Source organism: Acanthochromis polyacanthus, chromosome 24 (genome assembly GCF_021347895.1).
Source record: "Acanthochromis polyacanthus isolate Apoly-LR-REF ecotype Palm Island chromosome 24, KAUST_Apoly_ChrSc, whole genome shotgun sequence".
NCBI lineage: Eukaryota > Metazoa > Chordata > Actinopteri > Pomacentridae > Acanthochromis > Acanthochromis polyacanthus.
The window spans coordinates 4,712,536-4,782,767 of NC_067136.1; the positions used below are offsets into that span (position 1 = coordinate 4,712,536).

General features: G+C 43.3%; 5 protein-coding genes across 7 annotated transcripts; 1 reads left to right on the forward strand and 4 right to left on the reverse strand.

Annotated features, from left to right (window-relative positions):
* Positions 1-18,101: 18,101 nt before the first annotated feature.
* On the reverse strand, positions 18,102-20,127 carry LOC127532559 (trafficking protein particle complex subunit 1-like). The gene is made up of 5 exons (XM_051944456.1): positions 20,006-20,127; positions 19,079-19,177; positions 18,915-18,985; positions 18,681-18,819; positions 18,102-18,442 (listed from the first exon to the last, which is right to left on the reverse strand). The coding sequence occupies exons 2-5, from the start codon at positions 19,175-19,177 to the stop codon at positions 18,314-18,316; spliced, it is 438 nt and encodes a 145-aa protein (XP_051800416.1). The 5' UTR covers positions 20,006-20,127; the 3' UTR covers positions 18,102-18,313.
* A 54-nt stretch (positions 20,128-20,181) lies between these two features.
* LOC110947108 (proteasome subunit beta type-6-like) lies at positions 20,182-40,070 on the forward strand. The gene is made up of 7 exons (XM_051944402.1): positions 20,182-20,347; positions 20,942-21,009; positions 22,987-23,052; positions 34,078-34,143; positions 34,237-34,366; positions 39,414-39,558; positions 39,895-40,070. The coding sequence occupies exons 1-7, from the start codon at positions 20,249-20,251 to the stop codon at positions 40,020-40,022; spliced, it is 702 nt and encodes a 233-aa protein (XP_051800362.1). The 5' UTR covers positions 20,182-20,248; the 3' UTR covers positions 40,023-40,070.
* On the reverse strand, positions 25,599-34,069 carry LOC127532552 (zinc finger BED domain-containing protein 4-like). 3 transcript variants are annotated; one of them, XM_051944385.1, is made up of 3 exons: positions 33,965-34,069; positions 31,439-33,831; positions 25,599-29,070 (listed from the first exon to the last, which is right to left on the reverse strand). In XM_051944385.1, exon 3 carries the CDS (start codon positions 29,068-29,070, stop codon positions 27,238-27,240), a length of 1,833 nt encoding a protein of 610 aa, XP_051800345.1. In that variant the 5' UTR covers positions 31,439-33,831; positions 33,965-34,069; the 3' UTR covers positions 25,599-27,237. The 3 variants fall into 3 exon arrangements, with proteins under 3 accessions (XP_051800345.1, XP_051800344.1, XP_051800346.1); XM_051944384.1 differs by having other exon boundaries at positions 33,905-34,069; XM_051944386.1 differs by having other exon boundaries at positions 34,025-34,062.
* A 1,565-nt stretch (positions 40,071-41,635) lies between the features above and the next one.
* On the reverse strand, positions 41,636-49,948 carry LOC110972919 (H-2 class II histocompatibility antigen, E-S beta chain-like). The gene is made up of 6 exons (XM_051944400.1): positions 49,809-49,948; positions 48,729-49,001; positions 44,311-44,524; positions 44,013-44,080; positions 43,056-43,169; positions 41,636-42,034 (listed from the first exon to the last, which is right to left on the reverse strand). The coding sequence occupies exons 1-6, from the start codon at positions 49,936-49,938 to the stop codon at positions 42,006-42,008; spliced, it is 828 nt and encodes a 275-aa protein (XP_051800360.1). The 5' UTR covers positions 49,939-49,948; the 3' UTR covers positions 41,636-42,005.
* A 2,972-nt stretch (positions 49,949-52,920) lies between these two features.
* LOC110971945 (H-2 class II histocompatibility antigen, A-U alpha chain-like) lies at positions 52,921-58,619 on the reverse strand. Its single transcript, XM_051944404.1, has 4 exons — positions 58,517-58,619; positions 58,043-58,288; positions 54,356-54,640; positions 52,921-53,279 (listed from the first exon to the last, which is right to left on the reverse strand). The coding sequence occupies exons 1-4, from the start codon at positions 58,563-58,565 to the stop codon at positions 53,158-53,160; spliced, it is 702 nt and encodes a 233-aa protein (XP_051800364.1). The 5' UTR covers positions 58,566-58,619; the 3' UTR covers positions 52,921-53,157.
* Between the last annotated feature and the right edge of the window lie 11,613 nt (positions 58,620-70,232).

Here is a 70,232-nt window from a genome sequence, read left to right on the forward strand (position 1 = left end):
AAAAACATAATATAACCGACAATATCCCGCTTCCAGATATATATACACATGCGCTCACACACACACTCACACACACATACACACAACACGGTACTGAGACACGGCAGGGCACTGAGGAACCATGTGGGGAAACACCTATGGGAGCCCTCCACACCGAGATGCTCCACAGCCCACAGAGAGCGCCGCCACAGAGATCACCCAGACGCCGATGGGCAGGGGCAGACCCCGCACTGAATGCAGAGCCGCCCCAGCCCCTCAGGCCCAGGAGGCCTCCAGGGCAACGCCCCCCGCGGGCAGACCGGGCATACATCCCAGTGTGGAGGCCTCCCATGAGGAAACACTGAAGCTAAGAACGAAAAGACTAACGAGAAAAAAAAAGCAGGTATAATGCATAAAATTAAAAGCTTTAAGAAAGTTAAAAATGTAGAGATAAAATAGACAAATAAATAAATAATAAATAGTAAATAATTAATAATAATAATAATAAGGTTTTAAGATATAATACTGATAAAATGCAGAACTAAGGACAAGTCATAAGAAATATAAGAAGTGAAAATAACATAATAGAAGAATTAAAAGTTTAAAAGAAATCAGTTAAAAGCCAAACCAAAAAGATGAGTCTTGAGCCTCCTTTTAAAAACATCAACAGTCTCTGCAGTCCTGATGCTGTCCGGCAGGCTATTCCATAGTCGAGGGCCATAATGGCTGAAAGCAGCCTCCCCGTGGGTTTTTTACTCTAGGAATAAATAAAATGTACATGCAATGTACAGCTGTGTATCATCTGCGTAACTGTGGAAGCTGATGCCGTGTCTCCTGATGACGTCTCCAAGGGGAAGCATATATAGATTAAAAAGAATTGGACCTAAAATTGACCCTTGGGGCACCCCACAATTAATTTTATGTGTTCTGGAGGAACGTGTCCAAACTTACACGGAAATATCGATCTGTGAGATAGGAGCTGAACCAGTTAAAAACAGTACCAGAGAGGCCGACAAGGTTTCTCAGTCTGTTTAATAAAATGTGGTGATCTACTGTGTCAAAGGCAGCACTTAGATCCAGTAGTACCAAGACTGTAAGTTTTTGTGAATCTGTATTATACCTGATGTCATTTAAGATCTTTAAAAGGGCTGTCTCTGTACTGTGGTTCATCCTAAAACCAGATTGGTATTTCTCTAAAATATTGATACTATTTAAAAAGTCATTTACTTGATTAAAAACCAGCTTTTCTAATATTTTACTTAAAAATGGTACGTTGGACACAGGTCTGTAGTTATTAAAAATGTTGGGGTCTAAGTTACTCTTCTTCACCACTGATGTTTTAAAGGCGGCGGGGAAGACACCCGTCTGAAGAGAGTAATTTACAATATTTAAAATCTGTTCCTCAAAGAAGCCATAAAATGTTTATAAAAGTGATGTGGGAATTGGGTCTAAAAGGCAGGTTGTTGGGTGTACTTGGGAGAAAACTCGACCAAGTGTCCTAGCGTCCACCAGGGCAAAACTCTCCAGTGTTTCCTCAGGTAAAAGTGGTGGTACAGGCATGTTAAAAAATGAATTCTGTTGGGGTAAAAGACTGGATCTGATATTATCGATTTTACTTCTGAAGTGGTCTGCAAAGTCCTCACAGAGGGCATCTGATGGGGGTTTGTAAGATTTTAAAAAATTACTATTTGTTAAAAGATCGATGGTGGAGAACAGGAATTTGGTGTTATTTTTGTGGTCTGTGATGAGTCTTGAGAAATGGGAGATTCATGCCAATTTGACTGTATTATTATAGATTTTCAGTTGTTCACATAATATTTCATAGTGAATTGTCAGTTTGTTTTTTCTCCACCTCCTCTCTGCACTCCTGTTGCATCTACTACATCATCCGCATATTATTATATGCGGATGATGTAGTTCTGCTTGCCGAAAATGAAAAAAACTTGCAGACGATGTTGAACACTGTTGAGGAATGGTGCCGGAAATGGAGAGTAGTGATAAATCAAGACAAAACACAAATTGTACATTTCAGGAGAAAATCATTGAAGAAAAGTTCAGTTATTTTTAATTTTGGTCCAATAGGACTGTCGTATAAACAAGGGCGTAGGTTTGCGTAGGGACATAACACTACCAACTTTTCAAGAGGGTCAAATTGTCCCCACCAACTTTTAAGCAACCTTATTTGCATTATATAATGCGTTCAGTTATAGGTAATTTTGATTGTGTCACACTCCTCATGTGCCAGCCTCTGATCCTGTTAATTGAGCTCAGCTGAGGAGAAGCTCAGCTGAGGAGCCACAGCTGAACTCTATAGTCAATCACTGGAGTATTTAAGCCAGCCGCTCTGCACAGCTCACTGCCGGGTCATTGCTCCATGCTCATCATTCAAGCCTTCGATGCACTCCGTTCCCCATCGCTTGCACGCTCCTTTCTGGACTCAGTTTTCCCTTGGACTATTAACCTGTTTTCCCTGCCCTTGCCACGCTTCTCCGTCTGCTCCATCGGTTCCGCCTGCTTCCACCTTACAACCCAGGACCTCTGTGAGTCTCCCTACCCTGTAGTTTAGTCTTTGTTTAATCTTTAGTTCTATTCGGCCTTCTGGTCCGCCCTTAGTTTAGTTTGTTCAGTTTACCTTCTTCCTCCCTGCAGTTTCCCCCTCGGCTTCCTTTATTCTGCACTTTCTGTTTGTATTTATTCTTGTTTGTATTAAATCAACATTAATTTCACCCATCCGTCTGCGCCTGCTGCTTGGGTTCTTCTCTGGTTGTGTGACAGAATGACCCGGCCCACCTAGAACCCAGCAGGCACCCTAGAGGTTTTTTTTTTTTTTCTTTTGTTCCCTGTCTTCCGTGTTTTCACACTATGTTTGGCCACAGCCAGAACTCTCACTTTTGGGGAACCCGGCTGGCAATAAAACTGCCATCCAGGGGCCGACGCAGTTCCCTAGGGAGAGGTTCCCGGCCAAAATCTCCAGGGAGGTCTCCAAGTGCCTCCCTGCCCTGGAGATATTTTTTTCTTGTGAAGCAAATGAGAGTTTTTTTTGCGACCTCAGTTACCTGTACTGGGACTGGTGGGGAGACCCTAAAGAGGCTCTAGTGATTCAGGGCCGAAGATTGGCTGCCCAGAAACCTGGGCTCATCAGCCACCTTCCTGATTACATCAGAGAATTTTTAAACACTCCCGTGCCACACGTCACCCTTCCAGTCCCCGCCTCTCATCACACTAACCCCCAGTCTGACAACCCACCTGTTCCTGGTTCCCCGCTAGTCGAGGCACCACCCACCAAGAAGCCTGGTCGCCAAAGGCACGGCACCAGAAGACACCGTCGCTTCCCCGCTTCTTCCCTGGAAAAGCCCTGTGTCACCTCCTCTGCGGTGCTGGAGGGGCCCTGTGCCACCTCGCCTGCAGGGTTAGAGGGACCTTGTGCTGCCTCATGTTCCAAGCGGGTCTACGCCGCCACTGTCTCTGAGCGGGTAGACGCCGTGTCACTTCCTCCTGAGGAGAGGCCCCATGTCGCCTCACTCGCTGCGGAGGAGAGGCCCTGTGCCGCCTCCCTCTCTTCTGTCCGTATAGGGACCATCGTTCTGTCTTCTTGCCGTATGGAGCCCATTGCCCTGTCTCCGGTTCCTGTGGGGCCCATGGCCCCGCCTTCTGTCCATGAGGGGCCCATGGCCCCGCTTCCTGTCCCTGTGGGGCCCATCGGCCCGCTTCCTGTCCCTGTGGGGCCCATAGCCCCGCCTCCTGTCCTTGAGGGGCCCATCGGCCCGTTTTCTGCCCTTGAGGACCTGACACTCTTAGAAGAGCTCAACGCTTCTCTCATTTCAGCGCGAGAGAAGATAAAGGCTCTTGATGCAGCGCTGAAGAAGCTACAGGCTCCCTCCGCTGCTTTGCAGGAGCCAGGGGCTCCACCTGCAGCGCTTCAGGAGCCAGAGGCTCCGCCTGCAGCGCTTCAGGAGCCAGAGGCTCCGCCTGCAGCGCTTCAGGAGCCAGAGACTCCGCCTGCGTCCTTGATGAGGCGCTCCGCCTCCCCCGAGTCCTTGATGAGGCGCTCCGCCTCCCCCGAGTCCTTGATGAGGCGCTCCGCCTCCCCCGAGTCCTTGATGAGGCGCTCCGCCTCCCCCGAGTCCGTGCAGAGGCGCTCCGCCTCCTCCGTGTCCGTGCAGAGGCGTCCTGCCTCCCCCGAGCCCTTAAGGAGGCGTCCTGCCTCCCCCGAGCCCTTAAGGAGGCGTAGCATCTCCTTGGTAGCCCTGAGGGGGCGTAGCCCCTCCTCGGCTGTCTTGAGGAGGCGTAGCGCCTCCCCCGAATCCTTGAAGGAGCATAGCCCCTCCTCGGCAGCCATATGGGAGTATAGCTCCTTCTCGGCAGCCTTGAGGAGGTATAGCACCTCCCACCTAACACTGAAGAACCTTAGTTCCTTCCCTTTAACCTTCTCGGTTCCTCCTGTCCCTCCTGTTCAGTCTGTCCCTCCAGTTCCTCCTGTCCAGTCTGCCCCTCAAGTTCCTCCTGTCCAGTCTGCCCCTCCAGTTCCTCCTGTCTGTCCTTCCAGTTCCTCCTGTCCAGTCAGTCCTTCCTGTCCCTCTGGTTCAGTCAGTTCCTCCTGTCCAGTCAGTCCTTCCTGTTCCTCTGGTTCAGTCAGTTCCTCCTGTCCAGTCAGTCCTTCCTGTCCCTCTGGTTCAGTCAGTCCCTCCAGTCCAGTCAGTCCCTCCTGTCCCTCTGGTTCAGCCAGTTCCTCCTGTCCAGTCAGCTCCTCCTGTCCCTCTGGTTCAGTCAGCTCCTCCAGGCCAGTCAGTCCCTCCTTTCTGTCCCTTCAGTCCTGTCGGTCTCTCCTGACCTTTAAGTCCTTCCAGTTAGACTCGAGTTTAGTTCAGTTTCAGTCCAGTCCAGTCCAGTCCAGTTAGTTGTTTCCGTCCTGTCCTGTCCCATTGGTTATTCAGTCCAGTCCAGCCCAGTTCAACTAACTATCCAGTCCAGTTCCTGCCTAGTCCAGTCCCCGGTTCCAGTTCCGCCCCCAGAGGGGCCCCCGGAGGGGTCCCACCGTTGCCGGTTTCCAGTCTGGCCACCGGCCCGGTCCCCGGAGGGGTCCCACCGTCGCCGGTTTCCAGTCCGGCCACCGGCCCGGCCCCCGGAGGGGTCCCACCGATCCAGCTGCCGGTTTCCAGTCCGGCCACCGGCCCGGCCCCCGGAGGGGTCCCGCCGATCCAGCTGCCGGTTCCCAGTCCGGCCACCGGCCCGGTCCCCGGAGGGGCTCCGCCGATCCAGCTGCCGGTTCCCAGTCCGGCCCCCTGAGGTGTCCCGTCGGGCCTTCTGCCGGTTCCCAGCCCGGCCCCCTGAGGTGTCCCGTCGGGCCTTCTGCTGGTTCCCAGCCCGGCCTCCTGAGGTGTCCCGTCGGGCCTTCTGCTGGTTCCCAGTCCAACCTCCTGAAGACCCCCAACCTATTGAGCTCCTGCTCGTTCAGGCCCTGGACAATCCGCTGTTTTCCCGCCCGCCCTCCCAATCCCAGCCCGCCCTCCCGATCCCAGCCCGCTCGTCCCTCGGGTCGCCCCCAGAGCGGCCCCTCCTATTTGGATTCCTGCCAGTCCCACAGTCACCCGCTGACACCCCAACCGGTTCTGTGTGCGCCAGGAGGCGCACCTTATGGGGGGGGGTACTGTCACACTCCTCATGTGCCAGCCTCTGATCCTGTTAATTGAGCTCAGCTGAGGAGAAGCTCAGCTGAGGAGCCACAGCTGAACTCTATAGTCAATCACTGGAGTATTTAAGCCAGCCGCTCTGCACAGCTCACTGCCGGGTCATTGCTCCATGCTCATCATTCAAGCCTTCGATGCACTCCGTTCCCCATCGCTTGCACGCTCCTTTCTGGACTCAGTTTTCCCTTGGACTATTAACCTGTTTTCCCTGCCCTTGCCACGTTTCTCCGTCTGCTCCATCGGTTCCGCCTGCTTCCACCTTACAACCCAGGACCTCTGTGAGTCTCCCTACCCTGTAGTTTAGTCTTTGTTTAATCTTTAGTTCTATTCGGCCTTCTGGTCCGCCCTTAGTTTAGTTTGTTCAGTTTACCTTCTTCCTCCCTGCAGTTTCCCCCTCGGCTTCCTTTATTCTGCACTTTCTGTTTGTATTAATTCTTGTTTGTATTAAATCAACATTAATTTCACCCATCCGTCTGCGCCTGCTGCTTGGGTTCTTCTCTGGTTGTGTGACAGATTGTCTTCCCATATGTTATAAGGATAGAATTGACCCTACCATTATTAAGTGAATTATTTTCATTATGTTCAGACCAGGTTCAGACTTACATTTACCCCTTTTCACTTGCTGAATGTGCCGGTCCAATCAAACGTGCATTTCATTGGCTGATGACTTGACCCCCCACCCCCCCCCCACCCCCCCCACCCCCCCCCACCCCCCCCGCACACTCACACAGCCCCGACAGAAATACACAAGAAATAAACATGCCGCCTTCTCCGCCCCCTTCGAAGAGGAGGGATATTAGAAGTTTTTTTCGGCCAGCAGCAGCAGCAGACGACACTGTAAGTAATGTAAAAAGACGTCAATGCTGTGGACGTGGGGAACACACCACTAATGTTCTACTGAAAGTCCGACCTGCATCAGAGTTAGCATAACATTAAACTGTGTGAACTTGCTAACCTGCAAAACTCCAGTAGGAAGCTGCTTAGAGAGAATTGTCCTCCTGTATGTGTTTTCTACTGTTAACGTTAATTAAACTGTGAGAAATGTAGAGAACTCTGCTGGAAAATATAGAACCAGAAAAACGTGAGCAAGAAGCTGCTTAGAGAGAGAGGTCCCAGTGTGTGTTTCACAGGAAAGTGTTGACAGTCAAAAAAAAACACATGCTGCTGCTTTTCTTCTGGTTTAGAAGGAAAGAAGGCTAGAGCATGTTGTGACTTTACACCTTTGAAACCAAATACCTATTAGTGCATTTATTTATTAATTAAAATGTATTTAATTACTATCACCTGAACCAATACACATGAAAGTTAGTATAAGTCAATACAGATTTATTTTGCATTGATCATTTAGCTTATCAATTAATCAGGTTCATATCCGTGAGAAATGTAGCCCTGACCCCCGTTCACCCAATCTGTTTGCTCTTATTAATGTCCCGTCCCCAGCAAAAAGTGTACATGCAGGTTATGCTGTTATATCGTCCCTACCAACGTTGAGACCAAGCCTACGCCCTTGCGTATACTGAGCAGTATAAATATCTTGGATTGACACTGGATGAACACATGACATTTAAGGAAGCTGTTGATGTTTTTGCTCAGTCAGCTGGCAGAGCTCTGGAATCTGTACTGAACAAAGTTAAGCATTGTGGTAATCTAGGATTCCATACTTATACACAACTATACAATTCATGTGTCTGACCGGTGTCTGACTATGCTTCTGGTGTTTGGGGCTTCCTGGAATATACAAGTTGTAATATAGTGCATCTCAGAGCAATTCGATCATTTCTGGGAGTTCATAAATGTACTTCTGTGTTGGCCATTACTGGAGATATGGGAACCCCCAAACATCAGACATAAATGTCAAATGCTTCATCTTTGGAATAGATTGGTGAAGATGTCAAATCAGAGAATCACTGAAAAGGTCTTTAATTGGGGCATCTCCAATCTTCACCCCTGGGCAAATGAGATAAAGTCTTTATTCCATCTGAATAACTCATCATTTATTTTTCATAATAGGTTATGATGTGACATCCAGGAGATGAGTGATATATTTCTTAGGTTTAGAGAAAAATGGTCTGTTGATATTTGGTATAAACCTAAGTTACGAACTTATTGTCTTATACACACGTGAACAAAATTGTTGGTACCCCTCAGTTAAAGAAGAAAAAACCCACAATTCTCACTGAAATCACTTGAAACTCATAAAAGTAACAATAAATAAAAATTTATTGAAAATTAAATAATCAAAATCAGCCATCACTTTTGAATTGTTGATTAACATAATTATTTAAAAAAACAAACTAATGAAATAGGGCTGGACAAAAATGATGGTACCCATAACTTAATATTTTGTTGCACAACCTTTTGAGGCAATCACTGCAATTAAACGATTTCTGTATTTGTCAATGAGCGTTCTGCAGCTGTCAACAGGTATTTTGGCCCACTCCTCATGAGCAAACAGCTCCAGTTGTCTCAGGTTTGATGGGTGTCTTCTCCAAATGGCATGTTTCAGCTCCTTCCACATATGTTCAATGGGATTCAGATCTGGGCTCATAGAAGGCCACTTTAGAATAGTCCAACGCTTTTCTCTCAGCCATTCTTGGGTGTTTTTGGCTGTGTGTTTTGGATGGTTGTCCTGTTGGAAGACCCATGACCTGCGACTGAGACCAAGCTTTCTGACACTAGGCAGCACATTTCTCTCCAGAATGCCTTGATAGTCTTCAGATTTCATCGTACCTTGCACACTTTCAAGACACCCTGTGCCAGATGCAGCAAAGCAGCCCCAAAACATTACTGAGCCTCCTCCATGTTTCACCGTAGGGACAGTGTTCTTTTCTTCGTATGCTTGGTTTTTGAGTCTATGAACATAGAGTTGATGTGCCTTACCAAAAAGCTCCAGTTTGGTCTCATCTGTCCAAAGGACATTCTCCCAGAAGCTTTGTGGCTTGTCAACATGCATTTTTGCAAATTCCAGTCTGGCTTTTTTATGAGTTTTTTTCAGCAGTGGTGTCCTCCTTGGTCGTCTCCCATGAAGTCCACTTTGGCTCAAACAACGACGAATGGTGCGATCTGACACTGATGTACCTTGGCCTTGGAGTTCACCTTTAATTTCTTTGGAGGTTGCTCTGGGCTCTTTGGATACAATTCCAACGATCCGTCTCTTCAATTTGTCATCAATTTTCCTCTTGCGGCCACGTCCAGGGAGGTTGGCTACTGTCCCGTGGGTCTTGAACTTCTGAATAATATGAGCCACTGTTGTCACAGGAACTTCAAGCTGTTTAGAGATGGTCTTATAGCCTTTACCTTTAAGATGTTTGTCTATCATTTTTTTTCGGATGTCCTGGGACAATTCTCTCCTTCGCTTTCTGTTGTCCATGTTCAGTGTGGTACACACCTTTTCACCAAACAGCAGGGTGACTACTTGTCTCCCTTTAAATAGGCAGACTGACTGATTATGAGTTTGGAAACACCTGTGATGTCAATTAAATGACACACCTGAGTTAATCATGTCACTCTGGTCAAATAGTTTTCAATCTTTTATAGAGGTACCATCATTTTTGTCCAGGCCTGTTTCATTAGTTTGTTTTTTTAAATAATTATGTTAATCAACAATTCAAAAGTGATGGCTGTTTTTGATTATTTAATTTTCAATAAATTTTTATTTATTGTTACTTTTGTGAGTTTCAAGTGATTTCAGTGAGAATTGTGGGTTTTTCCTTCTTTAACTGAGGGGTACCAACAATTTTGTCCACGTGTGTAAAACACAGATACAATGTGGAACCTCATGTTAAGTCTAATTTAAGTAAAAAACAGAGATCCCTGTGTGCACAGTTAAGCTCAGGAGCATTAGCGTTAGTTTTAGAGACTGGGGGGTTTAATGCTGCTCCAGAGAAGGAAAGACTTTGTGTGCTGTGTAATTTAGGTGAAGTTGAGAATGAGGTTCATTTTGTGTTTTACTGTCCTGTATATGAAGATGTAAGAGAGGTACTTTTCAGTAAGATGTCCTCTGTTTATTTTGATTTCTTTTGGTTGATGACCATGAAAAGCTCGAGTTATGTTTTAGAGGAAGAACCTTTTTCATGGAAGAATTTCTTTGCCAGGACTGGGATAAAAGGCAACATGTTTTGTTTAAGGACTGAGCAGGAGAATACTGTGTGTTTTGGATGTGTTGCTGCAATGCAAGTATATTGGTGTCTTGTAAACCCATGAGGGTTGGGTTGTCACAAAATGTCGTAAATACATTTTCTTCTCAGATTAAGTCTTCTGTCTCAGTTTTAGGTTCCAATCAGTGAAAAATATACACCGTTAAAAATAATAGTTGCAGCAGTCTCACGAATAGAAAATAGAAGAGTCTTGGAGCATTCTTCAGATTCAAAAATAAAAGTGTTTCTTCCATGTGCACAGGTCCAAACACTGATGAGATGCCCTGGAGCTGTCTGACTCTGCCCTCTGATGCCCGGTCTTTTATACTGTTTTGCTCTGGTGTGTGTAGTTCTCTATACCTCAAGGCCGTCCTTCTTTTATCATAAAACTCATAAATCTGTCACTTTTACCTTCCCTACTCCTTTGTTAAGGGTGTCTTAAATGCTGGTAACTGCTGGGTACTCTGGAGTGTTGTACTGAGGGGATTCCTCTTGTCCTGGCTCCCTGCCCCTCCAATCATTATCCTCTGCAACTTTATGGAAGATACATTTAGGACAACAACAGGTGTTATTAAGTTAATGCCAGGGCATCTCATCCTTCTATGGACACAGAAGTTTTACACACCTGGCCTTGAGCACTTCAGCTTCCTAGTGGCCGCCTCAGCTGTTGGCTGTGCGCCCAGACTGCCTGTTCATACACACAATGCAGTCAGTATTCTGCTCTGCACACACATACTGCTCTTCTCGTGTGTGCGGCCTTTGACACTTCTAACCTTATACCTGAAGGTTTTATGCTTTATTTGACACAACAAAATGAAATTATGAAGACTCCAGGAAGAATAGCTGCTGCTTTGCAAAAGCTAATAGGAGATCTTAATAAAACAAACAAACAAACAAACTTATGATAAGTTCTTTACATGTGGGCAATGTGTCTTTATTAGTTAAAAGACAGGACATTGTAATTGTAAGATGTCATTGATTTACACCTGCATTTTGTGCTTCATGGCGCCAGGTGTGCTGTTTGCATGTTGGACATTGTTTTACACAGACACCACCGAAGAAGAAAGGTGCAGCAGGTGCTGCACGTTGCTGTTCTCCCGTGTTTTCCCGACCACGGTCAGGAAGCGGACAGCAGCAAAGGTTAACAATAGATATGGTCAGTAACTACACAAATATGTTAAGAGCTCAGATAACGACACAATGTAACGAATAAATACAATAACATATAGGCCTACGCCGTTTGGTTTAGCCCGTGGAAGCGTCCCGAGCAAACACCATAGCAACAGTGGAAAACGTAACTATGTAACGATTCCATTCCAAGACGTTAAAGATTCATCGTAATAACAAACCAAAGATCATACACAAGGACTGAACGAATATTGTGAAATTAAAATGTATATTTTTCGCTAGAAATGTCACCAAAATGCTTTTTTAAGTCCAAACTGTCTTGAAATAATGCATTTTCCATTGAGAATGAAAGGAAAGGCTGCCATGTTTTCATTTTGAGAGGCCCGCAGCAAGCAGTCACGTGACCTGTCATCAGGCCAATAGAAAATAATAGGGAGAAAAAACGTAAACATTTTACAATTTTCAGACCTTTATTGTGAGACTGTTACGTTTTGTTCTGTGGACAAATGTAGGTATTTCACGTTTGGCCATGAGACTGGGTTACCCATGGTGGCGGTGGGGTTATGGTATGGACAGGCGTCTGTTATGGACCAAGAACACAGGTGCATTTTATTGATGGCATTTTGAATGCACAGAGATACTGTGACCAGATCCTGAGGCCCGTTGTTGTGCCGTACATCCAAGAACATCACCTCATGTTGCAGCAGGATAATGCACGGCCCCATGCTGCAAGGATCTGTACACAATTGTTTGAAGCTGAAAACATCCCAGTTCTTGCATGGCCAGCAAACTCACCGGACATGTCACCCATTGAGCATGTTTAGGATGCTCTGGATCGGCGTATACGACAGCGTGTAGCAGTTCCCGCCAATATCCAGCAACTTCACACAGAGATTAAAGAGGAGTGGACCCCCCAATAAAACAAAACTGCACCTTTCAGAGTGTCCTTTTATTGTGGGCAGTCTAAGGCACACCTGTGCACTAATCATGGTGTCTAATCAGCATCTTGATATGGAACACCTGTGAGGTGGGATGGATTATCTCAGCAAAGGAGAAGTGCTCACTGTCACACATTTAGACAGATTTGTGAAGCATATTTGAGAGAAATGGTGATATTGTGTATGTGGTAAAAGTTTTAGATCTTTGAGTTCATCTCATAAATAATGGGAGCAAAAACAAAAGTGTTGCGTTTATATTTTTGTTGAGTGTATGTAGCGGGCGGCAGGAATTGATGGGACTCAGAAACACCCCCACAGTTTAATCAGTTGTTCCTTGAATCATTTCTCATGGATAAGTCCTGATAAGTCCTCAGAGGTGGATTTGTATAGGATCACAATCAGCTGATGTAGTGTTCACTGGTTGTCATGGTTACAGTGACGCTGTGCTGCTATCTGGCAACGATACAGAAATCTTTAACCAATCCGTGGATCCAGACTATTAGAGTAATGTTGCTGACAGACAGACAGACATCGATTGTCACATAACTCCAGCATTCCTTGACAGAGCAACTTCAGTTTAGATTCCATATTAAATTCAGGTTCCACAGCAAAAAACTTCTGACCTCATGCAGCTCCAGATCATCATACCTACACCTCAGTGCTTCACCGTCAGGGCCATCCGTCCACTGTGGTAGTCTTGGTCAGGTTCTCACCAAACATCTGGACTCCATCTGAGACCAAGTCTTTGATCTTCATCTGACCACAGAATGTTCTCCAGCATCCATCAGGCTTCTTCTCATGTTCTTCAGCAAACTTTCATCTGGAAGCTCAGATTAGTGGCACTGTGACTCCTTCTAGACCTCCTGATTAGTGGTACTATGGCTCCTTCTAGACCTCCTGATTAGTGGAACTATGACTCCTTCTAGACCTCCTGATTAGTGGAACTATGACTCCTTCTAGACCTCCTGATTAGTGGAACTATGACTCCTTCTAGACCTCCTGATTAGTGGAACTATGACTCCTTCTAGACCTGTGGTGTTTCAACACAGGGCTTGTAGTCTGTAGTGCTGCAGCATAGTGTAGTGTAGTCTGCTTGTCTTTCTCGCTTCCAGCTGCAGTCATCACCTAACCCCTTTAGGGTGAAAAGAAGGGCCGAGTGCGTAAGCCCCTTCCTGGTGACTTTTACGGCTCTACCGGTCAAGACTCCTACAGTGCCTCCTCATGGCACACCATAGTAATTGGATACCTTGCGGCCCCAGGCTAAACTGTGGGGGATCTCGGAGCAATCTGGAGCCCCAGAGGTACAGTGTGCAGGCCCATCGGTGTATGGACACGACCTGGCACTTGCCAATCCAGATCCCAACTATGGGGAAATAGTGGTACAGTGGGACCTAAACCCACTTGCTGACCCGGCAGCAGGAGTCGACAGTTGTACGGTTGTGGCAGCCACATCATAATGTTCCCCTGGCACCCTACAGCATTTTTGACAAGTGAAGGAACCCATAAGAGTCAACGGTTGACAAATACCAGATCCAGTTAGGAGATCACTGCGGGGCAACCTTCCTTTACCCTGGCTGTCATGCAACTTGCATTCCGCCAGAACTAGGTACTGGCTCGGTCCACAGATGAGTCTTTGTCATGGGCAAGCATTTACTCATTACCTTGTTGCCCTGGCATTCAACGTCATCTTGTAGATGGACAGCTCTTTACAAATTCAGCGACCAGCAAATCGGGAGTCTTTAACCAATAAGACTGTCGTTGCTCGGCAGGGTTCGCGTGCAAAACAGGCACGACCAGGTCGTCATCCCGCTACTGCTACATTAATTCTAGCAACCTGGAATGTCAGCTCTATGGGCATTAATTTGGACCTCATAAACCCAAAGCCTCGTAAATCTGCCATTACCAACACAGAACTCAGCCGTCTTGGCGTCGATATCGCAGCTCTCAGCGAGACTTGGCTTACTGGAGATGGTCAGATCTGGGAATCTGAATACACCATATTCTGGACTGGCTATCCAGATGGAGAGAGACCAATGCACGGTGTGGGTTTTGCAGTTCGGAACAGATTACTGGACTGTATCACACAGCCTATCCCCATATCTCCCTGCCTGTCCACCCTCCATATGAGCTCTGAAGCAGGCTGCACCACGTTTCTGTGTGCCTATGCTCCCCCGTTATGCTCTACTGCGGATGACAAGGATGATTTCTATAATCTTCTGGAGGACACCTTACGTAATACTCCAAACAGAGACAACGTTGTTATTCTTGGCGATTTTAATGCAAGAATCGGGTCTGACAACGAAGCGTGGCAAAATGTGATAGGCTCCCACGGCACAGGGAATCTAAATGAAAATGGACAGCACCTCCTGGAGTTCTGTGCCAGAAACAATCTCTGTATTCCATCTTCTTTCTACTCCGGTAAACCTCGCTCCAAGGTTACATGGAAACACCCTCGCTCTGGACATTGGCATCAACTTGACCATATCATCACCAGAAGGAGGCAATTGAGTGACGTCATGAACTGCCGCAGTATGCATTCAGCAGATTGCGATACAGATCATGCCCTCGTACGCTGTAAAATCAAGCTGCAGCCAAAGAAATTCGACACAGCTCAGCCCAAACCAACAGCTCGGGTCGACATTTCCCATGCCTCTGACACAACCTGTGTCTCTACCTATCAGCAGCTTTTGATGGATAAATTCAATTCTAATCATAGGCGTCAGTTTAGGGGGGGACGGTGGGGACGTGTCCCCCCCACTTTTTGTCAGGGGTCATTTTGTCTCCAACACATTCAAATTCTTCACATGTAAGCCGTTGTAAACCCAGTTATTTTCAGTAGTATAGAAAATTCCGACGCTCCTGAACGCACCATCCGCACTCGGCCGAGAGTTGCACAGACACGCAGCACACCTTCGTGAGGTTAAAACAAAAAACAAAAAAACGCGCAGATGCTAAATTTGCGCCTGTGCCAACTGGAAGCTCCGACCAGAGGCGTGCTGGGACAAAATTTCGGCCCACGAGAATTAGTACAACAGCGGCCCACAGACCCCTCTACCCGCATGTACCGATAGCTCTACAGCTTGAGCCTCTGCCTTTGGTGCGGTGGTTGTGAGTTCGAGCCCAGGTTGTGGCATTTTGCCGCCGTTCTTCGACATTTTCTCAAAGTGCTGTGGTCTCCACCCCCCCCCCCACTTTTAAAAACAAACTGACGCCCTTGATTCTAATCCACCAGCAACAGACCCTCAGCAAGCCTGGTCTAACATCAAGTCCACAGTCACCGAGTCAGCTCTAAGCTCTTTCAGCAAAAGGCGGCGTACTCAACCCGATTGGTTTCTTGACTCTGCTCACTCCAGCCATTGAAGCCAAGCGCACAGCCAAGATCCTTGTCGGTCAGTGCGGCACCAGAACGTCAGTTGCAAAACTCAGACGTGCCAAGAGTGACGCTCAACATCTAACCCGCACTGCCTTACAGACGTACTGGCTAAACCTTAGCATCCGCATTGAGAAATGTGCTGCAACTGGCAATATAAGAGGTGTGTATAGTGGCATTAAAGAAGCCTTGGGACCAACCGCCAAGAAAACTGCACCGCTGCTCGCTGTAGACGGGTCTCTGATCAACGATCTACCTTCACAACTGGACCGCTGGGTGGAACATTACAGTTCACTTTATGCCAACGCGGTCGATGTCAACATCAGTGCTATCAACGAGACCATACCACAGCTCTCTGTCATGGATGAGCTTGACAATCCAATAACCTTGAAAGAAGTCCAGTTGGCTATCAAAGCTCTCAAGAACAACAAGGCTCCTGGAGCTGACGGCATCACATCAGAACTACTAAAATATGGTGGAGGAGCTCTGGAATCTGAACTCCTGTCCCTCTTTCTACTATGCTGGGAAAAACAGCTCCTTCCTCAAGATCTGAAAGATGCCAACTTTATCAATTTGTATAAAAACAAAGGAGATCGCCAAAACTGCAACAACTATAGAGGCATCTCACCGTTGAGCATCGTTGGGAAGACGTTGGCACGGGCTATCCTGCCTAGACTCCAACTAGTAGCCGACCGTGTCCTTCCTGAGAGTCAGTGTGGTTTCAGATCTGGCCGCTGCACATCAGACATGGTATTCTGTATTCACCGACTCCAGGAGAAATGCATTGAGCAACAAAAGCCACTCTACATGGTTTTCATTGACCTAACAAAAGCCTTCGACTATGTCAGCTGACAGGGACTGTTCAACATTCTTCAACGCATTGGTTGCCCTCAGACTCTACTCGCTATCATTATGGCTTTTCATGATGATATGCAAGCCACAATCCAGTTTGAAAACACCAGATCAAAGGAGTTCAACATTCGCTGCGGAGTCAAACAAGGATGCATCCTAGCTCCCACTCTGTTTGGCATCTTCTTCTCAGTCCTGATTAGGCGTGCCTTCCAAGTACCCTCTGGTGTATTGCTCCACACACACAGAGATGGGAAGCTTTTCAACTTGTCACGCCTCAGAGCCAAAACCAAGATCTCCAAGGTGCTGATACGCGAATTCCTGTACGCAGATGATGCGGCCTTTGTCTCGCACTCCCAAGACGAGATCCAGAGTATGTGTAACTCCTTTTCTGCAGCCTGCAAAAAGTTTGGTATGATAATCAGTCTCAGCAAGACAGTAGTGCTTGGTCAAAACACCCTGTCAGCTCCTCATATCCAAATAGATGAGACTCCCCTCTCAGTAGTAGAAAATTTCTGTTATCTGGGCTCCACCATCTCCAACAAATTCTGTTTGGACATTGAGCTGAACACCCGAATTGGAAAAGCCGCAACTACTTTTGGTCGACTCAGTCCTCGTGTATGGAACAACAAAAGCTTGTCCGTAAAAGTCAAAGTCAAGGTATACGAAGCCTGTGTCCTTAGCGTTCTCCTTTATGGTAGTGAAACTTGGGCTACCTACCGCAAGCAAGAACACCGCCTGAACGCCTTCCATTTCAGATGCCTTCGTTCCATCCTTGGTATATCATGGAAGGACCGGGTACCAAACACAGATGTACTCACGATGACTGGCAGTCTGGACATGTAAACCATCATCAGTGTCCGTCGACTACGCTGGGCAGGCCATGTACACCGCATGGATAAAGACCGTCTTCCCAACCAGATCATGTATGGGGAATTGGCACATGCTCCTCGACCACAAGGAAGACCAAAGCTGCGATACAAGGATGTTCTCAAACGTGACCTTGTTGCCTTCAACATCCCAACACACTCCTGGGAAGCTGCTGCCTCAGACCGAGACACCTGGAGGCAAATCATCAAACATGGGACCCTCACAGCATCAAACTGCTATATCTCCTTTTGCGAAGAGCACCGTGCGAAGAAGTCGTCGACTCCATCGTCGTCTACAACGGGATAGGCCAATGATGATGATGATGACTCCTTGTAGACCTCCTGATTAGTGGTACTATGACTCCTTCTAGACCTCCCGATTAGTGGTACTATGACTCCTTCTCGACCTCCTGATTAGTGGAACTATGACTCCTCTAGACCTCCTGATTAGTGGAACTATGACTCCTTCTACACCTCCTGATTAGTGGTACTATGACTCATTCTGTTCAGTTCTTCTCCATGTGGAGCCATGATGCAGACATACATAGACCCAGTCCATAGGTCCAGAACTGAGACAGTTCTGCTCCTTTTAGAACCATGTTCATATCATGTTCTGACCTTCTGTATTTGTCCTAGTCTCAGTTCAGCTGTTACATCATCATCATATTTACTGTCAGCGTCCAATCACAGCTCAGCTCTCATTCTAGTCCGAGTCCAGAACCAGAACCTCGTCAAAGAGCCACAGGTGAGACATAAAAATCTGAAGGAATGTCACAAAAGGAGACAGTACGTTTCTTCTTCTGTGGTGTTTGTTCACGTTTAAAGGCTGCAAACATTTGAGTCTTTTCAGAAACATTTGTGTCATCTTGGAAAAGCTTCACTCTCATTATGATGGTGGTGAATATGAACACATTATCAATTAATAAATCAATCAACGGATAATCATCTTCTCTGTTTTCTGAACGTTCTGACAGTGAATCCAGTGGAATCAGTCTGATTAACAAGCTGCTGTTTTCATTTTCAGACTGGACAGTTTTCCTGTCTGATCCACAGACTGACTGATGGACTCACTGACTCACAGACTTATTGATCGATGGATTCATTGATCATGGAATCAGCTGGTAACAGAAGCTCAGAGCTCAGGATCATTTTTCACATTAATTTCATTCTGCTTCAGATACAAAACATCACATTCAAGCTCACAATAAATACAACAAAACGGTGTCACTGTGTGGACAATTACTCTGTGTTCTATGTACGATGTGTTCTATGTACTGCGTGTACTCAGTACTCTGTGTACTCTGTACTGTGTGTTCTATGTACAGCGTGTACTCCAACACGTCCTGCGTTGCTGCCATCAGGCGGCTCTAGGGCTGTAGTACGGCAGAGCTCTGATGAAGGCGTCCAGTCGGCTGCTGAACAGTTCACTGTCCAGACTGGGAGTCAACAAACAAACTGGATTCTTCACAATCAGCTCTACGTACAGCTGGAACGGAAAAACACATCAGTCAGGACACGTGAGAGTCATTAAGGACACGTTAGAATCAATAAGGACACGTTAACAATCACTCAAGACACATTAGAGTCAGTGTGTGTGTGTGTGTGTGTGTGTGTGTGTGTGTGTGTGTGTGTGTGTGTGTGCGTGTCGCTCTCTATGTGTCCTTTATGTTGCTGTAGATGTGCTGCAGTGTCTCTATGTGTCTATGTGTCCATGTGTCCCTTACATTGCTGTAGATGTGCTGCAGTGTCTCTCTAGCGTTGCTCACTGACAGATCAGTGTTCATGACAAACTTCAGTCCACTGGGAGTCTCATAGTAGTGGAGACGATACCTGCTGGTCTGGAAGGACAGAAAGCCCTCCTTCCTGAGGACAGATGGGCTGCTAAGGACCATAGACAGGCAGACAGACAGACAGACAGACAGACAGACAGACAGACAGACAGGTGTAGTGAAGGATACATGTCCAGAGGAGACATCTTGCTGACGAAGGAGCGGATGGAGAACAGCATCCCATACATCAGTTTATACTCCTGGAGACACACACAGGTCAACATGAGGCTGAGTCTGAAGGTGTGTGTGTACATGTGTATAAGTGTGTCTAAATGTGTGTGTTTTGTGTTCACCTCGTCCTTGGAGATCCCCGCCTGCTTCTTACGGTTCCATTCATTATAATACAAACAGTTTCCATTACGGTCAAAGATGTACAAGTTATGAACCGTCATCTGAAACACAACAAACACTAATAATCACTGTTCACACCATGATAACTGCATCTGTGTGTTACTCTGTGGATTTACTGATCAGCTGTTTGCTCTAAAATATCAGAAAACAGCAAAAATGTGGATCAGAGTTTAATCCAATGTCTTCAGTTTACTGTCACAGAGGGAAAAAAAACGAAAATATTCACAGAAGAAGGTGAAATCAGAGAATTCAGACGTTTCTACTTTAAAAATACTCAAATCAATTAATCAGTTATATAAACAGCAGACAGCTCAGTGGTCCATCTGCTCTACTGGACTTTAATAAAACTTCTATTTCAGTCCAACATGAGTCACTGGACTGTCAGTTCAAGGTGTTTTTGAGCTCAGACAGACGATACTTAATTCTGTCCAACACAAAATAAAAACTGGACAGACATTTGAGGCACTTTTGTGTTAATTCTGTGTCTCTTAAAATCTGTTCTCCAGCGTTCTTCCACTATATTTAATGCAGTTTCAATAAATACCAGGTGTCCACCGCATTAACAGCAGCTCCTCTACAATCCTCAGAGCCTGTATGTATTTTAAATCACCTGTATGATGTTTCTAGTGTGGTTGTAAATGTCTGAATTTAAACTCTTTTCAATAAATTCCGTTTTTCCTCTGAATTTAATCAACACGGGACGGAGAGTAAAGGAGCAGATAATTATCTAAAACATGTTTAAAGTGAACCCGTTTTATTTGACTCGTGTAATCAAAGCATTATAGCCACAAATATGGCATTAAAACGAGAATTAAATCTTTAAAATGTTGTTTTTAAAATATATTTTAGCTTTCGGCTGCAGTGCTTACCTTCTCTTCCTGTTCCTCTTAGGACCCCGCTGCAGACCTGTCCGCCTACATGCCTGACTAAAACTACTTTACGGAGTTTTATGAAGTTATATTCAAATTTCCGAAGACATAAAGAATAATTTAATATCATAAGTGTGTTTGGGGTTTAATCCTCAGCCTATAACTCCTCTGGTTTTATGAATCCAGCGGACCACAGCGGCAGGTAGCGGACAGCTCAGCTCCTGTTCAACAAATAGAGACAAGATGGCGGCTGCAGCAGCGATGATGATGAACTTCTCGCAGCAGATTTTCTCTAAAAACGATCTGACTCCGGACTGGACCAGCCAGGAAGTCAGCACCGGGGTGAGTACAGGGGCTGCCGGACCCGGTTCTCTCCAGGTGGAGGGGTTTTAATTAGCTCAAAGTGGCTGAATGAGACAGCAGTTCTGCATCAGCTAACGGCGGCTAACTTTAGCACCGACAGATAGATAAACTATTCACTGTCTGTTAGGTTCTAAATGAAGTTATGACCGGAGAGACACTGAACCGGGTCGAACCGAGCTGGACTGAGCTTCTGTGGAAGCTTAACCTGTTCTTTAAAGGGGCTTGAGTCACCGTGGTCAGGCGGGATGGCTGGCTAGCTAACCGTAGCTAATGCTGATAGTTCTATTATCGGACAGATGGTCTGTAGAATGATGGATGTCCGATAATGAGCTCATCCAGTGAAACGTTAAGCTTAATGGGTTGAGACGAGGAGGAACATGAAGCTCAGTGATCCAGGGAGATGGTTGGAGATACCTCAGAGTTACATTACTGTTAGCTGCTGATGTAAACAGAATGCCCAGTGTGATGCTAACCCTGTCTTTCTGTCTGTCTGTCTTCCCCCCGTCTGTCTGTCTTCCCCCCGTCTGTCTGTCTTCCCCCTGTCTGTCTTCCTTCCACCTGTCTGTCCATCAGACCACCATCATGGCAGTGGAGTATGATGGAGGAGTTGTGATTGGAGCTGACTCTCGTACGACTACAGGGTGAGAAAATCCTCCAGTCTGTAATGCTGATAGTACTGGATGTAGTGAACCCGTCTGTCTCTAAGCTGTCTGTCTGTCTCTACGCTGTCTGTCTCTAAGCTGTCTGTCTCTACGCTGTCTGTCTCTAAACTGTCTGTCTGTCTCTAAGCTGTCTGTCTGTCTCTACGCTGTCTGTCTCTACGCTGTCTGTCTGTCTCTACGCTGTCTGTCTGTCTCTACGCTGTCTGTCTGTCTCTACGCTGTCTGTCTGTCTCTACGCTGTCTGTCTGTCTCTAAGCTGTCTGTCTGTCTCTAAGCTGTCTGTCTGTCTCTAAGCTGTCTGTCTGTCTCTACGCTGTCTGTCTCTAAGCTGTCTGTCTGTCTGTCTCTAAGCTGTCTGTCTGTCTCTAAGCTGTCTGTCTGTCTCTAAGCTGTCTGTCTCTAAGCTGTCTGTCTCTAAGCTGTCTGTCTGTCTCTACGCTGTCTGTCTCTACGCTGTCTGTCTCTACGCTGTCTGTCTGTCTCTAAGCTGTCTGTCTGTCTCTAAGCTGTCTGTCTGTCTCTAAGCTGTCTGTCTGTCTCTACGCTGTCTGTCTCTACGCTGTCTGTCTCTACGCTGTCTGTCTCTACGCTGTCTGTTTGTAAGCTGTCTGTCTGTCTCTAAGCTGTCTGTCTGTCTCTAAGCTGTCTGTCTGTCTCTAAGCTGTCTGTCTGACTCTAAGCTGTCTGTCTGTCTCTAAGCTGTCTGTTTCTAAGCTGTCTGTCTGTCTCTAAGCTGTCTGTCTGTCTCTAAGCTGTCTGTCTCTAAGCTGTCTGTCTCTAAGCTGTCTGTCTCTAAACTGTCTGTCTCTAAGCTGTCTGTCTGTCTCTAAGCTGTCTGTCTCTAAGCTGTCTGTCTCTAAGCTGTCTGTCTCTAAACTGTCTGTCTCTAAACTGTCTGTCTGTCTCTAAACTGTCTGTCTCTAAACTGTCTGTCTGTCTCTAAACTGTCTGTCTGTCTCTAAGCTGTCTGTCAGCTGTCTGTCAGCTGTCTGTCTGTCTCTACGCTGTCTGTCTGTCTCTAAGCTGTCTGTCTCTAAGCTGTCTGTCTGTCTCTAAGCTGTCTGTCTGTCTCTAAGCTGTCTGTCTCTAAGCTGTCTGTCTGTCTCTAAGCTGTCTGTCTGTCTCTAAGCTGTCTGTCTGTCTCTAAGCTGTCTGTCTGTCTCTAAGCTGTCTGTCTGTCTCTAAGCTGTCTGTCTCTAAGCTGTCTGTCTCTAAACTGTCTGTCTCTAAGCTGTCTGTCTGTCTCTAAGCTGTCTGTCTGTCTCTAAGCTGTCTGTCAGCTGTCTGTCAGCTGTCTGTCAGCTGTCTGTCAGCTGTCTGTCAGCTGTCTGTCAGCTGTCTGTCTGTCTCTAAGCTGTCTGTCTGTCTCTAAGCTGTCTGTCAGCTGTCTGTCAGCTGTCTGTCAGCTGTCTGTCAGCTGTCTGTCAGCTGTCTGTCAGCTGTCTGTCAGCTGTCTGTCTGTCTCTACGCTGTCTGTCAGCTGTCTCTAAGCTGTCTGTCTGTCTCTACGCTGTCTGTCTCTAAGCTGTCTGTCTGTCTCTAAGCTGTCTGTCTGTCTCTAAGCTGTCTGTCTGTCTCTAAGCTGTCTGTCTGTCTCTAAGCTGTCTGTCTGTCTCTAAACTGTCTGTCTGTCTCTAAACTGTCTGTCTCTAAGCTGTCTGTCTCTAAGCTGTCTGTCTCTAAACTGTCTGTCTCTAAACTGTCTGTCTCTAAACTGTCTGTCTCTAAGCTGTCTTTCTGTCTCTAAGCTGTCTGTCTGTCTGTGTCTAAACTGTCTGTCTGTGTCTGTCTGTCTGTCTCTAAGCTGTCTGTCTCTAAACTGTCTGTCTGTCTCTAAGCTGTCTTTCTGTCTCTAATCTGTCTGTCTGTCTGTGTCTAAGCTGTCTGTCTGTCTCTAAGCTGTCTGTCTCTAAACTGTCTGTCTGTCTCTAAGCTCTCTCTCTGTCTGTGTGTCAGAGCTTACATTGCCAACAGAGTGACGGACAAACTGACTCCGATCCACGACCGGATCTTCTGCTGCAGGTCAGTTCACCTCTGAAACTCTGAGAACATCCAGCTACAGTAAAGTTTATTATTTGTTTACTGTACGTTTTAATGTGTCAGTACTCTTATCAAGGTCTAATGTGGCCTACAGCTGGTTGATAGAACACTTCAAGGACTGTTTGAGGAACTCAGACTGTTATCGGGAACTTTTCAGATCTTTGAAACTGTCATAGAAAAACTGACCAGACACCTGAATCAAGAAGCACACAGAGAACTTTTACTTGTACAAGGGCAGAGCACCGTGCACTAGAACACCGCCGTGCAGACTGCAAATGACTCTGCCCAAGGAAGCTTTATATCATGGTACAAACTAGGGCTGCACGATTTTGGGAAAAAACCTAATTGCGATTTTTCTGACTAAAATTGCGATTGCGGTTCGATTTGCGATTTTTTATTTTTTATTTTATACTTTCAAATGCATAAAACTGCAAATTATGATTGGGGAAAAAAGACAAGCTGACACATAAAAACAATACACAAATAATCTGCAGTTTCCAAAATACTTGTGTTTACATGGCAGCAGCGCCCTCTTCTGGAGAACAGAATTTTTTTTATGGAGGCTCAAGAGCTGTTGTTTGACAAACTGTCAGTTTATTTAAAAGAAAAAAAATAACAATCTTAAACAATCTTCATCAAACTTGAACATCAAAAATAAGTAACAGACCACCATCTCTTATTCTGTTGTGTAAACAACAAAAATGATTAATTGCACACATTTTGTAAAAGTAGAAAAGCTGCCTTGCATGTAACATATACAATAATAAGCTATTCAGTGTAATTTCTCACTGGCATAAAAATATAATATGAAATGACAAAGGCAGAGTAAAAAAAAAAAGTTACTGAAACATAAACAACCCCTTTGTGATAAATATTTGTGCTATAAATCAAGTATAAACTATTGCACAGGTTTTAGCAAAACAAACTATCTTCACACAATATAAACTGGCATATCTTTACCAGAATTAAACTTGTCATAACAAAAAGTAATAAAACTAATAATTACAAAACAAAATAAGTCTGAAGTCAACTCACTGCAACTGAATAAACATAAAACTTGCCTGTATATTGCACACACTTTAAATTAAAATAATCAAAAACAAGAACAAAAGCTGCCTTTAGCAAAATAAGAAAGTGCAAAATTGAGAACTTTGTGTCACAGTGCTATTTTCTTAAAGGTTTTTGGCTAAAAATACCAACATGTCCACTATTGTGGGCTTCAGGTAGCCACGCTCGCAAGACACAATGTTGCCACTGGCACTGAAAAGACGCTATGAGGGCGAGCTCGTTGCAGGCACACACAAATACTTACGGGCCAGTCTGCTTAGTATTGGGAAATTCACACTGTGAATTTTCCACCAAGCCAAGGGGTCGCTTTCTCCAGCAATAACTGGAGCCATCAAATAGCTGTTAAGTTCTGCTTCAATGAGATCCTCCACCTGCACAGCAACGGAGGGCGTCCGTTTAGTTAGGAGACTGCCCAGTGAGCGCAAGCCCTTCTTCTCCATTGCCCCTGTGTCGCTACTGACTTGAGGTCTTCTCTCCTGTAAAACATAAAACAGTAATGCATTAATTCTTCTGTGAATATTTTGAAATACAAATAAATAAGGAGACTATTACCATTTGCGCAACCTCCTCCATCTCTGCCCTCACTCGTTCCTTAATATGCATCACATTCTCTGGACTGGTGATGTAATCTTTTTTAAATCTGGGATCCGGAAGGGATGCGACATCCAGCAGCTCCTGTGTGGCTGGGTCACTGTAGTGTTTCTCCAAATAGGCTAAGATTTTTGACTTAATGGTTTTGGTCAAGTCAGTGTCTTCTTCTTTGGCTGCCAGAGTTGTGCTTTTTAACAGATGGAGGACAGGTTTGAGGTATGAAACACTGACGTACTCTTCCCCTGATAGGATGTCTGTAAACTCTTGGAGAGGTTTGAGGGCACTGTTTATGGATTCAAGGACCTCTATGTCCTGCCATGTAGGTACCAGGTGTCTTGTTTTTCTGTCTTGTGATAATACTTGGTTCAGTGCTTTGTTTTGTTCTATGACTCGGTCTACCGTCTTTTGTCTTGAACCCCACCTGGTTTGGCACTCAGTGATCAGTGTATGCTCAGGTAGGTTGAGTTCTTTCTGGGCGTCTGTCAATTTTGTCTTCTTTTTCCAGCTGTGGGAAAAATGTCCCACCAGTTCTTTGCAAAGCTTCGTAGCTCGTGTGACCCGTGGTTCATTTTTTACAGCATTTTCTGAAGAAAAGAGAACACAGATCTTTGAGATTGACAAATAGTTGAACGCAATAAAAAAACAAAAGAAACTCTCAAAGAAATCCTAATTATTAACTGCAAATACAGTGCCTTGTGAAAGTATTCGGCCCCCTTGAACTTTTCAACCTTTCACCACATTTCAGGCTTCGAACATAAAGATATAAAATTTTAATTTTTTGTCAAGAATCAACAACAATTGGGACACAATCATAAAGTGGAATTAAATTTATTGGACATTTTAAACTTTTTTAACAAATAAAAAACTGAAAAGTGGGGCGTCCTATATTATTGGGCCCCTTTACTTTCAGTGCAGCAAACTCACTCCAGAAGTTCAGTGAGGATCTCTGAATGATCCAATGTTGTCCTAAATGACTGATGATGATAAATAGAATCCACCTGTGTGTAATCAAGTCTCCGTATAAATGCACCTGCTCTGTGATAGTCTCAGGGTTCTGTTTAAAGTGCAGAGAGCATCATGAAGACCAAGGAACACACCAGGCAGGTCCCAGATACTGTTGTGGAGAAGTTTAAAGCCGGATTTGGATACAAAAAGATTTCCCAAGCTTTAAACATCTCAAGGAGCACTGTGCAAGCAATCATATTGAAATGGAAGGAGTATCAGACCACTGCAAATCTACCAAGACCCGGCCGTCCCTCTAAACTTTCACCTCCAACAAGGAGAAGACTGATCAGAGATGCAGCCAAGAGGCCCATGATCACTCTGGATGAACTGCAGAGATCTACAGCTGAGGTGGGAGAGTCTGTCCATAGGACAACAATCAGTCGTACACTGCACAAATCTGGCCTTTATGGAAGAGTGGCAAGAAGAAAGCCATTTCTCAAAGATATCCATAAAAAGTCTGGTTTGAAGTTTGCCACAAGCCACCTGGGAGACACACCAAACATGGAAGAAGGTGCTCTGGTCAGATGAAACCAAAATCCAACTTTTTGGCCACAATGCAAAACCATATGTTTGGCGTAAAAGCAACACAGCTCATCACCCTGAACACACCATCCCCACTGTCAAACATGGTGGTGGCAGCCTCATGGTTTGGGCCTGCTTTTCTTCAGCAGGGACAGGGAAGATGGTTCAAATTGATGGGAAGATGAATGGAGCCAAATACAGGAGCATTCTGGAAGAAAACCTGTTGGAGTCTGCAAAAGACCTGAGACTGGGATGGAGATTTATCTTCCAACAGGACAACGATCCAAAACATAAAGCCCAATCTACAATGGAATGGTTCACAAATAAACGTATCCAGGTGTTAGAATGGCCAAGTCAAAGTCCAGACCTGAATCCAATCCAGAATCTGTGGGCAGAGCTGAAGACTGCTGTTCACAAACGCTCTCCATCCAACCTCACTGAGCTCCAGCTGTTTTGCAAGGAAGAATGGGCAAGAATTTCAGTCTCTGGATGTGCAAAACTGATAGAGACGTACCCCAAGCGACTTGCAGCTGTAACTGCAGCAAAAGGTGGCGCTACAAAGTATTAATGCAAGGGGGCCCAATAATATTGCACACCCCACTTTTCAGGTTTTTTTTAGAGATAGACCGATATGGTTTTTTTGGGACCTATACCGATTATCGGTGGTCAAGTCGGCCGATAACCGATATTTGAAACCGATATTTACTTGCTTTAAAAAGGAAAATATTGGTGTCAAAAGTATCATCTCAAACACTAAACATTTTTAAGTTTCTTTATGCAAATGTTTTGTGAACATAAACATCTTAACACGTCTGTAAAAATGTAAGTTTAAGAAACCAAAATAACTTAAATAACTTAAAAAGAACGCAGAAAACTTAAATAACTTAAGTTAACTGAAAACTTGAGTAACTTAGGTACATATAGGTGCTTGACCCCAAAATAAAGAGAATAGAAACAAATAAAATTTTTACATAAGCAAGTTCAATAGTCCCAATTGAGCAGCACCAGATTATGATGCAAAAAACAAAGTTGCTCTGCATGCTCTCCAGTCAGACGACTTCTCTTGTCATAGACTGTGGAGACTTCACTGAAGAGACGTTCACTTTGGACTTTAGAAGGTGGTGCACAGAGAAACTTTCTTGCGTGTTTTGCAAGTATCTTGAAGCGTCCTTCATTTCGTTTCCACCACTGGAGTGGATCTTCTTTACGCCTGTCAATGACAGGCTCCTTGAGATACAGATCCCAGCAGAGAAGTGAACATCTCATCGATGCGACTGCGGTAAGATATGTGTACTCTTTGTTGCTTTTTTGGGGGGGTTCATTCTCCTGTGTTTCAGTTGCTGCACACTGTTCCTCCTTGCTTGAACCCTCTGTAGCAGCGTGCTCGCTCTGAGTGGTCTCTTGTGTGGACGCGTCTTCTTCTTGTAACCATCTTTTGGCTTTGCTCAAGGTGGTGGCAGAGGAAAATGCATGACTCTTATAACGAGGATCTAAGAGACAGGCCAGCACCACAATTTTGGTGTCTTTGATTTTGGAGAAGCGCTTGTCCAGACTCTCCCTCATAGTTTGCCTTAGTGTTCTAATGCCTCTTGTGTTGGGCCCTTCATCATTCTGGAAAAGCATCTTGAGCACAGTCAGGCTTGGAATTATGCACGATGCAGAGGAGTTGCTGTGGCTTACTTCCAGTGTTACTTCTTCAATTGGAAGCAGTGTTTCAATTAAATTTGAGACAAGGTCCCACTGCTCAGCTGTGAGAGCTGCAAATCCTCTATGTTCACCACTGTAGATTGTAAGAGCACGCTTTTGCTCTTGCATTCTTTGCAGCACGTGGAGCGTTGAATTCCATCTTGTTGGAACAGCCTGAATTATGCTGTGCTCTGGCAAGCCAAGTTCCCCTTGAATTTTTCGCAAATGTTTGGCCAGAATGGAGTGGTGAAAGTGTGTGGCACACCTCTTAAGAATTGCAATGACATCTGTAACTGCTCTTTGACTTGTCAAGCCATCATTCACCACAAGTTGCAAGGTGTGTGCTGTGCAGCTAAGGTCTGGGAGTTCACTGAGCCTCAATCCCTTCACTATATTTGCTCCACTATCTCGAAGGACAAGTGCTACACGGTCTTTGTTTATGTTCCAGTCCTCAAGCATAGTAAGTAATGTTTCTTTTAGGTATTCCCCCGTGTGAGATCCATGCATTGCTCTTGTATTTAAGACAGCCTGCTTTCTTGACCATCCTGCGTCAATGTAATGGCATGTCAGGCTCATTAAAGACTCAGCATTCCCAGACCAACAGTCTGTGGTGAAGGAGAGGGAGTGGCCAGCATTTTCCGGTTTAATCAGGGATTTGATCTTGTCCACGACCTTCTGGTGAACGTCTTTCAGCTTTTCAGTACGGTAGTACTTGTCACTTTTGAGTGCGTATCTTGGCTCAGCTGCAGCCATGAGGCGTTTAAAGCCAACATCAGATACCACTGTGAATGGTTGGTTATCAGTGACTATCATCTCTAGGATAAGTCTGTCCATTAGTTTCGACCTGTCATCTGACTTGGACCACTTTCTTTGTTTGTTAAACATTTCTTCAATTGTAGGCTGAGCTGAAGTTGCCGCATCCTGATGAGTTTCAGGTTCCTGTTTCTTCTGTAATTCTTGATACAACTCGGGATGATGAGTCCTAAGATGGGACCACAGGTTTGAAGTATTTTTGGTTCTCCCTATTGTTGATCCCATGCTTACATTTTCGTTGCATTCTTTGCAGACTGCCTTTCCTGATGATGGTTGACTGTAATGCTTCCATACTGCACTTTTTGCTTTGTCCATCTGTATAAAGGTTTGAAAAAAGCAAGAGTTATGAGGGGGGCCACATTGTGATAGAGTACTTAAGTTTATTTATCATTATGTAGATTTTGTTTATTATTATTATCTAATTAGGTACATAATACATATTAAGACAGAACTAAAGTTGAATTTTACAAGGTCTAACCAAATATTAAACCAGGCCTGGAAAATCAAACAAGACGTTGATGTGGAATTAAATGTGTTATCAAATATTGTTATTGTTACAATGTATAACTAATATTTTAACAGTAACTGATAGCAGAGACCCGGCATTTCAAAACTAGGCTACTTTGCTTTTAGTTCATTACTTTGTATTTTAATTTCTACTCCTGGTTAACCCCTAGTTTTAGTCCAGCAGTACTCATGAATTACTGGTTGAGTTTCGGTTAGGTCTGATTTGGTCGTGGATTGAATAGTTTTAAAAATATCTGTGTGAAATACCTTTACTTTTTAAACTTATAAAGTAGCCTCTGAACATGCTTTTCTTTAAACCTCCAAAAAACGTGGAAGTTGCCCTACAGTTTTCTTCCTGAGTGCTATCTTTTATACTTTTCACACTCCTCTGTGACTGAGCTCATGCTGAATTGTTCATCTATTGGTCACATTATTTATCACCGAGCACCGTGTTGAACTCTTAAAGGGTTAAATAAAGCAGTTTGGAGACGTTTGGGCGGAGTAAGATACAGCCTAAAATAATGTTGAATGACACCGCATGGCACTGTTGTGTTAAGTTTATAAGTGGAGAGGAAAAAGGACTCGGAGAGGTGCGCAGGGCCATCCTCTTTCTGCAGTAATGCGAAGCCACAGGACAAACAAATGTTTCATACGACACATTTGAACTGTGGTGGCTCTAATTCAGTCCTTCGAACTGTACTGTGTCACATGTAAATACAGTCCACGGGCTCAGTTCGCGACGCGTTTGGCTTAGCTCCGTCTTACAGAGGTGCAAAATGGTTCAACTCAGGTGAACGTGCTTGGATGTTTCAGGCATTGTTGTTTATTGTTGTTTATAACATTTTGGGAGAGTTTGCTGCCTTAACCCGTTAAAGTACACCGGCCCGCGTGCGGGCCGTTTTGATATCGGCATAAGCATTTTCCAAAATAGAATGACACTGCAAACGCGATTATACAAACACTATACACACATAGAAAGCTGAGATTCTCATGAATCCGCCGGTATAAACCACTTTCAGATGTGATTACCACAGCGGGTAATATAAACACATTTATCCAACAAACAACAAGTCATGTAAAGGTGTACAGCTCACCTTTGGACGCTCGTCCCTGGTCAAAAAGAAGATAATCCACAAAAACCGGCCAGAACCCAAGCTTAGCCATCCAGAGGAAACAATCCAGTATAATACTTTGGCCAAAACATGTCTCGAAATAAGTAAAAAATCCAGAAATCGATCGGCTCCGTGCGCATCCACGCGGCGCGTGGTGGCGCTGTGCGTTTCATATTCACTGCATGTTTGTAAATAAGTTTATCAAACATGCTCGTATTTCCTTTGTTCAGGATTCAAAATGGATACTGGAGGCTTCTCTTCCGCTTCAAACCGAACTTCAACCAATCAAGTGACTCGGTTCCTCCTTCTACGGCGATACAGCCAACCGTGGCCGAGTCTGACAGATATGGATTACATCATTGACTGACTGACTTCTCAGCAAATCACGTCGGAGGAAACGTTAGATTGACAGGCCTGGTAGCCAATGAGCTTGCTGAATGGCTTGAATATAAATCCCGCCTCTGCCAGCGGGTTTGTCATTTTTCAGACGTGTGGTCAGGGCTCCACCTGCTGTTTCTCTGTATTCCTCTCAATCTGTGTGTGTGTGATCGACACTGAAGCCTATCTGAAGTGATTTTTTTGAGTTCTTTGAGTTTTTGGAGTGAAAATGGGCTGAAAACGAACAGATACCATTGTGCAGAGGGTATACAGAGGGTGTCCAACATTGACAGGGGCGGGGCATATCAGTACAAATACATGTGTGAAACACTCATTTCTTGTAGGATTGCTCTGAAATTTTGACCTGAACTATGTAAGACCCCAGGCTTTTGCAATATTGTGTTTTCAAGCTCTCACAGTGCTGCCACACTGATTTTCAGGTGTTTTATTAGGGAAAAAATGTAGGCGAGAAAAAAATTCATCCTAATTCAGTGTGTGCCAACATGAAATACTCTGTGCCAGTAGCACCTAGAGTAATTCTGACTGCACTGGGTGAAAATTCAGGTTGTCAGCTTTCAAATGAGACCCCAACCATGCCTGTACTCCAAACAGTTCAAGAACAGCATTCAATTTACTTTCTGTACATCTCAGTAGAAATTTTGGGCGGAAATTGCCTGTACTTTAACCGTTAGCAAACAAAGTTTCCTCGTATCTGTGAAACCAGCCTCTCTCCTTTCCGGCTGTCTGCGACTCAGACCGAGCAGCACTTGGCAGGACCGCCCACGAATGCTGTGCCCTCAGCGGTAGCTCTGATTGGCTGTCAGCCCTCTGTGTGTGACCAATCAGATGAAGCTTTGCTCATGGGAAGAGCCGGAGAGTGAAGAAGGGAGAGAGATAGCAGAGCGGGGCGGGGGAGCACGAGGGAGCGCGCCAGGAGAAGAAAAAAAAGGAGACGCTGCGGCAAAAACACCAAAATAACCCAGTTTTAAGTCGTATCGACCGAATATCTGCGTTTTGCCGATAATCGACCAAACCCAGATATTGTTGCCGATAATCGGCTCGGCCGATAATCGGTCTATCTCTAGTTTTTATTTGTTAAAAAAGTTTAAAATATCCAATAATTTTCGTTCCACTTCACAATTCAAAACATTGCAGCCTCATCCATTCGTTGAGCTCCACGGCTTTAATGACATTTGCGGCATTGTCAGTGGTTATGCACGTCTGATTCCTGTCACACAATCCCCAACTCATCAGCATCTCTTTTATTGTGTTTGCTATTTTTTCTCCTGTGTGCTCCTCTGGGAAGTATGATGTCGTCAGACAGCGGCTTTTCAGGTTAAACTTGTGGTCAATAAAGTGCAGTGTAAGGCTGATGTATGGCTCCGTGGTCCTGCTTGACCTCAAATCAGTAGTTGTAGCAAAATATTCAGTGTTTCTGAGTTCAGCTTCCACCTTTCCCCTGCATTCAGCGTACATCTGGGGGACCGCTACTTGACTAAAATAAGTTCGGGATGGAATTGTGTAGCGTCTGTCCAAAGTGTGGATCATGCTTTGAAAGCCTTCCCCTGAAACGGTACTTAAGGGAATCATCTCCTTGGCAATATAACGTGTAATAGCCGTTGTAATTTCAGCGTGTCTTCTTGAGGACTTTTCATATGGTGTAACAGAAGCGAATGCTGCTTGGATGGATGTTTGCTTACTTTTTCCTTGGCTAGTACTAGCCCCCGTCTGTTCTTCATCCACACTTTTCATACATGCATCATACTGCTGTCGGTGGTGATTCCTGAAGTGTTGGTACAAATTCGACGTGTTTCCTCTGGATCTGGCTACTGCACGACGACATATTTTGCATTTGGCTCGCTTTTGCTCCACATCGTTTTTCTCAAACCCAAAGTAAGTCCAAACAACTGAAATAGAGTTCTTTTTAGATACCAACTGCTCCGCACCCTGTTCTGTTACTGAAGACGTTCCTTCAGCCATTTTTACGCCGTTAATGTGTCACAATGAAAACTTTTTGCTCCTCACGGCATCGCAAAGTACACATGCGAATTTGTTGTTAGCTACTGGCTAAAGCTAGCTACGGTAGTGCAGTGCATACGCACTTGCTTCCTGTTGCCATTTCTGATTGGCCAGTGGCCAGGAGGATCACGAGACTCAATGTTTTTGATTGGCGAATAGGTCTGTCACTCAAATAGGGATTTAAAAAAAAAAAAAAAACTCACCCTCGTGAGGTTAGGTTACCGCAGTAGTTAAAACCTCAATGTCGATGCGATGTCAATTAATCGTGCAGCCCTAGTACAAACACCATACTTTCATGGCAGTGTGTGTGTGTGCGATAAGGAGTGAAAAGAGGAAGGACTAGTTCCTGTTTCAGAAGCAATTTTTAAATGTCGCAGACAGACAGTTGCACAACCTCTTTTTGCTTAAGGCTTACAAATAGTTTCTATGTTATGATCAAAATGTATTTACAGTTTCAACCTAACAGAAACTCTTTAAAAGATCGACTTAAAACTTTAGGAAGACAGAACCTTTTATTAGGACTTTCTATCTCACAAGGAGTGTTTTCCAGAAGCTACAACAGCTTGAAGGAGAATTCAGGAGAACATTTTGAACATCCAGTCTTTTTATTGGAACTGAGGAATCTTTAATTGGATTTTAGAACAACTGAAATTTTTTAAGGAGCATTTTAGGAAGCCAGCAACTGTTGGTGACGTTTTATAGAAGCCTTACTTCACCAGAGACCTTTTTAAACCAGAGCCCTTTAAAGGAATTTTTACAGACTTGTAGTTTCCTGAGACCAGAGGAACCTTTAAAAGAAGCTCAGAACCTTTTCAGGACACTGAAACCTCCTAGAAAGCTCATTGATCTCTACAGGGAATGTCATGACAACATCAAGATTTCATTAAACTTTTTCTGAAAGTTGGGAACCTTTTAGGAAACCAAAACCTGTCACAGGAACCTTTAACAGTGCAGGAACTTCTAAAGTTATTTCTAAATCTCAAGGAGCTTCAAATCCCAGTAAATGTAAAAATGTCTGATGTTCCTACATTCCACAGCTGCAGAACCGTTTTCTGTGGACCTCTTAGAACCCAGAACTCTGTTACAGAGCTGAGGAACCTTCTAGAACTTCCTCAGAACAGTTTTCTGTGGACCTGTTAGAACCCAGAGCTGAGGAACCTTCTAGAACCTCCTCAGAACAGTTTTCTGTGGACCTGTTAGAACCCAGAGCTGAGGAACCTTCTAGAACCTCCTCAGAACAGTTTTCTGTGGACCTGTTAGAACCCAGAGCTGAGGAACCTTCTAGAACCTCCTGCTTGTGTTGCAGGTCTGGATCAGCCGCTGACACTCAGGCCATCGCTGACGTGGTCACCTACCAGCTGGGCTTCCACAGGTAACACACACACACACACAGTTTGATTGGCAGCCTCTGTGTCCAGCCAGGTGTGACTGACACTCACCTGTACCTGTGGTCCCGCCCCCTCAGCATCGAGCTGGACGAGCCCCCATTGGTGGAGACGGCTGCCAATCTGTTCAGAGCTAGCTGCTACCGCTACAGAGAGGAGCTGACAGCAGGGATCCTTGTGGCAGGTTGGGACAGGAGGAAGGGAGGACAGGTAACACACCTGGATTGTATATACCTGTAAATATACTTGTATGTATGTATGTGTGTGTGTGTGTATATATATATATATATATATATATATATATATATATATACAGTCACCTCCAAAAGTTTTGGAACAGCAAGTTCAATTCCTTTGTTTTTGTTGTGTACTGAAGACATTTGGGTTTCAGATAAAAAGATGAATATGACACAAAAGTTCAGAATTCCAGCTTTTATTTCATGGTTTTTTACATCTAGATGTGTTAAACAACCCAGGACAGAGCACCTTTTCTTTGAACCCACCCACTTTTCAAGTGAGCAAAGTAGTGGAACATGTGACTGATGGCTGTTTCTAACCGATGGCTGTTTCTAACCGATGGCTGTTTCTAACCGATGGCTGTTTCTAACCGATGGCTGTTTCTAACCGATGGCTGTTTCTAACCGATGGCTGTTTCTAACCGATGGCTGTTTCTAACCGATGGCTGTTTCTAACCGATGGCTGTTTCTAACCGATGGCTGTTTCTAACTGATGGCTGTTTCTAACCGATGGCTGTTTCTAACCGATGGCTGTTTCTAACCGATGGCTGTTTCTAACTGATGGCTGTTTCTAACTGATGGCTGTTTCTAACCGATGGCTGTTTCTAACCGATGGCTGTTTCTAACCGATGGCTGTTTCTAACCGATGGATGTTTCTAGTTGTCCAGGTGTTTCCTTTTAGATCGATTGCAGAGACATTAAATAATTCTTGTTTTTGGGTTTCACCTGTGAAAACTGCATTTTCTGTTAACCAAACATGAAGACCAGAGAGCTGTCTGTGGGAGAAAAGAAAACCATTCTGAAGCTGAGAGAAGAGGGAAAATCCATCAGAGCTACTGCACAAACACTGGGCATAGCCACTACAACAATCTGGAATGTTCTGAAAAATAAAGAAACTACTGATGTACTGAGCAACAAACATGGAACAGGTCGGCCCAGGGTAACAACAGCAGCTGATGACAGAAACATTATGAGAGCTGTGAAGAAAAACCCAAAAACAACAGTCACTGACATCACTGCCAACCTCCACAGGGCGGGGGTGAAAGAGTCACTATCTACTGTTAGAAGAAGACTTGGAGAGGAGGAATATAGAAGCCATAGCACAAGATGAAAACACTCATCAGCAATAAGAATCAGAAGGCCAGATTGGATTTTGCAAAGAAGTACAGAGATCAGCCACAAAGGTTTTGGAACAAAGTTTTATGGAGTGATGAGACCAAGATTACCCTCTACCAAAGTGATGGAAAGGCCAAAGTATGGAGAAAGAAAGGATCTGCTTATGATCCAAAACATACAAGCTCATCTGTGAAACATGGTGGAGGTAGTGTCATGGCTTGGGCTTGTATGGCTGCTTCTGGAACGGGCTCACTAGTCTTTATTGATGATGTAACTCATGATGGGAGCAGCAGAATAAATTCTGATGTCTCAAAACCATTTTGTCTGCCAATTTACAGAAAAATGAATCCAAACTAATCAGGAGAAGCTTCATCATTCAACAAGACAATGACCCAAAGCACACTGCCAACACAACAAAGGACTTCATCAGGAGGAAAAGTGGAAGGTCTTGGACTGGCCAAGTCAGTCACCTTACCTTAACCCAATAGAACATGCATTTACCTCCTGAAGAGGAGACTGAAGGGAGAAACCCCCAGAAACAAACAAGAACTGAAAGAGGCTGCAGTAAAGGCCTGGAACAGCATTTCTAATGAAGAATACAACAGCCTGGTGAAGTCAATGGGTCACAGGCTCCATGCAGTTACTGCAAGTAAGGGTTATGCCACCAAATATTAAATGTTATTCACTTTAAGTTCATTTAATAATGCAGGGTTCTCTCCAGGATTTTTTTTTACAGCGTAACGATAGGTCCTCCCACACGCATGCGCGCAGTGCCGTGCTCTTGAATCGTACTGTGCAGCACTTAGAACTCATTCTCTTCTATCAGACAATTTCCACTGCACGCTTTTTACAAGGATACTGTAGAAGCGAAATGAGGTGTGGTTTATTTATTTTCTGTTTATATCATGTGTCGTTATCGTGTGATATCGCTATTCACACGAGAACCTCTCTGAGGAGCAGCCCTCCCCCTCCGGACGGCGCGCCGCTGCGCTGTGCTTCCAGTGTGCTTTGACTTTCGGACCAAGACGGCGGCACTTCGGTCCGTGGAACGGCACGGCGCTTTCGTGTTATGTGGAAATTGAGGGTTAAACAGACAGCTTAGCGGCCCGTTACGCTGAAGTGCGCTGGCGAGAACCCTGTAATGTCTGTTCCACTACTTTGCTCACTTGAAAAGTGGGTGGGTTCAAAGAAAAGGTGCTCTGTCCTGGGTTGTTTAGCACATCTAGATGTAAATACCACGAAATAAAAGCTGGAATTCTGAACTTTTGTGTCATATTCATCTTTTTATCTGAAATCCAAATGTCTTCAGTATACAACAAAAACAAAGGAATTGAACTTGCTGTTCCAATACTTTTGGAGGTGACTGTGTGTATATATATATATATATATATATATATATATACACACACACACATACAGTGCCTTGTGAAAGTATTCGGCCCCCTTGAACTTTTCAACCTTTCGCCACATTTCAGGCTTCAAACATAAAGATATAAAATTTTAATTTTTTGTCAAGAATCAACAACAAGTGGGACACAATCGTGAAGTGGAATGAAATTTATTGGATATTTTAAACTTTTTTAACAAATAAAAACCTGAAAAGTGGGGTGTACAATATTATTGGGCCCCCTTGCATTAATACTTTGTAGCGCCACCTTTTGCTGCAGTTACAGCTGCAAGTCGCTTGGGGGATGTCTCTATCAGTTTTGCACATCCAGAGACTGAAATTCTTGCCCATTCTTCCTTGCAAAACAGCTGGAGCTCAGTGAGGTTGGATGGAGAGCGTTTGTGAACAGCAGTCTTCAGCTCTGCCCACAGATTCTCCATTGGATTCAGGTCTGGACTTTGACTTGGCCATTCTAACACCTGGATACGTTTATTTGTGAACCATTCCATTGTAGATTTGGCTTTATGTTTTGGATCGTTGTCCTGTTGGAAGATAAATCTCCGTCCCAGTCTCAGGTCTTTTGCAGACTCCAACAGGTTTTCTTCCAGAATGCTCCTGTATTTGGCTCCATTCATCTTCCCATCAGTTTTAACCATCTTCCCTGTCCCTGCTGAAGAAAAGCAGGCCCAAACCATGAGGCTGCCACCACCATGTTTGACAGTGGGGATGGTGTGTTCAGGGTGATGAGCTGTGTTGCTTTTACACCAAACATATCGTTTTGCATTGTGGCCAAAAAGTTGGATTTTGGTTTCATCTGACCAGAGCACCTTCTTCCACATGTTTGGTGTGTCTCCCAGGTGGCTTGTGGCAAACTTCAAACCAGACTTTTTATGGATATCTTTGAGAAATGGCTTTCTTCTTGCCACTCTTCCATAAAGGCCAGATTTGTGCAGTGTACGACTGATTGTTGTCCTATGGACAGACTCCCACCTCAGCTGTAGATCTCTGCAGTTCATCCAGAGTGATCATGGGCCTCTTGGCTGCATCTCTGATCAGTCTTCTCCTTGTTCCAGGTGAAAGTTTAGAGCAGGGGTGTCAAGATCCGTTCCTGGAGGGCCACTATCCTGCATGTTTTAGATGTTTCCCTCTTCCAACACACCTGATTCAAATGATCAGCTTATCATCAAGCTCAGCAGAAGCCTGATAACGAGCCTGATCATTTGAATCAGGTGTGTTGGAAGAGGGAAACATCTAAAACATGCAGGATAGTGGCCCTCCAGGAACGGATCTTGACACCCCTGCTCTAAACTTTCACCTGGAACAAGGAGAAGACTGATCAGAGATGCAGCCAAGAGGCCCATGATCACTCTGGATGAACTGCAGAGATCTACAGCTGAGGTGGGAGAGTCTGTCCATAGGACAACAATCAGTCGTACACTGCACAAATCTGGCCTTTATGGAAGAGTGGCAAGAAGAAAGCCATTTCTCAAAGATATCCATAAAAAGTCTGGTTTGAAGTTTGCCACAAGCCACCTGGGAGACACACCAAACATGTGGAAGAAGGTGCTCTGGTCAGATGAAACCAAAATCCAACTTTTTGGCCACAATGCAAAACGATATGTTTGGCGTAAAAGCAACACAGCTCATCACCCTGAACACACCATCCCCACTGTCAAACATGGTGGTGGCAGCCCCATGGTTTGGGCCTGCTTTTCTTCAGCAGGGACAGGGAAGATGGTTAAAACTGATGGGAAGATGAATGGAGCCAAATACAGGAGCATTCTGGAAGAAAACCTGTTGGAGTCTGCAAAAGACCTGAGACTGGGACGGAGATTTATCTTCCAACAGGACAATGATCCAAAACATAAAGCCAAATCTACAATGGAATGGTTCACAAATAAACGTATCCAGGTGTTAGAATGGCCAAGTCAAAGTCCAGACCTGAATCCAATCAAGAATCTGTGGGCAGAGCTGAAGACTGCTGTTCACAAACGCTCTCCATCCAACCTCACTGAGCTCCAGCTGTTTTGCAAGGAAGAATGGGCAAGAATTTCAGTCTCTGGATGTGCAAAACTGATACATCCCCCAAGCGACTTGCAGCTGTAATTGCAGCAAAAGGTGGCGCTACAAAGTATTAATGCAAGGGGCCCAATAATATTGTACACCCCACTTTTCAGGTTTTTATTTGTTAAAAAAGTTTAAAATATCCAATAAATTTCATTCCACTTCACGATTGTGTCCCACTTGTTGTTAATTCTTGACAAAAAATTACAATTTTATATCTTTATGTTTAAAGCCTGAAATGTGGCGAAAGGTTGAAAAGTTCAAGGGGGCCGAATACTTTCACAAGGCACTGTATATGTAAAAGATAACACGCCTGTATTGTACACCTGTAATATACACCTGTACTTCTTTGCTTGGCCTCCAGATTTATCTGCTACTCACCTGTCTGTTACCTGTCTGGTTTTTATGTGTCACGTGTCTCCCTGCTCACCTGTGTGTGTGTTACCTGTGTCAGGTGTACTGTGTTCCTATTGGTGGGATGCTGGTGAGGCAGCCTGTATCAGTAGGAGGTAGTGGCTCCACCTACATCTACGGCTTCATGGACTCCAACTACAAACCAGGACTCACCAAGGACCAGTGTCTGGAGCTCACTGCTGCAGGTAGGCTGCTGCTGCTGCTGAAAGGCATGCTGGGAGCTGCAGGTAGGCTGCTGCTGAAAGGCATGCTGGGAGCTGCAGGTAGGCCGCTGCTGCTGAAAGGCATGCTGGGAGCTGCAGGTAGGCCGCTGCTGCTGAAAGGCATGCTGGGAGCTGCAGTCCACTGTTTCACCACAGGCTCCACCCACACCCGTTTGAACTACATACATACTGCATATTCACCTGTCTCTCTCACCTGTTTTTAACCTGTATCTCATCCGTCTCTCACCCGTTTCTCACATATCCTCTCATCTGTCTCACCCGTCTCTCCCGTCTCTCCTCTGTCCCCCACCTGTCCAGCCCTGTCCCTGGCGATGGAGAGGGACGGCTCCAGCGGTGGTGTGGTTCGGTTGGCGACCATCTCTGAGGACGGGGTGGAGCGACGGGTCATTCTGGGGAACCAGCTGCCAAAGTTCTCCACACACTGAGCATGCTCAGTTCACAGCTGTGTGTTGTTAATAAAGGTTTCTCTGTCAGCTGTGCTCATGTCTTTCACTGGGAAGCAGGTGAAGAACCAGAAATAGATGATTTTAGTGCTGTTTACAGCTTTAATAGAGATTAAACTGGAGTTTAAGTCCATCTCTATTCTGGTGTAAATCAGGTTTAATCTCTAAAATATTAAATGTGCATTTCAGTGTAGTTCAAAATGTTTCATTCTTAACATACATCCAGTGTAAATATGAGTTTTAATCCAGTTTAAAGAGAGGTTTTAATTCAGTGAGAATTTAACTTTTAATCAGGTTTAAATATGAGATTTAGTACAGTGGAAGTATGAGTTTTAACCTGGTTTAAATAGGAGTTTTAATCCAGTCTACAACAATTTTATTCCCATTTTACAGTTTGAATCCAGTTTAATTCTGAGTTTTTTCTGGCTCAGACTGACTTTAAATATGAGTTTTTAATCAGTTTCTACAAGTTTAAACTTGGATTTTATTCCAGCAAATCCAGTTCCAGTATATTTTTGTTTTATTCAGTTGAAATTAATTATACGTATTGTTTGTGTTGTACTGCTGTGTCTGTTTATTCCTATTTTCATCTGATTGATTTTAAATTTTATTCCAGATTAAATCAGGATTTTAATATGATATTTAGTCCAGTATTATTCTGGGTTTGAATCCAGTTTAATCTGAGTTTTATTCTGGTTTAAGTCAGACTTTAAATGTAAATTTTAATATGTTTTAATTCTGAGTTTAAATGGTTTTAGTTTGAGTTATAAAGACTGATACAGTAAACTAAAGGTAAAGGGACTCAGAGTCTTGGTGGCCTCCCTCTCTAGTCTCTTTCTCCTTCAGAGGAATCATAGAGTCTTGGTGGCCTCCCTCTCTAGTCTCTTTCTCCTTCAGAGGAGTCATAGAGTCTTGGTGGCCTCCCTCTCTAGTCTCTTTCTCCTTCAGAGGAGTCATAGAGTCTTGGTGGCCTCCCTCTCTAGTCTCTTTCTCCTTCAGAGGAGTCATAGAGTCTTGGTGGCCTCCCTCTCTAGTCTCTCCTTCAGAGGAGTCATAGGAGTCTTAGTGGCCTCCCTCTCTAGTCTCTAGTCTCTCTTTCACAGTGAGTGTCTCTAGTCCAGGTGTGTCTCTGATCAATAGACTGATTGATGAGGTTCAGATGAAGATCAGAAACTCTGGGATGTTTCAGGTTCCTGTAAAATCTGCAGAGTTCAGCCTGTAGGTGGCAGCGTAACACCTGGAATGACTTTCTATCATCAGACTCTGGATCAGTGGATCAACCAGAACAACCAGGTTCTGACTGGAGGCTGACTGGAGTCAACTAGTATGAAATGACTTTAATTGGTGTTAAATGAATGTTAAACTGGTATAAACCAATATAGCTTGGAATAAACTGGTGTTAACTCAGTTTTACTCTCAGTTTAAACAGGTGTAAACTGCTTTAAACTGATATGGATAAGCATAAAGTGGTGTATAAACTGGTGTAAACTAATATAAACTGGTCTAAACAGGTGTAAAGCGGTGCTGGGTGTAGGGTCAGGGACCTGAACACACCTGTCCGTGTCCGTCCAGGTAAAAAGCAGCTGACTGACAGATCAGAGTTGGAAACAGTTTATTAAACGTCCAGTAAAAATGTCAGAATGTGAATCGGAGGAGCTGCAGCAGAATCAAAGTCCTGATTACATGATTTAGAAGCAGATACAAGAAGCAGCAGAACCAGGACCTGAACCCTGGTCCAGGACCAGCAGAACCAGGACCAACTGAGTATCAGAGGTCCAGTCCTGGATCAGGTCTCGACCCTCTCCTAATTTTTCTATGTGGATTCTGCTGGAAATGATTAACAAAGTCTTTATCTAATCATCGTCTGCTGTAAAACAGAAAGCAGGTTGAAGCAGAAACTCACACCTATCTGACAAACAGAAACAGAACTATGACTAGAACCAGGACCAGGACCAGGATCCCTCCTCAGTTCGTGGTTGGAACCAGAGTACGTCCTGGAAACAGAAGAAATAAAGAGAAGGTCAACAACACATACTGCCAGCACATCGATAAACTGGATTAAACTGATCTGAACGGGTATAAACTGGTGTAAACTGGTGATAAACTGGTATAACCTAGTGTTAAACTGGTATAAACTGGTGTAAACTGGTGTTAAAATGGTATAAACTGGTGTAAACTGGTATAAACTGGTGTTAAAATGGTATAAACTGGTGTTAAAATGGTATAAACTGGTGGAACTGGTGTTAAACTGGTAAAACTGGTGTAAACTGGTAAAAACTGGTGTAAACTGGTGTTAAACTGGTATAAACTGGTGTACACTGGTGTTAAACTGGTAAAAACTGGTGTACACTGGTGTTAAACTGGTAAAACTGGTGTAAACTGGTATAAACTGGTAAAAACTGGTGTACACTGGTGTTAAACTGGTAAAACTGGTGTAAACTGGTATAAACTGGTAAAAACTGGTGTACACTGGTGTTAAACTGGTATAAACTGGTGTAAACTGGTATAAACTGGTGTTAAACTGGTGTAAACTGGTATAAACTGGTGTAAACTGGTATAAACTGGTGTTAAACTGGTGTAAACTGGTATAAACTGGTAAAAACTGGTGTAAACTGGTGTTAAACCGGTATAAACTGGTGTTAAACTGGTATAAACTGGTGTTAAACTGGTGTTAAACCGGTATAAACTGGTGTAAACTGGTATAAACTGGTAAAAACTGGTGTACACTGGTGTTAAACTGGTATAAACTGGTGTAAACTGGTATAAACTGGTGTTAAACTGGTGTAAACTGGTATAAACTGGTAAAAACTGGTGTAAACTGGTGTTAAACCGGTATAAACTGGTGTTAAACTGGTATAAACTGGTGTTAAACTGGTGTTAAACCGGTATAAACTGGTGTTAAACTGGTATAAACTGGTGTTAAACTGGTATAAACTGGTGTTAAACTGGTATAAACTGGGGTAAACTGATATAAACTGGTTTAAACTGGTGTATACTGGTGTAAACTGGTCTGACCTCGGGCCTTCCTCTTGTAGTAGATGAATCCAGCCAGAGATAAGACCAGACCCAGAACCAGTCCTGAGGCTCCGATAGCGATCTTGTTCCTCTCAGACTCAGGCATGGACGGATCTGAGGACAGACAGACAGACAGGTGAGAGACAGACAGACAGACAGACAGGTTAGAGACAGACAGACGGACAGACAGACAGGTGAGAGACAGACAGACAGACAGGTGAGAGACAGACAGGCGACAGACAGACAGACAGATAGGTGAGAGACAGACAGACAGACAGGTGAGAGACAGACAGGCGAGAGACAGACATGTGACAGACAGACAGACAGATAGGTGAGAGACAGACAGGTGAGAGACAGACAGACAGACAGACAGGTTAGAGACAGACAGACAGACAGACAGGTGAGAGACAGACAGGCGAGAGACAGACATGTGACAGACAGACAGACAGATAGGTGAGAGACAGACAGGTGAGAGACAGACAGACAGACAGACAGGTGAGAGACAGACAGGCGAGAGACAGACATGTGACAGACAGACAGACAGATAGGTGAGAGACAGACAGACAGACAGACAGACAGGTTAGAGACAGACAGACAGACAGACAGGTGAGAGACAGACAGACAGACAGACAGACAGACAGGTGAGAGACAGACAGACAGACAGATTAGAGACAGACAGATAGACAGACAGACAGACAGGTGAGAGAGAGACAGACAGACAGACAGACAGATAGGTGAGAGAGAGACAGACAGACAGGTTAGAGACAGACAGACAGAGAGACAGGTTAGAGAGAGCGAGAGAGAGAGACAGAGACAGAGACAGACAGAGAGAGACAGACAGACAGGTTAGAGACAGACAGACAGAGAGACAGGTTAGAGAGAGCGAGAGAGAGAGACAGAGACAGAGACAGACAGAGAGAGACAGACAGACAGACAGACAGACAGACAGGTCTTTACCCCAGTCGGTTCTCAGAGGTTCTTTCAGGCTGGCGTGTTCCACCACACAGGAGATCTTCTCTCCAGACCTGCAGCAACACAAACACCATCACTGATCCATCAACCTGGACTTGGATCTGGATTTGAACCTGATATTAAGTTCCATGTCCAAGTTCAGATCAGGTTCAGGTTTGACTCCAGGTGTGAGTGGACCTGGTCCTGGTCTTACCTGGGTGTGTACTCCAGGTGTGAGTGGACCTGGTCCTGGACTTGCCTGGGTGTGTACTCCAGGTGTGAGTGGATCTGGTCCTGGTCTTACCTGGGTGTGTACTCCAGGTGTGAGTGGATCTGGTAGTACCAGTTCCCGTTCTCCATCTCCTCGGTGGAGGTAACATCTGAGGTGACCTCCTTCCCGTCTCTGAACCAGCTCACTTTGATGGTTTTGGGGTAGAAGTTGTAGACGCTGCAGACCAGCATGGATGGATGACGACCAGAGGGGGGCGTCGTGGAGTACAGCCTGATGGTGGGCTTAACTACAAGACATGACATCATTACTGGAGCAGCTAGCAACAGTAGCATGGTTCCACCAATGGAAGGAGATCAATAATAAATAATCATTAACAGGAACAGGAACTCTGTAGATCCTAGGTTCTGGTTGGAGGTCATGAACCTCCTCAGAAGTCTCTGTCATGCTGCCCCTGCTACTAAACTCCCACAATGCTCTCTGCTTTAACTGTAGTCTGAGGCCGTTTCTCAATGCGTGTTCAAATGAATTCGTGAAACATCATCAGTCAGAGACTGAGTACTGTTCCAATTCAAAGAACACATCTGTCTGAGATCGCAAGAAATACCTCGAAATGTTCTGGCTCTGCCCACATTTATCCAGACTGCATCAGACCAGACTTGTGTGGACTGGGGCGGCCAAATATCCCATAATGCATTTAGACCAGCGGTCAAAGGCTGAGGAGGAAACTTTCAGAGGTAAGAGAAGACATTTGGGGATACTACTGTTTTTATGATACAGTGTGGTTTTCAGATTATTTGAGGTGAGAAAGTCGTTGTGTCAACGTGAAATATGTGATCAGTTTATCCATATCCAAGTCTGATTGAAAATTTACTGTAACGGTTTGGAGATGTGAGACTCCAGGTTAGACGGCGATGAGTGGCCGGTCAGAGAGAGCAGCCTGATGTCACCAAGACTTTTAGAAACCTGCTGCTGCTCTGATGGCTCTATAGCGATTCTCTGGTGGTTCTATAGCAGTTCTCTGACTGTTCTCTGACTGTTCTCTAACCGTTCTCTGACCGTTCTATAGAGGTTCTCTGATGGTTCTATGGTGGTTCTATGACAGTTCTATAACGGTTCTCTGATGGTTCTATCGCGGTTCTCTGACTGTTTTCTGATGGTTTTATAGAGGTTCTCTGATGGTTCTATAGTGGTTTTCTCACCGCTCTATGGAGGTTCTCTGATGGTTCTATCATGGTTCTCTGATGGTTCTATAGCAGTTCTCTGATGGTTCTATAGTTTTTAAACGAGGATGTAAATAGTTTTACGTTCATCTAATGGTCAAACTTTGACCTCATGGTGTATTTTTTACTGTTCAGAGAAAAATGGGCTTGAAAGAAGTTAAAGTTAATATTCATAACATCATATTTTAATGTTTTACTCCATCAGTGACTGTGTGCTTCGGAACTATTGTCTGTCTTTATTACCTGTAGAACGACTTTGTTCTACTCTTATGACTGATACTGTGCATTAAAAATAACATTTAATAATATTTTACTGGAGGAACATGTGAAGAGACCCAGATCCTCACTGACTGCTGGGAGACTCCACAGACAGAACATCAGCAGCTCCATCTGCAGCATCTGGACCAGCAGGATGCTGCTCATGGAAAATGAAGGATAGAAGATGATTAAATGTATTTAATTAATTCATCATTAAATATTATTCAACTGTGTTCAAAAAAAAGAATTGAATCATTGAAGCCAGAAGTAAATGTTGCTCTAATCAGACCTGTTTGATGAGATGCTGCTGATGTTTGAGGAGGTTTCTGGTTTATTACCTGACAGGCAGAAGAAGAGCTCACCTGTTAGAGCTCACCTGTATTCAGGTTCTGAGTACAGTCAATGAGATGAATTCTTCTCTCATTAATCAGTGATAATGTTCAGCTTCCAGAAGTTCTGGTGATTACATTAAAGTGTGGTGATGTTTGTGTATCTGTCAGACTATAAACCTCTGGATGTAGAATGTAGATTAATGCAAGGGTGTAGGTTTGGTCTCAACGTTGGTAGGGACGATATAACAGCATAACCTGCATGTACACTTTTTGCTGGGGACGGGACATTAATAAGAGCAAACAGATTGGGTGAACGGGGGTCAGGGCTACATTTCTCACAAATATGAACCTAATTAATTGATAAGCTAAATGATCAATGCTAAATAAATCTGTATTGACTGATACTAACTTTCATGTGTATTGGTTCAGGTGATACACCATTCGATTCAAATCTTTGTTTTCAAAAACTACTAAAGAAACATTTTGAAAACTTCCTCTGCTGTGTCCCTTCTTTCTCTCCCTCTCTTAGTTGCTGATGTGTTACCTACCTAAAAATGAAAAAAGTTAAAATTGTTATTTTCATAGGAGAAAGTAATTTTCAAAATGGGGGCGTTCCCCCTTGCTTCATATAAAGGAAATTTACAGTGGCTGTTTTTTGTTTGTTTGTTTGTTTGTTTGTTTTTTGGGGGGGTACTATTTAACCTATACATGGAACTACATGTTAGCCTACATTGTCCTTCACCACAAGAGTAATACGTTGCTTTAATTGGTCTCTTTCATCTTCTTCTCCCTTATTTTCATCTCTAAAGTGCATCAGTGGGTTGAGCAATTCTGGAAAAAAAAAAATCTAAATTAGGATTAATTGAACTTTTTACCTCGATCATGATTAATGTAGATTATCTGAAAAAATGTCTGCATAGGCTGCAAATAAAAATATTTTTAAATAAATAATGTAGAAAATAATTAAATACATTTTAATTAATGAATAAATGCACTAATAGGTATTTGGTTTCAAAAGTGTAAAGTCACAACATGCTCTGGCCTTCTTTCCTTCTAAACCAGAAGAAAAGCAGCAGCATGTGTTTTTTTTTTGACTGTCAACACTTTCCTGTGAAACACAGACTGGGACCTCTCTCTCTAAGCAGCTTCTTGCTCACGTTTTTCTGGTTCTATATTTTCCAGCAGAGTTCACTACATTTCTCACAGTTTAATTAACGTTAACAGTAGAAAACACCTACAGGAGGACAATTCTCTCTAAGCAGCTTCCTACTGGAGTTTTGCAGGTTAGCAAGTTCACACAGTTTAATGTTATGCTAACTCTGATGCAGGTCGGACTTTCAGTAGAACATTAGTGGTGTGTTCCCCACGTCCACAACATTGACGTCTTTTTACATTACTTACAGTGTCGTCTGCTGCTGCTGCTGGCCGAAAAAAACTTCTAATATCCCTCCTCTTCGAAGGGGGCGGAGAAGGCGGCATGTTTATTTCTTGTGTATTTCTGTCGGGGCTGTGTGAGTGTGCGTGTGTGTGGCGGGGGTGGGGGGGTGGGGGGGGTCAAGTCATCAGCCAATGAAATGCACGTTTGATTGGACCGGCACATTCAGCAAGTGAAAAGGGGTAAATGTAAGTCTGAACCTGGTCTGAACATAATGAAAATAATTCACTTACTAATGGTAGGGTCAATTCTATCCTTACAACATGTGGGAAGACAATCAAAATTACCTCCATAACTGAACTCATTATATAATGCAAATAAGGTTGCTTAAAAGTTGGTGGGGACAATTTGACCCTCTTGAAAAGTTGGTAGTGTTATGTCCCTATGCAAACCTACGCCCTTGGATTAATGTATTTTATTAATAACTAATAATAAACTATGAACCTCTGGATGTTGGAGAACAAACATCAGGTATGTATGCAGAATGTAGACTAATGTATTTTATTAATGTTAATAATAAAGCTGTAAACCACCCATCCCTGTTTATGAAGTGTCCTCCTGAAGGTTTACTATTTTTCAGCAATCAGTTTCTGAAAAGTTTTTGTGGATAGAAATGATAGAACTGAGAATGAGACAGTTCAGTTCATCACAAACTACAGCTGTCAATACATCAGAGGCTCTAAAACATTTAAAAAAAGGATGTATAACGATCTCACAAACCTGAATATATATACGTATACACAGTAACTATTTTAAAACGTGAACATGCCAGGCAGTGTTATTGTGTCTGTTCCATTGGGCGGCTTTTCATGGTAAAAATAACTGGAGCAGATGAACCCAGAGACTGAACATGGATGAACCGAGGCGGTGACGTCATCAGGTAAATGTTCCAAATGGACATTGACCTCGATGCAGTCTCACAAGTCTGTTCTTACCAAGTACGTGACTAATGACTGATGTACTTAGAATTGTGAAATGGCCTGAGTGACACCTCCCTACAGGATTAAACAGAAAGAGGCTCCACCTCCTGGAACAACCAGGAACTACAGCTGGTCTACATTTACTGACATCAGGACCTTCTTCTTCTTCCTGGTTAGTAAATGTTAAAGAGTCTGACCACCAGATGGAGACTTTAACCTCCATTAAAATTCAGATTCAGTCTGTTTATTCTGATGGATAACATTATTGATCATTGATTATTGATGATGAACTGATCAGTTTGATTCACAGTCAGGATCAACTCACCTGATTTAGACAGAACGTTGCTGTACCAGTTACCAATGTTGTGTTGGCAGTACGTCTCCTTCTGAGCTCTCATCGCGCTCAGCTCTGCTTGATCTTTGTTCCATGCTTCTGCGTTCTTCACTCCAAACTCAGTGTATCCAACATATTCACCCAGACTGCTGCTGAACCTGATGAACTCCTTCTTGTTGTAATAATAAGAACTGATGTACTCGATGTCCTTCAGCTCAGTGGAGTTAAAGTCACAGACATCTGTTGTATAATGCCTGAATCCATCTGATGAAAGAAACACAGAATTATTGAGAATTCATCAGAGGATTGATCAGAGCATTGATCAGAGCACTGATCAGACTATTGATCAGACTATTGATCAGAGCATTGATCAGAGCACTGATCAGACTATTGATCAGACTATTGATCAGAGCATTGATCAGAGCATTGATCAGAGTATAAATCAGATTATTGATCAGAGTATTGATCAGAGCATTGATCAGACTATAAATCAGAGCATTGATCAGAGTATTGATCAGAGCATTGATCAGACTATAAATCAGAGCATTGATCAGAGTATTGATCAGAGCATTGATCAGACTATAAATCAGAGCATTGATCAGAGTATTGATCAGAGCATTGATCAGACTATAAATCAGAGCATTGATCAGAGTATTGATCAGAGCATTGATCAGACTATAAATCAGAGCATTGATCAGAGTATTGATCAGAGCATTGATCAGACTATAAATCAGAGCATTGATCAGAGTATTGATCAGAGCGTTGATCAGACTATAGATCAGATTATTGATCAGAGTATTGATCAGAGCATTGATCAGACTATAAATCAGAGCATTGATCAGAGTATTGATCAGAGCATTGATCAGACTATAAATCAGAGCATTGATCAGAGTATTGATCAGAGCATTGATCAGAGTATTGATCAGAGCATTGATCAGAGTATTGATCAGAGCGTTGATCAGACTATAGATCAGATTATTGATCAGAGTATTGATCAGAGCATTGATCAGACTATAAATCAGAGCATTGATCAGAGTATTGATCATTTATTGATCAGAGTGTGAGTCCTACCTGTGCTGCAGACGGTGATGAGGAGGATCCAGAAGCTGACAGAGGATGAAGCCATGTTCCTGAGTTCACTCTTTGACCAACACTGACTCAGTGGGACTGAAAGCTGCTGTAAAAACCAGAACAGGGTCATGTGATGCAGCATCAGCTGTTACCAGGCAGAGAGTCTGACTGGAGTCTGCTCAGCACAACAAGACCTGATTAATGCCCTGATACCATCAATAATCAATACACTGATACATCTATAATCAATACTCTGATACCATCAATCATCAATACACTGATACCATCAATAATCAATGCAATGATACCATCAATAATCAATACTCTGATACCATCAATAATCAATACACTGATACCATCAATAATCAATACACTGATACCATCAATAATCAATACACTGATACCATCAATAATCAATACACTGATACCATCAATAATCAATACCTGATACCATCAATAATCAATACACTGATACCATCAATAATCAATACCTGATACCATCAATAATACTGTTAATTAATGAAAACATAACTAATTAAAGTTCTTCGGTGACCTCTAGTGGCTGAATGAGGAACTGATCCAGTCAGAACAGAACCTGTAGGAGCAGATGAAGGTCCAGATGAATGTAACCAGACACCTACACTCAGAGGTGGGTAGAACAGCCAAAATTTATACTCAAGTAAGAGTAATGTTACTTTAGAAAAATATGACTCAAGTAGAAGTAAAAAGAAGTCATCTAAAAAACTACTTGAGTAAGAGTAAAAAAGTACTTGATGAAAAAACTACTCAAGTAGTGAGTAACAGAAACATCCGATTTATTTGTCTTCTGTGCATGAATTCAATCAGACATACAATATAAATGTAAATTCAATAAAATGAATATTCAGGGGGCTGCTCAGTGGTGTAGTGGTTAGCACTTTCGCCTTGCAGCAAGAAGATCCCCGGTTCAAATCCCGGCCTGGGATCTTTCTGCATGGAGTTTGCATGTTCTCCCTGTGCATGCGTGGGTTTTCTCCGGGTACTCCGGCTTCCTCCCACAGTCCAAAAACATGCTGAGGTTAATTGGTTACTCTAAATTGTCCGTAGGTGTGAATGTGAGTGTGATTGTGTGTCTGTATATGTAGCCCTGTGACAGACTGGTGACCTGTCCAGGGTGTCCCCTGCCTTCACCTGAGTCAGCTGGGATAGACTCCAGCACCCCCCATGACCCTAGTGAAGATAAAGAGGTGTATAGAGGATGGATGGAATATTCAGGTAAACCTCTTTAACTAAAATGATAATAAATTAAATCTTTATATGAAAAATAAATTTTATTCCAAGAAACACGCTCTTGCCAGCTTTGCAGGTTTCAGGCATTTTCTTTTTAAAATATTCTTTAAGCCTGTCCCTGAGGTTTAACATCGACATATCAGACATACTGAATGACTGTAACCAAACATGGAACTTAAGGTTTACCAGTTTCTAAACCTTCTTCAACAGCAGTTTTTCCACAACATAAAACCAAAACAAAGGCAACAACCCTGCAAACTGGCAGTGAAAAGATACATGAACCTTTAAGCTGCCCTCCAAATGGCACATCAGGGCTAACCAGGTAGACTATATTTAGAACAAGGCAGTCTTTACATATAACAGGTGTCTGTATCCAAATAAGAGAGAGAGTAGACAGACTGACTGAGAGACAGACACAGAGACAGACAGACAGACAAGGCAGACACACACAGAGAGAAAGACAGACAGACAGACAGAGACAGACACACAGAGAGAGAGACAGACAGACGGACGGAGAGAGAGAGACTTGGTTTGCTTCGGCAGACACAGAAGACACTGCATAGTGTAGCTGCTCTTTTGCGACGCGTGTAGGCTAAACATGCTCCGTATGTGAGGTCACGGGTGTTCCTCCTCCTCCTCCGCAGCGCACACCGTTGTTGCCATAGATATGAATCATATCTATGGTTGTTGCCTCTGCAATTTTTATTGTGTGTCCTCCTCTGTCCATAGGTCTGTGCGCGTCACAGATACGAGCCGGCAGCAACACAGTTGTGCAGTCATGTGACTGAATGACGACCTCTGATTGGTGAAATACAGTCATGTGGTAGAACTTTTTGTGGAAGTGTGTATCGAGCACAATAAAAAAGTATATGCGTTATCACTTGGTTAACAAGAGAAGTAACGAGCCGTGAAGTGCAGAGTTGCGTTTCATATCCACAAACATACTCAAGTAAAAGCAAAAAAGTATTGTGCTTTAAATTTATTCATAAAAGTACAGGAATCAATCAATCAATCAATCAATCAATCAATCAATCAATCAGTCTTCAGTCTGTGACCTGAATGTCTTAAATTATATCTTTAGGAAACTAAATTAAGATCACTCAAGCTCTTCGTGTTCTGCTCTTAGGTTTAATCCTTCAGAATTTTATCTGGCAGCATCATCAGGAAGATTTCCTCTGAACTCCATGAACACAAAACATCAAAACTTCTGTTCTCTGGATGTATTCAGTTTTATTTCATGTTTCTGGAACAGCTCATTTATTCTGAGAACAAGTTTCTGTTTCAGGTTCTAACTGGATGTTGATGTTCCCCTCAAACTGAACTATAAACAACCTTGAAACGTTCTGGATGTTTCTACACGACACTGATCATCAGTCAACTGATAACCTGGCAATAGCCAGATTAATAATTGTGTAGTACTTGATAGTACTCCACAATATCAATCTGGGACCGCTCCATGTAAATCCGTTGGGAGGAAAGAGGCACGGATTGGACAATGCAACAGGATGTCCCGCCTCTGACAGGTTTGTTTTTAGCCAAAGAAGCGATAGGAGATTCAGCTAAAACTGACTTAATAGCAGCATCTACACGATCGTTGTCCTCCGTTGCCGTGTTTGTTTTGATCTACTGGCGCTTGGTGTCGTCTTCACACCCGGATATCCCGCCCCACACACGAATACTGCTGTGTGATTGGCCCGAACCAACTTTGCTCTGTACGAACAGTGAAAGCGGGAGCGGAGCAAGATGGTTTCTTGAGAGATTTGTGAACTCACAAATATCGCGAAAAATCAACTTGCTGGCAAGGTTAGTCAACTGATGGAGGAGAACAGAACCAGACATGATGTTTGATTTGGACTCATTTCAGTTTATTGTTGCAGCAGAACATCAGAGAACATCAGAGACCATCAGAGAACAGTAAAGCTGATGGAAACATGTAAGAGGTTCTTCAGACTTTAATCAGAGGTTAACAGGATTCAGAAGCAGGAAGCTCAGTGACATCATTTACAATCAACAGGAAACATCTGGATTCTGTTATGATGACTTCACACCACACACTGATGACATCATCAGCCCCCACCAATCAGCTGCACTCGTTTCCTTTGATGAGGAAGAAGGTTCCAGCTGCCACACCGAGCAGACCGATGGTCAGACCGACTCCACAGAACACTGCAGGTCCAACACCTGGCTGGGTGGTCTCCACATCTGGATACAGAGACACAGAGACATGAAACATCTGGACACAGAGACATGAAACATCTGGACACAGAGGCATGAAACATCTGGATACAGAGACATGAACCATCTGGACACAGAGACATGAAACATCTGGACACAGAGACATGAAACATCTGGATACAGAGACATGAACCATCTGGATACAGAGACATGAACCATCTGGACACAGAGACATGAACCATCTGGACACAGAGACACAGAGACGTGAAACATCAGGACACAGAGACACAGAGACGTGAAACATCTGGACACAGAGACATGGAACATCTGGACACAGACACATGAAACATCTGGACACAGAGACATGAAACATCTGGATACAGAGACACAGAGACATGAAACATCTGGATACAGAGACACAGAGACATGAAACATCTGGATACAGAGACATGAAACATCTGGACACAGAGACACAGAGACATGAAACATCTGGATACAGAGACAAAACATCTGGATACAGAGACATGGAACATCTGGATACAGAGACATGGAACATCTGGATACAGAGACATGAACCATCTGGACACAGAGACATGAAACATCTGGATACAGAGACATGAAACATCTGGATACAGAGACATGGAACATCTGGATACAGAGACATGGAACATCTGGATACAGAGACATGAACCATCTGGACACAGAGACATGAAACATCTGGATACAGAGACATGAACCATCTGGACACAGAGACATGAAACATCTGGATACAGAGACATGAAACATCTGGACACAGAGACATGAACCATCTGGATACAGAGACATGGAACATCTGGATACAGAGACATGGAACATCTGGATACAGAGACATGAACCATCTGGACACAGAGACATGAAACATCTGGATACAGAGACATGAAACATCTGGATACAGAGACATGAACCATCTGGACACAGAGACATGAAACATCTGGACACAGAGACATGAAACATCTGGATACAGAGACATGAACCATCTGGACACAGAGACATAGAACATCTGGATCAGGTCTCTGTGAGCAGCTGTGTTGTGTTCAGGTCTCTATTTAAATAAAGGTTCTTACCCCACATTCTGGTCAGTGGCTGCTCCAGGGCCAGATGTTCGACTGAACAGCTGTAGATGTCTCCCTGCTGTGGGATGAACTCCAGTCTGGAGATCTGGGTGAAGGAACCGTCTTTGTTGGGGAAAGGACGGTTGATGCTGGTTCCTTCAGTCACCTTCTCTCCGTTCTTGGTCCAGGAGACGTTGACAGGAGCCGGATAGAAACCAGAAACATGACAGATCAGAACGTTCTTCACTCCCAGTTCCAGGTAGTCTTCACTGTAGATGATCAGACTGGAAGGAGGATCTGGAACACAGAACGTCATCAGAGTTCAGAAGAAAGTAGTTTGATAGTTTCAGGTTGGTCCATCAGATCAAACCTCCATGGAACACATGAAGAACATTCAGGGTTGAGTTCTGCTGCTGGATTATCAGAACCTGTCAGATCCCTGAGGTTCTCCATCAGCTGATGTTCAGGAGTTTTGAGGTTCTCATCACAGCTCTGCTGCTGGAAAAACCTTCACCAGGTAGAACCACTGAAGAACCATCAGAGTCCAGGGCTTAAAGTGAGAAAAAATCCTGAGCCTGAACTTCTAAGATCCAATTTATAGTGTCAATAAACGTATTTAAATGTGTTTTAAAACTCACTAAAACACAATATATATGAGATTCTATTAATTCAGAGCAAATATGAGGTCATCTGGTGGAAATAATGCCCATTATGATCCCTCTATTTTATTGTTGCTCAAATGTAAAACCTTACTGACAAAACTTAAGACATTTTAGAAAGTGCCCCAAGTCTGATTTTTTTTTGTGTTGATGTTTCAATACCACATCACTATAATTGCAAAGATTTATTTTAGTGTAAAGGGGAAAAATCATGAAAATCAAGTACATGTATTATTAATAACTTAATAATTTTTATCTCTTCAGTAGATTTAACAAGAACTCAAAACACCAACCACAACAAAACTGCTACAAAACTCTGCTGCTTTCCTTCATAAGGCACAATTTTTACTGACAACATTATCTCAAGTGTCAGTCTCAAGAGAATATTAAGTGCTTGGAGAATACTGTTTGAAAAAGTCATTTCTTTTTTCTTTTTTGCTTTGTTTGTGAATTTTCTGAACATTTTCTTTTTAACATGTTCAAAATGTTGTTTGTTGAAATAAACTGCAAAACACAGACAACAGAATGAACTTGTTTAATATTCTCTGGAACACTACAAGAGAATAAACTGTCATGTCACTGCTTTACCAACTTTGTATTTAAGCAAGTAATAAAAGTACTAGTATTAACTCTTAAATGCAATTTTAGTTATTGCCTCACAATATAAGATTCCTCTGAATAAGCTGATCATGATGCTGACTCTCTCAAACTCTGTAACTAGCAAAGAAATCCGGGCCTTCCTGATCTGGTTTATCTGGGTCCTGGTGGCAATGGACTGCTCATGCTGAAGAACTTCTACTCTGGCCTTTTCCTCTGGAGTCAGCCCATTTCTCACAAAGATCTGATTAAGAAGCCCTCTGTAGCACATAACCACACATACATGTTAGTAACTGCTCATTTGATACACCTCAGTAATCTGTGTGATTAGTTTAAATCATTTGATTTTCAACTTGAACTGACACACATTTTGTTTGTTTTTGGTAAGGGAAAAATGTATTCACTGTATAATTTGTTCAGCTGGCTTTCAATTTAAATGTTTCTATTTTTATCTATATTTTGGGAAGAAAAACGGTGAAAAGCAGCCTAAGAACATTCTTATTTTTTTAAATTTTATTTTTCAATTTTCAAAATATTCTGACAGTCATTTTGTACAAAATAATATCGTGAAATTACCCCCCACCCTCGGCTCCCAAACAAAAACAAAGCAAAACATAGAACTAAACAGAATACAAAAAGAGACATGAGTAAAAATGTAACAACACCATATAGTTAAACATCAAAGGAAAACCCTTTGACAAATTCAACAAAAGGCTTCCACGTCACAGAAAACTTCTGTTGTGGGCTAAGAACGTTCTTATTTAACTATCTATCCATTATTCATTTCACACAACCCAAACGTTCGTTCTGTTCTTACTAACATGATTTAGCTAACATGGTATCGCTAACATTTTAACGGCACAAATCAGCACAAACGAAGCACTAAAAAAGTAGACAAGTCTGGTTCATTTTGGAGCAAGCTGGGGGGATGATGACCTCTGAATGACCTAAAAAAATAATCTTTAATATCAGAAAAACGATAGCAGCACAAACGAAAATTTTAACGGCACAAATCAGCACAAACGAAGCACTAACCACTCAGCCTGTTTGCTTGGATTTTTTCTGTGGGTGGGGGGTCAGCTTCACTGAGCTCAATGGGGCGAGTCAACGCACCGCGGCTCAGGGATCGGCAGCGGCTGCTCTCTTTGTTAATCAGCAGAGACACATCCTCTCTCCTCTGTCACACAAAGTCTGAGCAAACTTTAGTATCTGCGTCTTTGGGCTAAACACAAGCTCCAACGCTACTGATCAGTGATCAGCTGCTCGATTCTTCACCGCACCACTCACAGATTGGAGCTCCGTGCGCTCTGGAGAGACCAGGCAGCCACAGGGCTGGGACACATGGAATGGGTATACAGTCCAAGCAGAAATAAAATAAATAATATGCAATATATATCAATGTGTTTCCAGTAATTCCCTTTAAATATAATTACAAAAACACCAACAAATATTGCAAATGTGGATTTTGTTTGTAGGATACTGTTATTTCTTATCAGCGGCTCAGCAGCACTGACGATGCCGAACCAAGAGGGGGCAGCATATCGTGGCCCAGCAGTCGATGCGCACTCGCAGTTAGAAAACTGTAATTGGATAAAAGTTCTATCAGAAAGTCGCATTCCTGGACAGAAGGTGTATATTTTTAATGTAGGATTTGGAGTTTGATTGATTAAAGCGGAGCAACTGAATGCACAATGACGCACATGCTTGGAGCCTTCTGGACGGAGATGGATGGAATTTTTAAATGGTACACTTCCATGCGCCGGAAAACTTTAAGCCCTGAGAGTCTGTCAGTGTGGACCAGAACCTCAGAGCAGCAGCTTGGTCCTGGTTCTCCTTCATGTCTCTCCAGGTTTATTTATTCATCATGAATCCATGTGAAATCAGTTCTTTATCTGCTTTATTTTTTTTTTTACTGATTTGTGTCAGATTAATGTATTTATGCAGATTCATTACTGTGCTGTCAGTATTTTACTCCTGTGTTTCTTCATAAACAACCTCAGAAATAATTATTGTCCTCCTGGCTGTTAATTAAAATCATTTCCAAATAATATTGACCAGTTCTACTGAAATCAAACATCACTCAGTCTGAGGATCTGATGAGAACACAAAGTCATTGATCGTCTTCTAGAACCACAAATCTACAGTTAATCAATGTTAATATAAATTAATTATTAATCTATCAGTACTAATATAAACTAATTTACATTATACTAGTTTGAATACATTAACAATCTACCAGTTTATCGATATTAATATAAATAACTAATAATTTATCCCAATTAATATTAATAATTAATTTACAATCAACCAGTATAAGTATTAATGATAATTATTAATTAATAATCAATCAGTTTCTATTGATGAGGATCAAACATCTCATCTGGATTTCTTCACGTTCATCAACAGTTTCAGTCTGAACAGAAGGAACTTCATTGATCTTTACCATTTTCCAGAGGGAGGTCCTTCTCCGCTTCACGAACAGTGTTCAGGTTCTGTTTGCAGGTCTGTTGCTCATTCACAGCAAATTGATAAGCTCCTGGGTAGTCGATAGGATCTATGAAGTCTGGCTGAGGCCTCACTCCTTCCCCTTTCTTGAAGTCTGCGTACCAGACTTCTTCTCCTTCCAGAGTGTACATGTGCTCTCCATCAGAGTCTGAACATCCAATGATCCAAAGATCTTCATGTAGAACTGAAGAGAAAACACAGAAACTGATCAATAACCTGAAACACTGATTGATATTGATTAATCTTGTCTGTAAACAGTTTGTTTACCCCGTCTGTCTCTAAACAGTTTGTTTATCTCCTCCTGTTTGTAAACAGTTTGTCTGTAAACAGTTTGTTTATCTCCTCCTGTCTGTAAGCAGTTTGTTTACCCTCTCCGTTCCATAAACATCTTGTTTGTGTATGATAAACTCACCGTCAGCAGAGACCCCGAGGACCCAGCAGAGGATGAGGAGCAGCTTCATCTTGGTCAGCAGCAGTGGGACTGTTGAACTGTGGATCTGAAGTGGACCAACTCAAAGCGAGTCAAAGAGCAGCAGCAGCTCTGATCCAGAGCACCAATCACAGAGCAGAGTCAGCTGTTACCGGGCAGACTCTCCCAGCAGGTGAACCGTTCATCACTAAAACACTAAGCTGAACTCAGCAGCTGTGGTCTTTGTGACAGAACCAGACTGAAGGTGTTGGACAGCTGCTTTCCTCTGCAGTGGAACACCAACAGAACGGTTCTCCTGTAGTTCTGGAGAACTTTAGGAACACTTTGGAGCCAGAGACTCATCAGAGACTTGGTTTGTAAAGTGAAGAAGTGAAAGAAAAGCTGCTGCTGACTGCAGCTCATTTCCTCTCTACAAAGATTGATGTGGAAAAGAATGAAAGCAGAAAATGTGACAGCAGCTGGAACGTTTCCAGATGTTCTGAGGACTTTTCTGAGTTCAGGAGAATTCTGCTGCTCTTCTACTTCCTGAGTCTTTTCTCTGAAACATCAACAGATATTTCCAATAATCAGCAGCCTGATCAATAATCAGAGAGTCTCATTAGTGGAGGTTCAGTGTGAAGCAGCTCAGTGATCAAACGCTTCATTCAATGTTTTACTGTGAAGCAGGTGAGCTCACCTGGACAGGTGAGAACCAGAGAACCAGTGGTCCCAGAGGATCCACTTCCATCCACACATGATGCCTTCAGGTGTCTCTGTTTAAGAAGGAATTTACTGCAGCACCTGAATGCAGCACAAAGTCCCCACTGTTTATTTCAGCGCTGCAGCAGCAGCCAATCAGAAAACAGAGCAGCTGATGAGTCATCAGTCACCAGGAGAAGCTTCTACAGTCTGAAGGTTCCATGTCAGTTTAGAACGTCTGAGAACTGGAACCTGGTCTGGTCCAATGTCAACATCATCAGGTTCTACTGAGAATAGAATAGAGTTTTACTGCAGTATCAACAGGTACATTGGAATTCTTTTTTGATTTTATACATCGTAAAAATTCAATCAAATAAGGGTGCCCAGATAGCTGAACGGGTTAAGTGGGCGACCATGTACAGGGGCTTCTCTGATGCAGTTGCATGAGTTTGATTCCTGCTCACGAGTAGGGAGGTTAATCAACTTTTGACTGAAGTTAAAAACTGGTTTTATTGTATAGGGAGGGGAGGAAGTGAACGAGGAGATGGATCCAGGGGAGCAGCGGCGTCGGTGGAGGGTTCTAGCTGCAGAGGCGGAAGGGAGCCGGGGGATCAGCGGCCGCGGAAGCTCCGGAGGGGAGCAGAGTGCAGCGGCAGGTGTTGTGAGCGGATCCCTGGCGGCTGTTAGTTCCAGGTGGTTCTGGACAGGCAGGAATCGTGAGGGCTTGGTGGGTCTGAGGGGCTCCGGGAGGCAAGGAGGGCTGAGGGAATCTTTGGGCAACACAGTCCACACGGTTCTGGGAGTGAGCAGGTACAGGAGTCCGGACAGCAGATCTGAGGCAGGCAGAAGACAAAACCACATTAGTCTTGGAGCAAAAACTCAGCAGAATCTAACAAGGTGAGACAGCAACTGACTCATGAGTCTAGTGTAACAATCTGGCAGAGAATGGATGAGAGAGCCGGTCTTTTATTGCCAGGTAGGTGATTAGTGATATGAGCGTCAGCTGTCCGGGCTCCAGGGTGACACTGATTAGACAGATGGAAGGCAGCTGGTGGCTGTACTCTGCATCATGGCCTGCAGAGGAGAGAGTGAGGAAGGGAAGGAGGGAGGGAGAGAGAAAAAGGGAGATATGAGGGAGGGAAAGGGAAGAAAAGGAGGGAGACGGTCTTGGGGAAGCCAGGTGGGAGAGGGTGAAGAGGGATCCCTGACAGACCATCCTTGAAAGGCCCATATCTTTGCTTCTGTTATAGCTATAATTGCAAACTTGGTGTCAAATTGTACATTTTTGGGCTCAAGGAATCCAATAAAATCGGTTTTAAGACTAAAAAAAGAAATATATTCTCCTCACCGTGACAACTGAAGGTAAAATGTGCAATTTATTTTAAAAAAAAACACATACCAAAAACACAGTCGAATTGAATAAATACAACTTAAAATATTGAATATGTGTATTATGGATGCTAAGAAACTGAGTAGTGAGACAACAAGTTCATAACTACAATCAAAGAAAAATCATTAGACCTCCCTTGTTTTCTTCAGTTTCTTGTTCATTTTAATGCCTGGTACAACTAAAGGTTCATTACCTGAAGAACGCAATGAACATGACAAAAAAATGCAACTGATTCCATGATACCATAATACTTGTCTTATTACATCTTATTTAACACCCTCTGGCTTCATTGTATTCCCTGGTGTATCAGAGTATTTTATGTCCTATCTGACATGCTTCAGCTTCATTGTATTCCCAGGGTATCTAAGAGGACATTTCATGTCATCAGCAGCACATGCAAAGGTCTAGAGTGGTTTCCTGCTGACATTCAAGCCGTAGCACAACTCAGAAGTCGTCAGCTCTCACATAACACCTAAAACTGAAGAATTATGTGAAGCCACAAAGGCAGCCATCTTGGTCCTTCTGGAAATTGGCATAAATGAGAGATAAGTAGCGAAGAAACTGAAGATCTACAAGACAGCCGTTCATTACACCAAGAAAAACAAGCCCAACATGGTTCTACCAAACTGCTAGCTGGTCATGACAGGAAACGTCTTTCTACCCAGCAGATGACCGTCACTCATCCGTTCCTGTGTCAGGAATCATCCTCAGACCTCCAGGGACCTTAAAATGAGTGGACACTGTGGAGAAACAGGACTTGACTGTTGATGATTGGACTAAGGTTCTCTTCAATGATAACTCCAATTTTCACTTGATGCCCACTCCAGCCGACTTACAACCAGACTGTCTGCCCCTACAGTAAAACATGGGGGTGGATCAGTGACCATCTGGGGTAGTTTCAGTCTGGGTGGAACAGGGACAAAGAACCAGGTCATGTACAGCACTACTCTAGAAAACAGTCCTCTTCTATCAGCTGGAAAACGCTTTCCTGCTTCCAATGACTGGATTTTCCAACAAGACAATGACCTTTGCCACACGACAAGGTCAGTTAAAGCCTGGATGGAGAACCAGAACACTGGAACCATGCCTTGGCTGCTCAATCATCAGATCTAAATCCAACTGAAAACCTGTGGAAAATCATCAACCGCTAAATGGAGAACCACAAGCCCAAAAGCAAAGCAGATTAGTTAGAATTCATGCAACAGGAATGGGTTGCTGTGACAGCAGAACAATGTCAGAAGCTGGTAGAGAGCATGCCAAAATGCATGGCTGCAGTCATCAGAAACAATGGTTCTGGATCAGTACTAACTCCTGTGTGGATCATGGGACTAAAACAGACAGAAAAGAAAACATGGAATCCTAAAAGCTGTTTTTGGCAGAACAATGCCATAACTACTGATGGAAGAACTGAAGTCATTTTGGTTATTATCAAGAAAACCATGGAAAATGTCTGATATCTGAAATTAAACTCTCATGAATTATTTTTGTTTTGTCATTATATTTGTCCAAACAAATGAACCTTTAGTGGTACCAGGAATTAAAATGAACAAGAAATTGAGGAAAACAAGGGTGGTCTAACATTTATTTCCATGAGTGTATGTTCACATTTTAGAAGTAGGCAATGCCATATCTACAGTTTTTTAGTGATGAAGACTAATAGCTTGGTGTAAATACATCACAAAGATGATTGTCTATTTAGATGTTTGTACAACTGTGGGAACATGAGCCATGACATCTACAGAAAGACATGCAAAGCAGCCTCTGCATGCAGCATTTGAAAGGTGCCTTACAGCCAGTCTTAAACTTGCATATGACAAGATCTGGCAAGTCCTTTGAAATAGGGGCAGTTGTAGTGTAGACAGGAGGTGGTGCAGTGTCTGGGGAACCCTGCTGCCATCGCCATACAGATGGCAAGACTGTTGCATGGTGCTATACGAGTGCCTTGCCCCATACATGTCCACTCTAAAGAGAAACATTCATATATAGGTTTATTTTGAACTTGGATCAAAGTAAAAACAATACATACATATATGTATAATGTATACATATTCAACAAAATAAAATAAAATTGTAGCTATGACAGCATTTTTTTTTGCACTACCAATAATCAATTTCATAACCAGATTTTGTTCGAAAAAGGGTGTAGGAAGAAGTAAAAGAACTTATCTAGTCCCACCCCCTATTCCTTATCAAAATGCATCACTAAATTCACCCTGAAACACTGTTCAGGGGCCTGTTTCACGAAGCAGGTTTTACAAACTCTGAGTTTCTTCCTCAACTCTGAGTTGATCTACTCTGAGATAGAAAACTCTGAGTTTTCGGTTTCACAACGGCTGATTTGAGTTGGTTTAATCAACTCGGAGTAGTTTGACTCGGAGTTACGCGCGTGCACCGCAACTCTGAGAAGACAGCATCAATGGAACCCCGATTCGACGAGTCACCATGGAAACGGGGAAGCGAAAGGCTGCGTTTTTGAACTGGAAGTTTTTAACGCGCTCATATGGCGAGTTTGAACACGTTTTTAGAAAGAAGTGCAACACCGCTGCAGCTGCAAAAGAGAGAGAGACGGCGTGGAGAACAGCCCGGATCAATGCGTAAGTTTAAATGTAGTCCTTTGTAATCGTAATAATATTACAGGGAAAAACTGTCTGAATGGTAGAATATGAAGTTATTTCATTTAGAGGAAATCCTGACGGGGCAGCAGCTTAAGATGAAATATAAAAACATTGTTCAAACAGGTCAGACCTCGGCATTATCTCATGGAGGTCCTTCATGTTGATCATGTTTTACATTGTAAAGTAGCCTAAATATTAAGTGGCTGTTTAACTGTGCAGTTGTTTTATCCACACACAGCCTAAATGTCTGCATCCATATCATGTCCTGTTAAATAATTAAGCCTATTTAAACTAACATAGACTTCTGCTCAGCCAACAGAAAGAAAGCAGATGTCTGTAAAACGGTGGAATAAAAGGTCATAGATGGCTATATAAATATATATATACATATACACACGTGGACAAAATTGTTGGTACCCCTCAGTTAAAGAAGGAAAAACCCACAATTCTCACTGAAATCACTTGAAACTCACAAAAGTAACAATAAATAAAAATTTATTGAAAATTAAATAATCAAAAACAGCCATTACTTTTGAATTGTTGATTAACATAATTATTTAAAAAAACAAACTAATGAAACAGGGCTGGACAAAAATGATGGTACCTCTATAAAAGATTGAAAACTATTTGACCAGAGTGACATGATTAACTCAGGTGTGTCATTTAATTGACATCACAGGTGTTTCCAAACTCATAATCAGTCAGTCTGCCTATTTAAAGGGAGACAAGTAGTCACCCTGCTGTTTGGTGAAAAGGTGTGTACCACACTGAACATGGACAACAGAAAGCGAAGGAGAGAATTGTCCCAGGACATCCGAAAAAAAATTATAGACAAACATCTTAAAGGTAAAGGCTATAAGACCATCTCTAAACAGCTTGAAGTTCCTGTGACAACAGTGGCTCATATTATTCAGAAGTTCAAGACCCACGGGACAGTAGCCAACCTCCCTGGACGTGGCCGCAAGAGGAAAATTGATGACAAATTGAAGAGACGGATCGTTGGAATTGTATCCAAAGAGCCCAGAGCAACCTCCAAAGAAATTAAAGGTGAACTCCAAGGCCAAGGTACATCAGTGTCAGATCGCACCATTCGTCGTTGTTTGAGCCAAAGTGGACTTCATGGGAGACGACCAAGGAGGACACCACTGCTGAAAAAAACTCATAAAAAAGCCAGACTGGAATTTGCAAAAATGCATGTTGACAAGCCACAAAGCTTCTGGGAGAATGTCCTTTGGACAGATGAGACCAAACTGGAGCTTTTTGGTAAGGCACATCAACTCTATGTTCATAGACTCAAAAACCAAGCATACGAAGAAAAGAACACTGTCCCTACGGTGAAACATGGAGGAGGCTCAGTAATGTTTTGGGGCTGCTTTGCTGCATCTGGCACAGGGTGTCTTGAAAGTTTGCAAGGTACGATGAAATCTGAAGACTATCAAGGCATTCTGGAGAGAAATGTGCTGCCTAGTGTCAGAAAGCTTGGTCTCAGTCGCAGGTCATGGGTCTTCCAACAGGACAACGATCCAAAACACACAGCCAAAAACACCCAAGAATGGCTGAGAGAAAAGCGTTGGACTATTCTAAAGTGGCCTTCTATGAGCCCAGATCTGAATCCCATTGAACATATGTGGAAGGAGCTGAAACATGCCATTTGGAGAAGACACCCATCAAACCTGAGACAACTGGAGCTGTTTGCTCATGAGGAGTGGGCCAAAATACCTGTTGACAGCTGCAGAACGCTCATTGACAAATACAGAAATCGTTTAATTGCAGTGATTGTCTCAAAAGGTTGTGCAACAAAATATTAAGTTATGGGTACCATCATTTTTGTCCAGCCCTATTTCATTAGTTTGTTTTTTTTAAATAATTATGTTAATCAACAATTCAAAAGTAATGGCTGATTTTGATTATTTAATTTTCAATAAATTTTTATTTATTGTTACTTTTGTGAGTTTCAAGTGATTTCAGTGAGAATTGTGGGTTTTTCCTTCTTTAACTGAGGGGTACCAACAATTTTGTCCACGTGTGTGTGTGTGTGTGTATATATATATATATGTATATGTGTGTGTATATATACCTTGTAATTGTAAGTAGTCAACACTCCACAGATTTCTCCAAATGGTAGTTTAAGTTTACTGAAACATGTCACTGATCTAGGATGAAGAGGATGAAACTGTGTCTGCTGCCTTTACAGAGGGGGATCCAGAAAGGCATACAGAGGATGTTACTGATAGTTCTCTTCTCATTCACATTCTGGGTGGAATATAGAGTGTGACATTTAGCCTACACTGAAGTGTTGCACATTCTCATCCTTTTTAACAGAGCATGGCTGGACAGCAGCAGGATGGTTCCTCAGCTTCCACTGCACAGACTGACACAGTGAGATGGATGTTCAGGAAACACCAGAGCTTCATTCTGTGGAATTCATGTGCAACTGTATAACTGAATGTCCTCTATGTATTCCCAGTTATCAGTAAAACAGATTTACAAACTGCATTTGCTGATAAAAATCCAAAAAACAGATTAGGAGGGCAGATCTGGAAATTGAAATACTGGAGCACAAGTTAGAGGTGGTGATGGTCACAGGTGAATTATGTTAACTACTGGAACATGAACTGAACCATCTTTTATTTGTAGGGAATGAAGAAGAGCAAATGAAATGTGTATCATGTCTTTATTTGCTGTGGTGGTGATGATGGAGACTTAAACTCTAAAGTGATTATTGCATACGGTGTCTCTGACTGCTCTGCTGTCCTGGATAGCTGCAGGTGGATGGGCTCATCATCTGGGTCTTCAGTTTGTAGGGCAGGGTGTTGCTCTCCTCTAATAGTGGTAATATTATGAAGAACAACACATGCCACAGTAATATCACAGGCCCTCTCAGGGGTCACCCTGAGGAGACGTAGGCTCTGGAAACGGGCTTTCAGCAGGCCTATGGTCATCTCCACCCGGGCTCTGGTCCTGCAGTGAGTCCGGTTGAAGTTCTGTTGGGGCCTGGTTCAGGGTCAGGGTATGAGGTCATCAGCCTGGGTTGGCATGGTAACCCCTGTCACCCAGCAGAAGGCCATCAAACTCTCCTGTAATGTATAGTGGATACATCAGAGTATATTAAAGGAGGGAGACAAGAGAATTCTATTGTGAAAATCTTTATGCTGCTGACCACGCTGCAGTCTGTTGCTCAGGTTAGACTCTCCATAAATCCTGGAGTCATGAACAGACCCAGACCACGTGGCCTCCACATTAGAAATGATGTATGCAGCATCACATATGATCTGGACAGTGCAGAGAATGACAGATGTAGAACTATGATGCAGTCTTTAACATTTAGAAACAGTAGTCAGTCTACCTGTAGCCTACCTGCACATTTATGCTGTGAATGGACTTCCTGTTCATGATGTGAGGGAGCTGTGATGGGGATGTGTGTGGATCTATGCAGCCAATCACACTGGGAAATCCTAAAAGAAATTAAAATGACTAATCCCAGTCTGAGGCTGCAGCACAATGTCATTAACAGAATATGATTTAAAATGAATTTAACAGATCTCTACATCATTCACCTGCAATCCTGTGGATCCTCCTTGATGCTCTGACAGGTTTATGTCCACAATGATGGTAAAAGTCGTTTCAGAGCCAGGATAACTTTTCTGACTGTCCTCCATACAGTTGTCTTACTCTGCATCTCCGACATCATATAAAACTTCCATTTGCAAAGAACCGCAGCAACACACAATATCTGCTGGATGTGAGAGCATGACTGGTTGGTAATGTAAATGTAAGGACGGATTAGGTTGTTTATGCAGATTATGGACTTGAAACGATTATGAAACGGTACCGCTCAAACAGATAATTGTCCGGAAATGCGAGAACATTTGTGCTCGGTCTGATAACAATCTACCGACGAATATTTAATGATCTGTGCAGTAATGCTGCTCCTTTATCCACTGGATCGTTAATAAAAGCTGTTCTACGCCAAAACTCGCTCGCTTACTGACTGAATGAATGAGGAAATGAAACAGCGTGTGGCTGAAAGAGGGCGGAGACGGAGAGAAACTGGAGGTTTTCTCAGATAAACCTGCTGGTGACCAGGTTAGAGTCATAGAGTCTGTTACTGCGGTAACTGACCGAGAGTTGAAGTTACCCCTCTTTGTGAAACAGGCTACAGTTACCCCTCTGTCTCAGGGTTAAGTTACCTCGCTTTGTGAAACGGAAAACTCTGAGTTTCCCTCATTTCAGGGTTAAGAAACTCAGCGTTTTCAGTGAACCTGCTTCGTGAAACAGACCCCAGATGTTGGACCTCCTGCCTGAACCAGGTTTTGCCGTTGTCCCTGATAAGTCCTACCACTGTAGTATCATAGGTAAACTTTATCAGGGTGTTGAAGCAGTGGGTGGAGACACAGTCCATGGTGAAGAGGGTGAAGAGTGCTGGACTAAGAACACAGCCCTGTGGTGTGCCTGTGTTAATGGTTATGGTTCTGGATGTCAGGTTCTCCATCTTCACATTCTGAGGCCTGGTGGTCAGAAAGTCCATAATCCATGAACATAGTGTAGTGGAGAGCCCAGGTTGGTGAGTTTATGGACCAGTTTATGGGGGATTACAGTATTGAAGGCACTGTTTAAATCCACAAAGAGCTTTGAAGGACTTCAGGACATCTGCAGGACATCTCTAGTCCCTCACACAGCTCTGGTGGGTTCTGGTCCGATCCTCTTCCAGTGTCTTCCACAGTTCAGTGACTTGAGTTGGTTTCTGGTCCATAACGTTGTCACCAGTGATTCTCCAGAGGTTCTGTTGGGTTTAGATCAGGACTCTGGACCAGGGTTAGGACTTTTCATTTAGAGATAGACCGATATGGGTTTTTCAGGACCGATACCGATTATTAGTAGTTAGAGGAGGCCGATAACCGATAATTGGAGCCGATATTCATTTGCAGTAAAAGTGTAAAAATTGGCGTAAAAACATTGAATAATGCAAACACTGAACTTCATTGAAATGCCTAAAGCATGTTTATTGAATCACACAAATAGAAAATAATAGCTCCAGAAGCGCCTGAATTTCCTAGACTCAGAAACATCTCTTATAAAGTGAATAAAAGGTTAAATAAATAGCTCTCTGAATTTTTTCCACAGAAAATACAGTAAAATTTAAATATAACTACAATGACTTGTCTTTGTTTTAAGTTCAAACACAACAAAAATACAGGGAGTTCTCAGGCTCAGCAGCACCTCTTGTAAAGTTAAATAACTTAAATAATAGCTCCCTGAATTTTTTTCACAGTAAATAAAGTAAAATTTCAATACAACTGAAATAATTTAACTTTGTTTTAACTTCAAACAAAAAGTGCAGGAGTTCTCAGGCTCAGCAGTATCTCTAGTAAATGTAAATAAAAACTTGCTTCCAGAGATTTTATAAAGTAATATCATTTCTGAATTTTACTCTCTCATCTTCCCGTTCATTTTCAGATCATAGGACCAGAAAGCTCATAGCAACGTTAGTAGTGGTGAGCTGTAGAGTTTTTCACGTGACTTTAACTACATACTATTCTCCACATTACATACCGTGATTTCCGGATCTCAAAATAAATACGTGCAGTGGCTCTGTTTACTTCTTTGACCGACAGATCGATTGCCTTTAAAAGCTAAATCATATGCATTCCTTCATGTGTTTTCCATGATGAGGGTGTGTGCATGAAGCGCAAAATGACTGATCTGAAGAGTTTAGTGTGAGTGCGTTTGATTTAATTTGAACAGTTTCATTGGTCCACTGTGACCGGTTCGGTAATTTCATTCTGACGAGGATAAACGTATTGACGGCATGAAGCTGGCCCGTAGAAATCTATACATTAGCCACATCGTTGTATAAGCTGTGGGGTTCGAAGCGTGAGAAAAGTAACGGCTTACTGTCCGGAAAGTACGGTGTATTTTCCCCATTGCTAATACATAGTCTGCAGCGCGTTTAGAGCCAGATCGACGAACTAATTTTATGGTAAAAGCTAAGCAGCCTCCACCTTCGCGCTCCCTAAAACAAGTGAACTGAGTTTTTTTATGCACTCTCTCTTAAAGCTGCTGTCCGGAGTTTCCGTTTGTTTTCAATTTATGTATCATTTTTTAACAAAGCTTAAATGTGTTAGTCTAGTTCGATACTATAATATAATGTTAGTATGACGCGATATGAAAATTTATTCCTGAGCTCCGCCTTCCTCTCATAGACCCCCATGTTATTCCAAAAAGCGCCGGTCGCTGCCGACCAATCAAGTTCGAGCTTCAGCTTTGTCATGCTGTCAATCAACGGTTACGCGCACAGCAAGCAAGCCCATGCAGAGGTGGGCGAGCTACGCACTACGCAACCGCGCGCACATTTGTTTTGCTTGTGGAGGAGAGAGCATCAGGGATCAGCAACTTCCAGAAAAGTTACCGATCCCACGGCTTGTCAGGCCAAGAGACTGCAGGACGTTTTTTGGCTCGGGGTGCTCGCGTCGCTCCCCGACCACGGCCTCCATAGCCCGCCTGACGGCTTCGTTTAGATGCCCGACCTCTGGAGGAAGATGTTGGGGCGTCTGGGACATGCTCTTCGTCAGAGGAGTCATGCAATTCTGAACTCTAGATAGAAATAAATAAACAATGTAGCACATATACACGCGTAAATGCACTAAGTTTGATAAACAACGTCATCGAGAGGGATACACGAGTGTAATCACATATTGAAACTTTACTCGTTCGTCCGAGCAGATTCATGTTATTTTGGTATTAGGACAAGTTAGACTCAATACAGCATTCTAACGTAATTCCTTTATTATTTACTAAATGTACTAAATGTAGAAGAGTGGAAAACAGCAAAACAGGCGAGATGCTGCAGCACTCCGGGCACTTCTCTCAGGTACTGCGCGCGTGCACAAATAAAGGGGAGAAATCAGAGGGAGGGACCAACAGTGTTTTGGGAGACGCTGCGATTCAAACTCCGGACAGCAGCTTTAATCACACACACATGCTTTTTTGCGGCCGCCAGACCATCTCTCAATTG

Excerpts from the sequence above, each read along its gene's own strand:
- LOC127532559 (XM_051944456.1), bottom strand. The coding sequence starts at position 19,177 with ATGACGGTTCATAACTTGTACATCTTTGACCGTAATGGAAACTGTTTG. Across the intron at positions 18,986-19,078 it reads CGGGGATCTCCAAGGACGAG|GAGTATAAACTGATGTATGG; the intron begins GTGAACACAAAA and ends GTGTGTCTCCAG. Across the intron at positions 18,820-18,914 it reads AAGATGTCTCCTCTGGACAT|GAAGGAGGGCTTTCTGTCCT; the intron begins GTATCCTTCACT and ends ATCTGTCCTCAG.
- LOC110947108 (XM_051944402.1), top strand. The coding sequence starts at position 20,249 with ATGGCGGCTGCAGCAGCGATGATGATGAACTTCTCGCAGCAGATTTTC. Across the intron at positions 20,348-20,941 it reads GCCAGGAAGTCAGCACCGGG|ACCACCATCATGGCAGTGGA; the intron begins GTGAGTACAGGG and ends TCTGTCCATCAG. Across the intron at positions 21,010-22,986 it reads GACTCTCGTACGACTACAGG|AGCTTACATTGCCAACAGAG; the intron begins GTGAGAAAATCC and ends TCTGTGTGTCAG.
- LOC127532552 (XM_051944385.1), bottom strand. The coding sequence starts at position 29,070 with ATGGACAAAGCAAAAAGTGCAGTATGGAAGCATTACAGTCAACCATCA.
- LOC110972919 (XM_051944400.1), bottom strand. The coding sequence starts at position 49,938 with ATGACCCTGTTCTGGTTTTTACAGCAGCTTTCAGTCCCACTGAGTCAG. Across the intron at positions 49,002-49,808 it reads CATCACCGTCTGCAGCACAG|ATGGATTCAGGCATTATACA; the intron begins GTAGGACTCACA and ends TTCTTTCATCAG. Across the intron at positions 42,035-43,055 it reads CTACAAGAGGAAGGCCCGAG|GACGTACTCTGGTTCCAACC; the intron begins GTCAGACCAGTT and ends TTCTGTTTCCAG.
- LOC110971945 (XM_051944404.1), bottom strand. The coding sequence starts at position 58,565 with ATGAAGCTGCTCCTCATCCTCTGCTGGGTCCTCGGGGTCTCTGCTGAC. Across the intron at positions 58,289-58,516 it reads CCTCGGGGTCTCTGCTGACG|TTCTACATGAAGATCTTTGG; the intron begins GTGAGTTTATCA and ends TTTTCTCTTCAG. Across the intron at positions 54,641-58,042 it reads GGACCTCCCTCTGGAAAATG|ATCCTCCTTCCAGTCTGATC; the intron begins GTAAAGATCAAT and ends TCTGTGTTCCAG.